This window comes from Phragmites australis, chromosome 3 (genome assembly GCF_958298935.1).
Source record: "Phragmites australis chromosome 3, lpPhrAust1.1, whole genome shotgun sequence".
Lineage (NCBI taxonomy): Eukaryota > Viridiplantae > Streptophyta > Magnoliopsida > Poales > Poaceae > Phragmites > Phragmites australis.
In genome coordinates, this window is record NC_084923.1 from 20,157,936 (window position 1) to 20,229,645 (window position 71,710).

The 71,710-nt window shown below is 47.7% G+C and overlaps 3 protein-coding genes and 2 pseudogenes across 3 annotated transcripts; 4 read left to right on the forward strand and 1 right to left on the reverse strand.

Moving 5' to 3' along the window:
* Positions 1-23,140: 23,140 nt before the first annotated feature.
* LOC133912581 (pyruvate dehydrogenase (acetyl-transferring) kinase, mitochondrial-like) lies at positions 23,141-29,023 on the forward strand. The gene is made up of 6 exons (XM_062355398.1): positions 23,141-23,591; positions 25,267-25,528; positions 26,063-26,243; positions 26,597-26,744; positions 28,001-28,205; positions 28,577-29,023. The coding sequence occupies exons 1-6, from the start codon at positions 23,355-23,357 to the stop codon at positions 28,633-28,635; spliced, it is 1,092 nt and encodes a 363-aa protein (XP_062211382.1). The 5' UTR covers positions 23,141-23,354; the 3' UTR covers positions 28,636-29,023.
* Positions 29,024-30,972: 1,949 nt separating this feature from the next.
* LOC133910571 (uncharacterized) lies at positions 30,973-31,890 on the forward strand. Its single transcript, XM_062352920.1, has one exon. It carries the CDS (start codon positions 30,973-30,975, stop codon positions 31,888-31,890), a length of 918 nt encoding a protein of 305 aa, XP_062208904.1.
* A 9,734-nt stretch (positions 31,891-41,624) lies between these two features.
* On the forward strand, positions 41,625-45,823 carry LOC133910572 (uncharacterized; annotated as a pseudogene).
* On the forward strand, positions 45,165-47,523 carry LOC133910573 (uncharacterized; annotated as a pseudogene).
* Positions 47,524-47,640: 117 nt separating this feature from the next.
* On the reverse strand, positions 47,641-49,158 carry LOC133912582 (probable transcription factor At3g04930). The gene has a single exon (XM_062355399.1). The coding sequence runs from the start codon at positions 48,957-48,959 to the stop codon at positions 47,856-47,858; it is 1,104 nt and encodes a 367-aa protein (XP_062211383.1). The 5' UTR covers positions 48,960-49,158; the 3' UTR covers positions 47,641-47,855.
* Positions 49,159-71,710: the final 22,552 nt, after the last annotated feature.

A 71,710-nucleotide genomic window follows, 5' to 3' on the forward strand; every position in this document is an offset into this window, starting at 1 on the left:
ATTTTTGATCCATCATAGGTGGTCGATACTAGATCTCCGCGTATCCTTTCTTTAATCCAAGATGGTACTTGCATAGCATGCCAAGTCAGCACCACATCATTCTCCTTAGCCTAGTCAGTGAAGTCTAGTCTGTCCTAAACTTCTTGAATCTTGCGCAATGACGTTGTCAAGCCTAGCGCAATGATTGCATAATAAACTCTTTTCCCATAGGAAGATAACTCCAGTAAATTAGTCTTTCTTTTCAGTCTAATCCATCTCTCGAAAGCTGTTCTCTTTTCATCTTAACTCCGATTTAGGCGATTCTTGCACCTAAACATTTCTAAAATCATCCCTATCCAACCATAGTGTTTTTTAAAGTGTTTTGATGATATTTGGTATGTTGTTCTTAGTGTTTGCTTTGTGTTGTTTATCGGTAGTTCTCGCGATTAGTTGATAATGTTCCGGAGCAGTTCGAGGGACTTCAAGACCAAGATTTTGACAACACTGAGCAGCATTGGGAAAAAGGCAAGTGTCCTTGATCATTTTGAACCTATATTTTTAAATGTTTTGTTTTACAAAATTGCATGCAGTGTCAATATGATGGGTAGTCACCTATGTTAGGGTTTTCCCTAGATTTTCCCTTATCATCCCTTGGAATCTAGATAGTTTATGGTTAGGTGTCTTTTATGGGTAGATTGCTTGGCCATGCTTTTAGGATACTGGGAAGTGTCATAATTTTGATTAATGAACATATGCAGTAATGATGGTTAATATGATAATATTTTAGCAACATGGAACCTTAGGTCTTGAGCATAGGGATGTTGGTAATAGTTGTCATGGTTATGACGTTGGTTTAATGTTTGCTCAAGTAACCTAAGTAAGGACCGGTTCGTGGAGCGACAACTCAAGAAGTAATGTACCAACCATGAGACTGATATGGATAAGGTGTGACATACTGATTAGAGTCTGTCCAGTGTGCGTTGGGTCAGCACAAAAGGGGGCTTCTGGGTAGGAGCTTAGCTTGCATAAAGTCTGGCGGTGAAACCTAGTGGGCAGACACATACTAGATTAGTCTCTGGTTAGTGGAAAGTGTCATACAGTAATTCTTGGCAACACACCACTGGCGTGTGTTAAGTGTTTCGCGAACACGGTAACATGGAATTCAGTGACTCGTGGGGAAAGCTGGACAACCTCTGCAGAGTGTAAAACTGTTATAACAGTCGTGCTCACGGATATGAGAGACTTGGATCCTCACATGATTAGTGGGTTATGGTTATGAGTTTGGTTATGGTTATGGTTCTGGTACAGGGAGTACTAGATGATTGTGGTTATGGTTCTGGTACACGGAATACTAGATGGTTGTGGTTTTGTTTATAATACAGGGAGTACTGGACGGTTATGGTGTGCAAGGTGGGGAGCCTTGTATGCTGGATGCTGAACTGTTTGGGTTACATTCACTTAATAATTGCTTAATGCTTTTGAGTCCAAATGTGTTTTTATTAATCGCATTTATGCAAAAATACCATTTGTTAGCCTATTCTTGGTATAAGCCTGCATATCATTACTTTCCTCCCACTTGCTGAGTACTCTATGTTCTCACACTTGCTATTTTCTCTATACCATGCGACATGTATGCTGCTGCTCAGTGAGTGAAGATGTTGAAGATTATCAAGACAAGGTTATGATGTTCTAGGCGCGTGTCTCCCGGTCGGTTGCCTGCGGTGTTGTTGGGCACCAGTGCTTCTGTTTCGCTGCAGATATCTTTGTAGAAGACAATATATGTCAATTGATGTAAGAGTTTAACGTTTATTTAATAAAAGTATTGCTTTTGTTACTTCACCTGTGATGTCCTTATGTGTGTTGAACATCCTGGGCACACATAAGCCGCATCTGGTTTTGGCCATTAAAACCAGGTGTGACAGAGGTTTAACAAGTATGCATTTTAACATGAACTTAAAAAGCATAATATTATAATATCAACATAGTTCATTACATATTTAGTCATTACAACATGGAAATAACAAGTCCGGCAAAACAAATTACGCATAGCAATGTTCAGAACAAATTATTCGGTGCAACATGACCACAACAGGTCACAAAACTCCATAATGTGTAGATGAAGAAGTTGAACGACAAGGTCGAGGACGTCTCCCATCAGAACCCGAGGCAGAAGGACATGCTTCGCCATCGTTGCCACCTCCTTAAACTTGGGTGCACTTCTTGAAAATGTGTCCAGTTCCCTTAAACTTACTGCATCATTTGACACGATGCCTAGTTTCAAATTCGTCCATGTCATTATGAATCCTTGTGATCTTGCAACGTCCCTTATTCTGCTTTATGTTGTCGGGATCCGAGTGAAAGGGATCAGTGACGTCGTAAGAGGGGATGAATTAAGATACTTCAAACTTGTCATCTCCAAAAACTTTACAAGATAAATCTATATAAATCTCTATCTTACAAGGTTCTAGATTTATATAGATCGTTGACTCTACCGCTCAAAAAGGGTTTGCAACCTATAGCTAATACTAGTAAACTACTTTAGAAAGATAAACACGCAAAGGAAACTTGCAAGTATGTTAATGCGAAAACGTAAAGAAGGTGGAGAGAGCAAACTCGGCACAAAGGATTTTTATCCCGTAGTATCGATGGTACAAATGCCACCTCTAGTCCATATTGGAGCAGCCACCTAGGCTATCGCTCCTGGTCGACCACCAGTCATGACCCTTGAGCCATCCAGGCCTCAAGTAGGTTGAGCCACCAAGCCACAAAGGTAAGGATCACCACAAGCCTCTCTTCTGATCACTTACCATCGTCTTCACTTCGGAGCTTGAGCTACTAAGGTAAGGGTCTCCATGTTCCTGTACAAGCTTCTTGTTGTAGCTCCACACAAAGCCAGAGGGTTGACAAGCTTGAGCCACCAAGGCTCACGGTGCCGGCGAGTCACCAAGACTCTAAGACGCCGACATACCTTTTGGTATAATGTAAGATCACTTCTTGATCCCCTCTCTAGGCAACAATACCTAGCAACAACTCTCTCTAGGTCTAATAGAACTAATCACTCCCTAATCTTATACTAATTGTCTTGGATGATCACTTTTAGTACTTTGGTGGCTTGGATGCCTCCTCAAATATATGTGAACTTCTCTTGACTCCAGCACACTCAAATGATCGAGTAGGAGGGGTATAAATAGCCTCAACCTCACGAACTAGCTATTGCTCCAACGGTCACATTTTTTGTGAACGCCAGAAGATCCGGCGTGCATCTGCTCCAAACACCGGACCATCCGGTGTAGATCGTCCATAGAAACTAGCTGTTATAGCAACAATTACTCTGGCGAAGCCTTCTCTATATACGCCAGACTATCTGGCATGTACACAAGGATATTGTCGGTGTATCAGGAATAGGGGGTCCCCGAATCCCGAGGCCGGGCCAGCCATCCGCCACATAGCTCCATCCCGCGGGGTCTCCCCTGCAAGATGAGAAAAGATCAAGTCCCGGGAGAAGGAGCTCGGGGCCACAGTCCGAGGCTCCCAAGTACCCCAGTTCCCCGATGATCCACGAAGCCCAAGTACCATGAAGAAAGTGCTCGGGGAGGTGTGCGATCACCCCCGAGCACCCTAGTCCCCCGACGACCAGGAGAGCTAAGTTCCGGGAGAGAGTACTCGGGGCTGCGCGCGGCGGCCCCTGAGCACTCGGTTCCCCGAGGATCCGTACCAGAGGGCTCGGAAGAGAGTGCTTGGGGAGGTGAACAATACCCCCGAGCACTCGGTTCCCCGAGGACTAGAAGGAGTGCTCAAGAGAGAGTGCTCGGGGAGGTGTACAGTACCCCCCAGCACTCGGTACCCCGACGACCCAAAAAGGCCACCGTGGGGCCCACCACTGAGGTGTCAACTAGTCAAAGGCCCAAGGTCGCATTTAATGAGCGTGCGTGGCCTGTCGCCTCCAACTGCTCCCGCCGCGCTCAGTGTCAGTTCCTGCCATGTTTTGGCAGAGAGGTGTGGGGTTATTAATTGCACGAGTCCCGTCCCGTGCTATCCGGCTCGTCTCGGGATAACGGCGCAAGGACCAAGGCGTTCCGTCTGCCGCGCTGATGTGGCAGGGGAACAAGACAGGGCAGGCACGCCGGGTTGCACTGCGGCTGTCCAGTGGGCCCTCTCCACGACGTCCGTTGCCAGGGCATTTATGGTGACAGGTGACTGGGCGTGCAACGCATTTTCCACCCCTGGTCGCTTCACCCAGAGGAAATGATGACGCCTCTTCCATTTATGGCGTCTCGGAACTCGAGCCCCCTCCTGCCATTCGGGGCATGTCGCGGCCGGGTGTACTTAGAGCAGCCGGCATCACAGGAAGAAAGAGGGAGAAAAGAAAGAGGGAGAAAAGAAAGAAGGAGAAAAAAGAGTAAGGGACAAGGAGAAAACAGAGACCAAGCGAAGAACACAACACGAGAGACATACTGTGAGGGAGGCTGAGCTCAGTTCCAGCCGAGGAACAAGGAGCCCCAAGTTCTTAGATAGATCAATATTCTTGTAACCAGCAACGTGCTTGAGGGACTTCCTCAGGACAGTTATAGCATCCATACAGGAGTAGGGTATTACACCCCCATGCGGCCCGAACCTGTCTAAGTTCCGGTGTATTTACTTCTTCTTGCACTAGGCAACACCTCGACCACCGGCCGTTGCATTCATTCCCATTTATTTCCCCGATGAACTTGTTCAGGATCATCCCCCCGGTCGAATCTCTAAAAAGGGGTCTCTCGGGATCCCTGCAACTGGAGTTAATCCTCCGACAGCTGGCGCGCAAGATAGGGGGGAAGCATCCCTGAATCTGTTTGTTTGTTTTCTTCCACAGAAAAAATGGCCGGTGGTCATCGCCTCCAGCGTTCTGGCACCAGTTCCAGCGGGGAAATGCAGCCCCTCGCACAGGAGGCCCCAGTCGCTGCTGCGTCCCAGCAGCAGCTGCGGTCTACTCGTGCGGCGTTCCCCTCCCAAGAGGACCAGGGCGCTGGGCCCAGCAGGGCTGCCGCCGCCGCCGCAGCACCATCCGACCCCCATTCGGTGGTCGAAACTCCTGCCGCCAGGTCCGCGTCCGGACAGCGCCGGGCGCCTCTCCGGTGTAGGCTCGCCTTCGGCGAGGCTAGCCCAGGGAGTGCGCTGCTTGCGGCACACGCTCTTCTCAGACATCCGCCTGTCCAGTAGACGGCGGAAACCCCTGAGGGCCGCTGGGTTCAAGAGGTTGCCGCCCTGGTCGGCACTGCTCGCTGCCAGGTGCTGGCCGAGACTTCTCGCGCCACAACCTAGCGTGGCGCCGCCAGAACTAGCCCATCATCGGGTAACGTTCGCACTGGCCGAGGGGGCCTCCACGCGGAGCGCTGCCGCCCCCCTGGCCACGTCCGGAACCCAGGACCTCCGCTTACGTCTCAACGAGCGGAGGGGCCTCGAGGATGCGCGTGTCACTCTCGAGCTCGAGCGGGAGACCCGGCAGGAGGCCGAAGCTGAGGACCAGGCTTCCTCTTTGCCGGCCTATGATCGCCAAGGTTCCCCAGCTCGCCAGCGTTCACCGCCCAAGAACGCCACCCACGCAACAGGGTACGGCACCGGCTGCCGCGCCTTCACTGCTGAGCTCCGCCGGGTCAAATGGCCCTCCAAGTTCTGCCCAGAGCTGCTGGAGAAGTACGACGGGTCCATTGACCCCGTTGAGTTCCTCCAAATATACACTACGGCCGTCCAAGCGATCGGGGGCAGCGAGAAGGTGATGGCTAATTATTTTCATGTTGCCTTGAGGGGCTCTGCCCGTTCTTGGCTCATGAAATTACCCCAGGATCTATTATCTCCTGGGATGATCTCTGCCACCGGTTTGTGGCTAATTTTCAGGGTACGTTCACACGCCCCGGCTTGGAGTGTGACCTCCATGCCTCAAGCAGCAGGAGGGGGAGACGCTGCGGTGCTTTATTCAGCGTTTCAGCCAGGTCCGTAACACTATCCCGTGGATAACCCCCCACGCTGTTATTGTTGCTTTCCGGCAGGGTGTCCGCGACAAGCGGATGCTCGAGAAGCTAGGTACGCATGAGATCGAGACCACCGCGGAACTCTTCGCGCTGGCCGACAAGTGCGCCAAGCCGGCGGAGGTGCGGGCTTGGCATGCTCCGCGCCCCGAGCGCCCCGCCGCCGATCAACCAAGTTCTTCCCGCTCCGACAAGTGGGAAAAGAAAAAGAGAAGGAGGCGCGAGGCTGCTCCCGTCGAGCCGGCCCAGGGCCCCGCCCCTAGGCCGGCCCAAGAGCTCAACCGCCGGCAAGAACGCCGGGCGGCCACCGACAGACGGCCTGCGCCCGCGAGGGCCCCGGCTCGGGCCCCTCCTAGGGCCCCGGCTCCCACAAGGGCTCCGGCTCCCGCGAGGGTTCCAGGCCCCACCCGGGCTCCCACTCCAGCAAGGGCCCCGCCTCCTACGGGGCCCGAGCCAGGCAAATGGTGTCCCATCCACCAGACCAGATGGCATGACCTCCCGGAGTGCCGTACGGTCAAGGTCCTCGTCGAGCAGCACCAAAGTGAGCGCGACGAGTCCCGCGGGGGAAGCGACGCTGAGGCCGCCCCCGGCAACACAGAGCTCGGTTTTCAGGAGCCCGAGCATATCGTCGCCTTCATCGATGGAGGCGCCTACACGCCTTCTCGCGGTGCGGCATCAAGACCATGCGGCGCGAGGTGTGCTCGGCAACCCCGAGCGAAGAAGCCACAAGGCCCCTGAGATGGTCGGACGCTCCGATCACGTTCAGTATAGCCGATCACCCTGCCAGTACTACAGGCGTGGGGCGACTACCCTTGGTAGTGTCCCCCACTATCTGCAATGTAAGGGTCGGCAGGGTGCTGATCGACGGGGGCGTAGGCCTCAACCTCCTCTCCAAGGAGGCCTTCGAGAAGCTGCAGGTGCCCTCCAGGTGCCTAAAGCCGTCGCTTTCGTTCTGCGGGGTGACACCCGGGCACTCCCTGCCCCTCGGGCAGGTTGAGCTGCCCGTGACCTTCGGGAGTCGGGATAACTTCCGCACGGAGAACGTCCTCTTCGACATCGTGGAGCTCCCCCTCCCCTACAACGCTATCCTAGGCGTCCGGCGCTTGCTAAGTTCATGATGGCTGCGCACTATGCGTATCTCACGGTCAAGATGTCAGGCCCAGCAGGCCCCATCTCCGTGTCCGCTGACTCCGGTGGTGCCGTCTCCTGCGCCGAGCAGTCATATCTGGCCTTAGTCTCAGCTCAGGCCGAGGTCGAAGGCTGCCCAGGGGGCCCGTGACCCTCTCCATCCAAACCCCGACTCGCTGCCGATGCCTCCATTCCTACGAAGGAGGTCGTGGTGGGCGAAGACACGTCCTAGGTCGTCCGAATCGGCGGTGACCTGGGCGGCAAATAGAAAAGCGCGCTCGTCACCTTCCTCTGGGCTAACGCAGACGTGTTTGCATGGCAGCCGTCCAACATGCCCGAGATCCCTAGGAAGGTGATCGAGCACCACTTGGCTGTGCGTCCGGACGCACGCCCGGTGAAGCAGAAGGTCCGGCGGCAGGCGCCTGAGCGCCAGGAATTCATCCGGGAGCAAGTCAGCAAGCTCCTTGACGCCGGATTTATCTGAGAAGTCCTCCACCCCGAGTGGCTGGCAAATCCAGTTATCGTCCCGAAGGCCAACGGCAAGCTCCGCATGTGTGTGGACTACACCGACCTAAATAAGGCTTGCCCCAAGGATCCTTTTCCCTTGCCCCGTATAGATCAAATTGTAGATGCAACCACGGGGGTGTGATCTTTTATGTTTTTTAGATGCAAACTCTGGTTATCACCAGATTCGCATGGCCGTAGAGGATGAAGAATAAACTGCTTTTACCACCCCGGTGGGGACTTATTGCTATATGTCAATGCCTTTTGGTTTGCGCAACGCTGGGTCCTCTTTCCAGCGCGCTATCCGCATCACGCTTGATTCGCAGGTTGGCCGCAACGTCGAGGCCTACATCGACGATCTCGTGGTCAAGTCCCGAGACCGCGCCACCCTGCTCGAAGACCTTACCGAGACTTTCAACAGTCTCCGCACCACCCGCCTGAAGCTCAACCCCGAGAAGTGTGTCTTCGGGGTGCCGGTGGGTAAGCTCCTCGGTTTCTTGGTCTCCAGCCGAGGAATCGAGGCCAATCCAGAGAAGATCTGGGCCATCGAGTAGATGCGACCCCCAGCTCGACTCAAGGAGGTTCAGCGTCTCGCCGGCTGCATGGCGGCCCTCGGGCGCTTCATCTCCAAGCTCGGGGAGCGGGGGCTCCCCCTCTTCAAACTTCTGAAGAAGACCGGTTGTTTCGACTGGACGCCGGAGGCCGAGCAAGCCTTCCGTGATCTGAAGAAGTATCTCACCTCACCACCCGTGCTGGTGGCCCCGTTCGAAGGCGAGCCACTGCTACTCTACGTATCGGCCACCCCTCAGGTCATAAGCATGGTGCTGGTGGTCAAACGCGACGAGTGCACGGGGTCAGGTGCTGGGACCCAGCTCCCGGCCGCTCCCGGGCATTCCCCCATCCTCGCGGCTCCCCCCGAGCAGGGGGTCGAGCCCGAGCACTCGGCTCCTCCCGAGCAGGGGGTCGAGCCCGAGCTCTTGGCTCTCCGCAACCAGGGAGTAGAGCCCGAGCACCCGGTCGGCCCCGACCACATCGCCGAGCCTGGGGCTGTAGCAGGCCCTCGGGTGAGGCTGAGATCCGGGCCCGCCAGGTGCAGCGACCAGTGTACTTCATTAGTGAAGTCCTCCGGGAGGCCAAGACAAGGTACCCTCAGGCTCAGAAGCTACTCTACGCCGTGCTCATCACTTTCCGGAAGTTGCGCCACTACTTCCAGGTGCACAAGGTCTCGGTGGTTACCACCTACCCACTGGGACCCATCCTCCGGAACCGAGAAGGCACTGGACGTGTAGTCAAGTGGGTGGTGGAGCTCGTGGAGTTCGACCTGCACTTTGTCAGCCGCCAGGCGATCAAAAGCCAGGCGCTCTCTGACTTCGTGGCAGAGTGGACGCCCGTCCCCGAGGCCGTCCCAGAAGAGATCTTTACACATCCCGGGCACGATGCGCCAGGGTACTGGGTCATGCATTTCGATGGTTCCCTCTTGCTAAAAGGCGCGGGGGCCGGAGTGGTTCTCACCTCCCCAACGGGTGAAGAACTCCGGTACGTTGTGCAGCTGCAGTTCCGCGCATCGAACAACATGGCAGAATATGAGGGTCCCATCGCTGGCCTCCGAGCCGCGGTGGGCCTCGGGATTCGTCACCTCCCAGTCAAGGGAGACTCCCAGCTGGTGGTCAACCAGGTATCCAAAGTGTACCAGTGCACGGATCCTCAAATGACGGCGTACGTGGCGGCGGTCAGGAAGCTGGAGAAGCACTTCGACGGCCTAGAGTTGCGATACATCCCGTGCCGCAACAACGCTCTGGTCGACGACCTCTCCCGCCTGGCCTCCTCACGTGCGCGCGTCCCTGCCGGAGTCTTTGAAGAAAGACTCACACGGCCTTCCGTCTTGCCTGTCGAACAGGACAAAGGGGAAACCTCGAACTCAATTCAGGGGACCCCGGCGGCGCCCTCAGTGGGAAGCCCCGTCAGGGTGCCACCGTCAGGCGGGTGCGCTGCGCTTGCTGATTATTCTCAAGATGCCTCGTGGATGGACGACATCTGAGGGTTCTTGAAGGAAAAGTTCCTCCCCGGGGATGAGGCGTCTGCCGAAAGAGTTGCTCGGCAGTCCAAACGATATGCCATAGTAGATGGGGATCTCTACCGGTGTAGCGTAGGAGGCATCCTCCTAAAATGCATCACCCAGGCAGAAGGCGGCGAGCTTCTCGCTGAGATCCACGAGGGCGAGTGCGGTGGCCATGCATCGTTCCGCACGCTGGTCGGGAAGGACTTCCGGCAAGGTTTCTACTGGCCTACAGCTCTCCAGGATGCTTCCGAGTTGGTTCGGCGCTGCAGGGCGTGCCAGTTCCATGCAAAGCAGATTCACCAGCCAGCTCAGGCTCTTCACACCATCCCCCTGTCATGGCCTTTCGTAGTCTGGGGGCTGGATATTATGGGTCCATTCCCCCGAGCAATCGGGGACTATGAGTACCTCTATGTTGCCATCGACAAGTTCACCAAGTGGCCGGAGGCGGTCCCAGTCATCAAGGTGACCAAGAACACGACGCTCCAGTTCATCCGCAGCATCACCAGTCGCTTTGGTGTCCGAAACCGGATCATCACCGACAACGGCACTCAGTTCACAAGTGCCCTGTTCGGGGACTACTGCGAAGACCTCGGCATCAAGCTCTGCTTCACCTCCGTCGCTCATCCTCGGAGCAACGGGTAGGTCGAGCGCGCCAACGCGGAGATACTGAAGGGACTCAAAACCCGGACCTACGACGTGCTCGCAAAGCACGGGAAGGGGTGGGTCGACGAGCTGCCTGCCGTACTATGGGCTAACCGGACCACGCCAAGTCACGCTACCGGGGAGACTCCTTTCTTCCTCGTGTACGGCGCTGAGACGGTCCTCCCCTCCGAGCTCACACTAGGCTCCCCTTGGGTGCACGCCTACTCTGAAGGCGAACAGGAGCAACAGAGGTGCGCCGACGTCGACTATTTGGAAGAGCGCCGACGGCGTGCTACCGTCCGAGCAGCCCGCTACCAGCAAAGCCTGCAATGCTATCATCAGCGCCACGTCCGGGCCCGGTCTTTCGAGGTGGGGGATCTAGTTCTCCGACGCGTCCAGTCGCGCGAAGGAAGGAATAAGCTGTCCCCTATGTGGGAAGGCCCTTTTACTGTGATCAGTGTCCCGGGAGAAGGCTCTTTCCGGTTGGCAACAGAAGACGGGCATCCGCTCCCCAACCCGTGGAACATCGAGCACCTGTGCAAGTTCTTCCCGTAGATGGCCATGCTCGCGGCTCAGGTCAACTAGGCCGGGGGCTTCCCCCTCCGCCCAAGTTGATCGGGGGCTACCACTAGCTGGGTAAGTCACGCAACCTTGTAAAAAGATTGTCAATTCAGTATGTATATCAATGAGCAATCCTCATGTCAAATGTCATTTTCTTTTCTTTGGATTCCATATGTTTAATCTGTCTGGTGAGATGCTCGATTGTGCGAGAAAAGTTCGCTCTCTCTTTTTTCCCGCTGATAAAAGAATCCCGATCGGTATGCGCACGGGCAGTAGCTGCTGGCTTGCATCCGATGTGGTAGGCTATGGCGTTCGGTGTCGTGGCAAGCTCCCGGGCACTACCGAGTCCCTGGGGTTCTCGGGTAAACCTATCGCTCGAGCCGCTCGAGTAGTCCGAAACCTAGGCCCTAGGGGCGGGCTGTCGGTGCTCGGTCTGGTCTGTCATACCTGGGCGCCACCGGACCATAGGACCTCTGGGCTATGCCTCTGCCTGCTTTTGTCCGCCGATCTGGGCATTCGAGAGGTCTCGGGTCGAAAACGAGAGCAGTCTATAATGAGTACCGCACTAACAAAGCACACCAAGCAAAGAATTTCTCTATTTTTTGTCAAGTCACAGATCGACAATCAAAAGCAAAAGCAGCTCGATCGCAAGGGCCTCAGTGCCTAGGTCGCTGCTCGGCCCAAAGGGTCCTCGGGTGGTCCTACCTCTCAGGCTTGAGTGGTCGAGATCACCTGATCCCAGGCTTCGTACGCGCCCCCTGGTGCTCGGGCCCCCCGGCTCCGGGAACCAAGTCCCCCGGGCACCCCGAGCTCGGAGCGCATACCCTTCCTGGATCGGTTGGTGAAAGGCTGACAGCTGTCCGGTGAGTGGTTAAATTCAGACGAATTTATTTCAATAATATTTTGTTCCCGAGTCGTCCTCGGGGGCCCTCGTACTCTAATGTGCTCGGTGAGATGGTCTCCTCGCGCACAAAACCCTACCGCGTGTCCACTTTTTCCTAGAACGACAGAACGGTCCGTAGAAAGGTGTACCGTACGTACGGTGATGTCCGACCAAAGTCTTTCATTGTGGTCGTGGTGTTCGGTCCGCTTTTAGAGCCCCGAGCACTACCGAGTCCCTGGGCGCCCTGGGTAATCCTTTCGCTCGAGCCGCTCGAGTAGTCCGGAGCCTAGGCCTCAGGGACGGGCTGTCGGTGCTCGGTCCGGTCCGTCCTAAGCCCGGGCACCACAGAACCGTGGGGATTCTTGGTCGCATTCCCGCCCGTGCGCGTCTCCAGTCTGCTGTCTAAGTGGTCGCAAGGTGAAAAAGTGTTCATCGGTCATGGCGTGCTCCGTGATGGATTAACCTATCTCCTGAGTAAGGAAGTTCGTGCCTTTGTCTTTTGACTTAGCCGTTGCGGACTCGCGAGGGCTCGGGGGCTGAACGCTCCCAGAAGGACGGTCGGGGTCGGTCCGACTGAGTACTCCTCGGGGTAGGAAAGGTCGGGGTCGGTCCGACTGAGTACTCCTCGGGGCATCAAGTAAAAACATCAGAAACAACATCAAGCACTCAGAAGAATACCGGAGTTTTGACCCCAAAGAAAGGCTTCCATTATATTCACAAAAGAAGGGTAGCTGTTCTGAGGGATCACTCCCATATTTACATCAAGTCAAAAGAAAAGAAGAAGAAAAAACTACTACAAAAGCCTAGTCGGAGTCGGAGTCGGAGCCTTCGTTGCGGCTCCTCGGGACTGGGGGCGGCGGCACCTCCCGCTTGAAACCGGCCGCCACCACGGCGGCGGTGCTCCGAACTGCCTCCCGGGCGGCCTCCTCCTCGGCTTCAACCACCCCTTCCTGAGCCGGCTCTAGCGGGAAGTTCGAGTCTCGGCTCCGGTAGCAAGCCAGGACGTGTTCGGCCATTGCTTGGGCCAAGCCACGCCCCTCCCAGGCGGCGAGTTCCTGGACGGCCCAGGGCAGCCCCTCGAGGCGCTCACAGACCTGCTGGAAGCCTAGGGCGTACCGACCAGGGCCTCCCCCCTTCGTCTCCACGATGAGTTGCCCGAGCCCGACCGCCGCCACGGACCGCTGCATCCGCCAAAGGGTGTCCTCCAGCATCAGCTGCAAGCTGGCTCGTGCAACCGAGGCGGCCTCGAGATCCTCCTTCGCAAGCCGTAGCCGCTCCTCGAGCCCCTGGCCCCCGACCGCGCCAGCAGAGCCGGTGCCGGGTGCGTGGCCCGCGGCCAGCTTCACCTGCCCTGCCAGGACGGACAGGGCCTGCTCGCGAGCGACCAGCTCTGCCTCGGACTTGGCGATCCGCTCCTCCCTAGCAGCAGCGGCCGCCGCCGACTCGGCAGCCTCCGCCTCCCGTCGGGCCAGCAGGTCCTCCCGGGCGCCCAAGTCCGCCGTCGTTATCTCGGCGTCAGTCTCCCGAATCGTGACGTCCTCCTCCCGGCGTTGGAGATCCCCATCGATGTGCCGGAGTTCCTCCGCCCAGTGCTGGAGCTCGGCACGGGTCCGGTCGACTTCGCCTCTTTGGAGAGCGAGGTCGGCCTGGAAGGGCTCTGCTGCCCTCTCGCGATTCATCGCCACCTCTTCCCGCTCATGCGCCTGCCTCTCCCTGGCAAGGGCCTCGGCAGCCTGCTGCTTCGACACTTCGGCCAGGCGGGCGGCGTCTTCCTTCTCCCGTGCGACCTCTGCGCGGGTGTCCTCCAGAGTCTTCTGCTCCCATGCGACCTCCGTGCGGGCCTCATCCAGGGCCTTCCGCCCCTCTTCAATGGCGCGCTGCTCGTCCTCGTTGATGGTGCGCGCCGCGGCAAGGCGGGAGTCAAAAACGCGCCAAGCCGCGGCGAGCTGCGCCCTCTCTGTGGCCAGAGCGGCGCGCTCCGCCTCTCGCTGCGACATCTCCCCCGCGACGGCCGCCTCCAGCTGCCCGATCACCTCCCGGGCGCTCTTAAGCACGACCAGGAGAGGGCCGACGGGTTGGCTGGGCGGCGGCTGGGCGCTGGGTCCCCTGCGAGCCTCCCCTGAGGGGCTCGGGGTCCCCGAAAACTGCCACGCGGTCACCCACCCCGCGCTCGACAAGCTTGGGGCAGGCTCCGTCGACACTGAACGCCCGGGCGGCGGCTGCGTCTCTGTCTCGGCCGCTGCGTCCGTCGGCCCTGACCCCGCTGCCGTGTCCGCCACCGCCGCATCCTCTGGCACCGGCTCCGCAGCCGTGTTTGCCGGCGCCGGCTCCGCTGCCACGTCTGCTGGAACCGGCTCCGCCGCCGCGTCCACTGGCCCCGGCTCTGCCGCCGCGCTGGCCAGCCCTGGCTCCACCGGGGCACTCGGTTCGGGTGCGCTCGGCTCGGACGCACTCGGCTCGGGGGCTGGCGCCGGCCTCGACGCCTCTGGCTGCCCCTGGCTTTCGGTGGCACCCGCGGGCGGCCTGCAGAAGGGGATGGTCAGGACTCAGAACTTAATCCGGGCAAAGCACGCCTAGGAAATAATGGAGGATGAAACTTACGTGGTTGTGGGTCTTCGGTACTGCCACCTTGCTGCCGGGATCCTGAACTCTAGACTCGACGGCGTTCACCCGGAGTCCTCCCTCCTCCTCTTCCGCCAGGGGTTCTGCGGGGCCGCCGCCTGGTCTCCGGGCGCCGGATCGGGCCCAAGCAGACCAAAGTGCGGTTCCAGAACCGCAGATGCCGCCCCCGCTGACGGCCCCGCGCTGGACGCTTGGCTGTCCCGGCTTCCACCCTCGCCTGGCAACGGTGACGGCGGGGACTCCAGCCCAGGAATAAAGAGCCGGGGGTGCTTCCCCCGGTCCTCCGGCGCCGTCGTCGCCCCACTGCCGGCGGTGCCTCCTCCTCCGACGCGGCGGCTGCTGCCCGCAGCTGCCCCGCTGCTGGCCTGCGGCTCGCCGCTCGCGGCGCCCGGGCCACCAGTCCGCGCCGGACCGCTTGCGACCTCCTCGCCGGCCGCCTCATCCAACCCGGGGATCTCCGTGGCCTCGGGACTCCGACGCCGCGGTCGGTCGACCAACCCCTGGGTGTCGAACTCCGGCAGCTTCGCCTGGATCGCCACCCGCTCAGGATTGGCGTAAAGCGCCATTTCTTTCCACGGGAGCTTTGCCCGGCTCATCTCATCCACCCCGATCATCACCCGGAGCATGCCCTTCAACTCCGCCGTGCTCAGTTCCCAGTCCTCGCCGATCTGGGTCCGGGTGATGTCCTCGGGGCCGGTGTAGAGCCAGCAAGGCCGGGCCCGCTCCCGTAGGGGCGCCAGGCGGTGGCGCAGGAAGTCTGCCACCACCATCACTGAGGTGAGCCCGGCGTCGCGCAGGAACCTGATGCGCTCCAAGACCGGCTCCAGCCGCGCGTCCGTCGGCGGTGGCACTTCCCAGGTCGCCTTCTAGGGCTCCGCCGCCACCTCCGGCAGGGTGAGACGGTCGTGGGGGTCGACGTCGATGTAGAACCAATCGCGCCGCCACTCCTCCCACTTGCTCCGCAACACCTGGGGGATGTATCGCTCCCCTAGGCCGTCCCGCAGCCGGAAGCTGCAGCACCCCGCGACGTCCGCGATGGAGAAACCCCTCTTCTTCCCTGCAGATCGCAGCGCGAAGAAATGCCGGAAGAGTGTCACCGGGTATTACGCTTCTGCAAAATTACTTGTAATAGTTAATCCTAACAAACACATGCCATGTCTTGAATGTTATCATCCAGAATACATATCACCCTAGGATTACCTGCCGTTATTTATATTAATGTCAGACGACGCCATGATATCTAGCATGCTTAGGATTGAATACGTCTCCTCAGAGATGTCACTTTTAAAACACCTCTCCTCAGAGACGAGATATACTGTTATTAATGACAACTCATATACCATGAAACCTTGATGGTTGTGAATTCCGTGATGGTTGTGAAATCCTTGATGTCGTGTGGGATATGGATGGTGATATGTAAAAATGGGTGAAAACTGTTTTGGCGCGGGCAGGTAGAGTGGTCCTCTAGGGAAGATGCTCTTGGGGGCTTGAGTTACATGATGGTATTTATTGTTCATGAAGATGCCTAGCCTGACCGCTTAAGGAACGAGTCTTACGCCGCCATGCTTAGCCACCCTCGTGCAACCATGCGTCCTGTATAGGCAGGACTTGACTTTTCTTTCACTGGACTGAGTTGGGCATCATACCAGGAGGCTGAGAGCAACGAGCAGCCAAGGGTCCATCTGTCCCACTGTTTGGAGGTTTCAGGGACTGGCTTAGGCTTAAAAAGGGATGCTAGCCTTCAGAACATGCAGCTCTGGGACTTGGTGTGTCTCGTGGAAAAGCTCGGTAGGAAAGGTGTTTGGAGAGTCTCGGTATGATTCGATCCTCCACTAGCTATGGATGGAGGCTGAGCATATCGCGTGGGTAAAGCTATACAACCTCTGCAGAGTGTAAATCTATTCGAATAGCCATGTCCACGGTCATGGACGTGCGAAGGCACGGTAACGCTTGAATAGACTCCAGGTGCGTGAGTCTTGATAAGTGAGTGTGTGGACTAGATGTCCGTGTGATGAGGTTCCTGGCTCACTCCGCCAGAAGCTGTGTGGTACTAGAGGTACACCAGATGTGATAAAAGGAACTGCAGAGTGAGGTATAGCCCCTCCCAGGACCGAGAAGCCCAAGATATAGCTCGTTGCGGATTTTTGAACTACTTAAAATGTTTTGAAGTCGATCATAGTTGATACAATTGGTTATCTGCATAAACTGCTTTACGCTTAAATCTAAACTATAAAGCTTATCCTTGAATAAACCCTTTGTGCATCTATCAACACCTTGAAGTAGTATAGGGCTTACTGAGTACCTTATGTACTCACTCTTGCTGTCATTCAGATGAAGATCCCAATACCGACTTCGCTGGAGGTGAAGCCGGGGATGAAGAATAGTCTCTGAAGTCGCGTTTGCACCCTCGCTACTTGTGATTTGGGCTTTTGCTTCCGTGGTGTGTTTTGATGGCCGTTATGCCAGGCTTGTAATATTCAGTGTGGTTTGTAAGCCTTTTGTACCCAAAACCTTACTATCTACATACGAAGTTTGACTGTGATACCACAACTGTTATACTGTGCGTATCAGCTACATAATTCAGGGACTGATACAGGAGGCACAGGAGATCCCGGTAACGGGAGTCTTACATATCATGTGAGTTTCATGAATTATAATCCTTGTTTATCTTTTTCAATTGATATCAATGCCTCGTATCCTTACAATTGGTATATCTTTTCAATTGGTATCATTTCATTAGATCATGATTTATGAAACTCTCTCCCATGTGCTCTAACGATTTTCCTCGAGTTCAACATATGTTTATAGTCATTTTTGAGGTTGTTGACAAAGGGGGAGAAGTTTGATGACCAAAGCAAGAAGCAAGATACAAGATGTCTAGGAATATCGAAGTTGATAAAGGGAGAGTAAAATAATATACAAGAAGCAACATGAGCCACCTAGGTTGACAAATGGGGAGAAATTCTTGCATGGATCTATTAAGGGAGATAGTGGCAATGAAGAAAGAAGGAGCCACAACAAAGAGGACTAAATGGTAAGAAACATATATCCAAGCAATGTGGTAAAGTTTTTTGCTCTTTACAATTGGTATCATTTATTATTTTCCATTTTCTTTGGTTGTGTTGTCATCAATCACCAAAAAGAGGGATATTATAGCGAAAATGGTCCTATTAGGCCATGATTGTGATTTTGGTTATTAATGACAATATAGTCATTAGGAATAATATGTTTGTCAATAATATATGTTAGTAGGTCTTATGGATGCAATACATCAAGAAGCTATCATAGCCGGGACAAAATTTGATTGAATTGGAAAAGTTCCAGGAAGATTTGCCTAACCAGAAGGTCCGATGTAGAGAAATTTGTACTCACCGGAGCATTATATCCAGAGGCTGATAGCCTCACCGAATGGTCCGATGTTCAAAGGTTAAACTCACCGGAGTATTATGACAAAGGAGGAGAAGGCTGACGATATCACCGGATAGTCCGATAATCTACATTGGGTAACACCGGAGTATTTCCTGCCGAGAAGACTGTAAGTGCAAAAAACTAAAGATCAACCCATCGGATGGTCCAGTGTTTGGTTTGTGCACACTGGAGTATAGCATCGGAGCATTTCTTACAGAGACAAATGCAAGTGTTGAAGAATAAAGATCAAATCACTAGAGATAGTTGCACCAGAGCATTTTCAGGGAAAAGAAGAAAAGGTTTAACTCACTGGATGGTCCTGTGTCAATGGAATGAACACCATATGAATGCACAGAGAGGCTGCAAAAGGCTTGGTTGGCTCAAGATAACTCACCAGAATGTCTGGTGATTGATTTGAAGACAGACCGGAGTGTCCGATGTTCACAGAGGCAGTGAGTAGAGTTCCAACGGCTAGTTTCTGAAACTGTACTCACTAGATGATCCGGTGTTAGTACTATTATTCTCGTTGGATCATCCGGTGTTAACAGCTTTTCTAGGCCATTGAAAAAACGGTTAGTTGGCAGGTTTGAGGCTATAAATACCCATACACTCAGTGATTTGATGTGTAGCATGCTGTTGGAGTCTAGATGAAGCTCATATACACTTGAGAAGGTATCCAAGACACCAAAGTGCTTAAAGTGATTATGCAAGGCAATTAAACACAAGATTATAGAGCGTTTAGTGCTTATAGGCATAGAGTGAGTTGTAGCTAGGTGTTGCAGCTTGAAGAAGGGATCAAGGAGTGATCCTAACTTGTACCGAGTGGTACGTCAGCGCCTTGGAGTCTTGGTAACTCGCCGGTATCTTGGGCCTTGGTGGCTCACGCTTGTTGATGCTCCGACTTGGTGTGGAGCGACGGCAAGACACGTGTACGGGGACACGGAGACCCTTGCCATGGTGGCTCAAGCTCTGAAGTCATCACGACGATAAGTGACCAAAAGATAGGCTAGTGGTGAGACCTTGCCTTGGTGGCTTAGTGGATCATCATGCTTGAGATCTTGTCTTGGTGACTTGGTAGCTCAAGAGCTATGATCAGAAGAGACGTGCTGACTAGGACCATATCTTTTGTAGAGCTCCAACATGGACTAGGGGTGGCATTCATACCATCGATATCACGGGATAAAAATCCCTCATGCTGAGTTTGGCTCTCTACCGTATTTACGTTTCCGCATTTACATACTTACAATTTATCTTGCTAGAGTAGGTTGTAATCCTCTTGAGTGGTAGAGTAGATACACTAGATAAACCGAGAGCATATTTAGATAGAAATTGAGATAGGTTTATCTTGTGAAGTTTTTGGAGTAAATTTGGTTTAGGTTTCTAAGTGTCCTAATTCACTCCCCCCTCTTAGGATGTCACTGTTCCTCACATACCGTTTGATCGTGTACAATGTATAGTGTAGATCGTCCGATTCTGCCACAACTCATGTATTTTATAGGAGTATAGATATAGATTTTCATCCCATAGCAGAAGATGGCCTAGGTTTATTAGTTTAAGTTTAAAATTCTCTCTCTCTCTCTCTGTCTCTGTCGCTCTCTCTCTCTCTCTCTCTCTCTCTCTCTCTCTTTCTCTCTCCGCCCACCACCGGCCGCCTCCACCTCTGCATGATCCATGGATCTTCTACCGCCTCCACCGCCTTCTCCGAGGATGCCTATCACACCCGTGACCTCGTCCAGGGAGGAGTCCCCGCTGGGTGGGTCGTCGAACTTCTCCCCCTTCGTTAGAAATACTCCTCCTCGAACTCCGGCATTTCGCCGGGATCCCCCTCCTCGGACGACAAGGTGTAGGAACTCTTCATTGATGAGCTGCCGAGGACCAAGAAGGCCTGTACGATCTCGGAGGAGGATGATGATGACGACGATGATGACGAGGTTGAGGACTTCCGTTCATGGGTCAAGTTTCATATCAAACACAAATAGTTAGCTAGCTTATGGTTAGTTGACACGCGCGTTAGGGTTTTCGCGCGATGTCGTCTGCATGACAGCAGCTTTGCTGTAGTTAGTATAAACTCTATTAGTATGACCATTAGTAATGCTAATCTCGTTTAAATTAATGTATGAATGTTTATTTTTTTATTTTTTCCCCTGAATTAAGTATCACTGTCGATTTGTAGCTGGAACCGACAGTGATAAGTATATAAATTGAGCAGAAGAAGATCAAGAATCGGTAATGATAGATTGTATCAGTGTTACAAACCGGCAATGATATGTGCAATCACTACTGGTTCTGGAGTCGACAATAATAATCATGGATAATCACTGTCACTTATTCATTATTGATTAAAAAACTGGCAGTGATGACCTTTCTTGTAGTAGTGTGAGTGAGAAGTGGGGCAAAGTCCATCAGTCTACGCCCCTCCGCTCATGCCAATTACCAAAAGGAGGTGCGTTCCCCATTACGATGATAATGTTGGTGGAGGCGGCGAAGAGTAGTCTATCAGTGTTGTCACACGAAATTTCGGTTGCGACCTAGGGCTTATGTGGGGTCTCTGACTCTTGCCATAGCCAACGTTGTCTTAGAGCTCTTCGATAAGCTTCTAGATGCAGAATACTCAGGCAACCCTTGCTCTTAGGTCTACATACTCTTTGCTAATTGACTTCGCAACTGCCCTAGACAAAGGTTTGCATTTAGACCATAGAAATTGCCTTTTTTTTTAAGAAACGGAGCCTTCATTAGAGGCCTTACAGGGATGTGCAAGACATGATGATTGAACCCCCGTGGGTTCGGCTCCACCCTTAGAGTTTTACCACCGAGCTCCTTGCTTCCTATAAGCTTGCCTTGTCATTTCCTTCAGTGTCCCTACTGGTGTTTTGATTGTCATAAGAAAATAGATTGGTTGTGAAGAGAACACTGATTTGACCAATATCAATCGCCCGCTAAGCAAAATGTTTTTCCCTTCCAAGCAACCATCTTTCCGACTGCCTTGTCAATGAGAGATTGGAGATCTGCTTTCTTTAGTTGAATGACAGAAAGAGATTAACCCAGATAGGTTATTGGGAAGTCCACCGTAGCGGCCGGCAGATCACTCATAATAATATTATCTAAATTGAACCTGGAGCACATAATCTTTGACACTACAGTCTTATTGAAGTTGCATTTGAGTCCTGTTGCATCTCCGAACTCATTCAGGGCCGGAACATCATCCTTTTTTGGTGCAAGGAAAACAACCGCATATTCGGCATACATGGAGAACATTCAACGCGCTCTTGTGCGTCACGCCCCTGTACGCATGCACCTGTGCGTGCGTGCCTGCAACATTAGCCAATCCATCAACCTAATGATGATTAATCAATATCTTGCATTCTGTTTAAAAAAAGACCACTCCATTATTAAGTCTATTGTCTATTATGGACGTTTTTATTGGACAATACTTGGTTAGCTGGGTAATCACATCCACATCCTTAGCCAAAGATTTCAAGGCACACACAAATAGACATCAGATCATCTCTAACTATATTATCTTCAATTCGTTCCCTTTTCGATTATCCTCACTGTTATTATTTTATTTATTTTTTCTCATATCTAATAGCTTCATTTTGAAGAGATTCGTGAAGTGAAAAGAGAGAATCCTGTTCTAAGGTGAATGACTTTGAGAATTCATTCGTGACAAAAACCGTGAAAAAAAACTGTTAGAGCGTTCAAAGAAACGAAAATCCTTTTATAAAAAGACTTTAAACTCAGATAAAAATCGATTGAAGCTAGTCTTAGCAGAAACGTGACGGAGAAGTGACGAGATGCGACAATCGGCAAAGATCGGATGGACGGTTTGCAGCCTCGATCGGCAAAAGATCGCTGCCCTTTATCTGACGCGACGTACGTGCCGTTTTAATACTCCGTATCATGCATTCATGCTAGCACTTGGATTAACCGAAACCAGGCGGCTGCATCCACCGTTTCGGAGCAGTCCTACGTGTCCGCCACACCCGATCGGCGTCACGTCAAGCTACAGAGTGGTGGGTGCCAGCATGGAACCACTAGGTCCAATCCAAGGGCAAGGCCGCTACGGTGTGTGACGCCGTGAGGCGACGTTCGTATCAGATCCAAGTGGACTGGTCCATTTTTTTATTGCCAAAGCTTCAACTGTTCTCAAGTTGAGTCAATATATATATCTTTTTAGTTGAAAGAGTGAGATTTTAAGTTAAAACATGTTCATGGCCCCAGCTTACCTTTCCAGTGCGATAGCTTGCTGCCACAAAATCATCCAGTTTATTAGCCTAAAAGAAAAGAAGAAGCACACCACCAGAGCCAAGTACGGTGTAGTACTAGTACAGTTCGCGAAACAGAGAGAATCCCTGGAAGATTCGGATCATCGTGGCCACCATGGGCCTTCCGCACCCCGACATGTGATTCGCCAAACCGCCTAGCGTCCCACATGCAAGGGACAGAATCTGTTAAACGCAATGGCCCCCCTCGTGTACCCCTCGGTACCTGTTAGGCTCCCAGCGCGTCCTGCGAGGAACCCGTGAAAGGGCCCACCGGTTGCTTTGTCCCCACCTGCCCAATAGAAGAGGAAGGGAACTTCACTTGTGTTAGATTATGAGACGGGTGTTTTTATTTGTTCGGATGTAGAGCATTTGAATGGTTTAAAATTAAGAAATATTTTTTAAAGATTTTGGATGGAATCATTTTAAAACTGATGGAACGTAGCTATTTTATTTCGAACGTGACACTGACAGTAGATCTAAAATATTAAAATAGACTCATTTTATCTCACCTACCAAACAAACACACATATATATATATATATATATATATATATATATATATAAATAGAATCATCTCATCATCAAATATACGAATAAAATTATTTTATCTCATCTTGCTTTCTAATTAAATACTACCTTACATTTTTATATTTTTCGAAAACTTTTTCTGCATAGACCTATTATGAAAAAACAATGTTAACACTAGATTCTTTTTTATAGCGCTATAACTATCAGTACTATTTAATAATAATACTGTATCATGATAATTAGCGTTGTGATAATAGTTACGTATGATTCATAAATTTAACATAGAAGATCATATAAATTCAACTTACAAAATTCATACATAACAGCTATCACAATATTAATTGTTACGATATCGAGCATATTTAGCTATAACATTAAATATCACGGCGCTATGTAAAATGGACCATTTAAAAAAAAATTATTTTCGCAAGAGCACTCGTCGGTGCATCACTCTGCAGGAAACCTTGACAAGCCTAGCCCATAACCTTGACACTGACACGCGGGCCCCGCCACCGCGCGCTCTATTTGTACGCATCCAAATCTCCTCTTCGGCGTTGCCGTCTCCCCACACACACAAGCGAGGAGCCTCCCATTTTAGCTCTCCTCTTCCGTCACACCTCCTCCCTCTCTCCTCCTCTTCCGGTGGCCTCGCCCTCGCGCCGCCGTAGACCACCATTTTCCCACCACCTGGCCTTGGGTGAAAGAGACAGAGGCCGGCTGCTGCTGCTGCGGCGGCGGCGGCGGAGGAAAAGGAGGAGGGGGGTGGGGGAGAAATGGCGTCGGAGCCGGTGGCGCGGGCGGTGGCGGAGGAGGTGGCGCGGTGGGGCGCGATGCGGCAGACGGGGGTCAGCCTGCGGTACATGATGGAGTTCGGGGCGCGCCCCACGGAGCGGACCCTCCTGCTCGCCGCGCAGTTCCTGCACAAGGAGCTCCCCATCCGCATCGCGCGCCGCGAGCTCGACCTCGAGTCGCTCCCCTTCGGACTCTCCAGCAAGCCCGCCATTCTCAAGGTTTGCCTTCTCTTCTTCGTCTCTGGTTCCTTGATGGTGGCCGTCCTGATTTGGGCGGGCCGCGGGCGGTTATGCGTACGTTGTGCCTGGGTCGATTTGTTGTTGCGCGGGGCGGTTTCCTCCTCCTTGTCTCATTTGGTGTGATTCTCGTGGAAAGCTTGGGATTTTCGGCAACGTTTTGCTCTCGGTTTAGCTTGATCTGCACTTTTTTTTTTTTTGCGAATAAGTGGTTGTTTCGTTTCGCGGGTAATGCTCCACTTGTTTATCTCCTAGGATGTTTACCATATTAAAATAGTTCTTTGCGGATTCAGTGCTCTGTTCCTAGATTTTTTTAACGAATTTGCTATTTAGCTGTCGACAGATTCTAGGGGGAGAATCTGTCGAATTTTGAGCCTTTGATCTCGCGTCAGGATTAGTACTTACCGATGGGAGGTCGTCTTCTCCTCTCGTGTCAGGATTAGTACTTACCGATGGGAGGTCGTCTTCTCCGGTGAGGCCATCGGGTTCGGGACTTTTAGGGGAGGGGGGTTTGGTGTCCTCTGGCTGTAGAAAGATGGTCGGGGAGGCCGGTGGCCAGGCGGTGGTGGTGGGCGGCGGGCGGGATGGCGAGGTGGCGCTCCCGGGTTGGCGGCGGGGGCATGGTTCTTTGAAGTGGTTAGTAAGGGAGTAGTCGAGGGCGACGGCTCCGGCAGCGGTGGCGCTGCCGGAGCTGGTTGGGGAGGCGGTGGCGGCGGGGGTGTGCGGAGAGGAGGGGCGCCGGGAAGATAGATCGATGTAGGGAGAGGGGCGGTGGAGGAGGGTGGGGCGGCGGAGGAGCGGCAGAGTGAGGGGCGGCGCAGGTGGAGGGAGGGGTGGTGCAGGTGGGCGGGCCACGCCGGCGCCAAGGACGGCGCCAGCGAGGTGGCGCACAGGGTGGGTGTGGGGTGGCGGCGCACCGGCAGTGGGGGCGGAAGTGAGGGAGGTTAGGGTTAGATTTTTATATGAAGTTGAGGTTGATCTGGGACATACGATGAAGATCTAATGGATGAAAATTTGACAGATTTTACCCCATAAAATCTGTTGATAGATAACTAGACAAACCTTTAAATAGTATAGTATTGTGCTTGTTCCATTTCTGTTTGTGGTCACTTCTAGCTCTCGGAAAGAAGAACAGGAGGGATGGCAACTATTATTGTGGGAGATGGTCCCATGCCCTGGATAACCAATTCTTTATTCTAAATTATTCCTTTCTTGTAACTTTCTTCGAGCCATTAGGTTTTTGTGAATTAAAGTGATTCTATCAGTCCTGTTAACATCTTGTTGTGAACTTGTGATGTCATTTTCGATCTCATCAACTGACTAAAGTGCATCATCAAATCATTTCTTTCTATTCCAACTGGTTTTGTTTGAAAACTGCTGTTTTATATGATCATTTACTTGTCCTTCAGTTCTTGGAGGTGCAGCATAGTTATATCCTAGGATAACGAGGAATTTTGGTACATTCTACCTGCCAACTTGCCTAAAAATTGATTTGGACCTTTTTTCAATCATATCAGATTCTTGAACTTATCAGCTCAAGAAGCACCATAACTATCAAGTTGCAAAATCTTTTCTGAAAGAAATCAAGTTGCAAATATTCTTGCCGATGGAAGTATCCACCACAGGACTAACTTTTGGTCTATTTGCCACTGCAAAGGTGAGGGACTGGTACGTGGACTCATTCCGCGACATCCGGTACTTCCCAGAGGTGAGGAACCAGGATGATGAGCTCGCATTCACCCAGATGATCAAGATGATCAGGGTTCGGCACACCAATGTGGTGCCCACCATTGCGTTGGGTGTGCAGCAGCTGAAGAAGGACTTGGGCGGTTCGAAGGTGTTTCCCCCGGGAATCGCTGAGATCCATCAGTTCCTTGATCGCTTCTACATGTCAAGGATTGGGATCCGCATGCTGATAGGTCAGTGAGCTTAGCACTTGCTCCTCTTGTAGGTCCAGTTCTCTGTACTAGTCAGTCTTGGTAGGTTTAGCTATTAACACTGTTGATAGAAAAGCAATCTGTCTACTGCTCAAATTGCCATCTGATATGAAAGTTCACTGTTTTTCTACTGCTTTCTTCCTTGCCCAAAGAAGAACATCTGAACCTGTCATTCTGTTTGACAGCTTGCTAAAAGTTTTTCAGCCCCTCATTTAATTTGGAAACTATAGTTCGGGTGCAAACAGGGACATCATAATTTTCCTCAGAATGCAGTGTTTAGTAGTTAACAAGAACAAAGTTTCTTAGCTGGATACCAGAGGTAGTTGTTTTGAAGTTATGGGGCATCTTTTCCTCAGAATCTAGTGGTTACCCAATCATCTTACTCCTCCGTGTCAAAGAACAGCAGTTGCTATATGATAACTGTTTATGACGTCAACTCAAAAAGGAAATAAAAGCAACCATGCTGCTGCTTTTGACCTGGTATGGAGTAACCATGTGCCAATTTTCTTGATTCAGGGCAGCATGTCGCTTTGCACGATCCTGATCCAGAGCCTGGTGTGATAGGACTTATAAACACAAAACTGTCCCCCATGATGGTGGCTCGAATTGCTAGTGAAGATGCACGTGCTATTTGCATGCGAGAGTATGGATCAGCTCCTGATGTCGACATATATGGAGATCCGGATTTTACATTTCCGTAAGTCCCTATTCTGAACGCTTGCTAGTTGCTACCTGCATTTACTTTGACTAGATGTCATTACAGTTTAGTTCAGATTTCACGTCTCCTTGTCACATTTCACCTTTTTGTTTCTCATCATTTTCGGTGGATTTTCTTGTTTGACTCGTTTATTTATGAACTATAAATTGCTAATTTTGGTCTTGTCACTGTGTGTGGCATGTTGGGAACTATTCTAGTTCTGCTTTGACCTCTGTAGTAAGTCTCGTAACAAATCTAATTAAATTAGACCAATTGTTCGGTCTATAATAATAGTTGAACTGCGCGGAGTCTCCAAATGATTTTCTGAGCTATACATGAACTCTTGATTGCAGATATGTTACACCACATCTACATCTCATGATGTTTGAATTGGTGAAGAACTCCCTTCGTGCAGTACAGGAACGATATATGAACTCTGATAAGCATGCACCTCCAGTTCGAATCATAGTTGCTGATGGAGCAGAGGACGTAACTATTAAGGTATGACTCTACTAAGATTCCATGTTACCTGTTTTGTTGGGAACTTTGCAGTGTCAAACATGGTGAAGAAATTTTGCAAACTCACAAGCTTAAGTTTCAACTAATTTTTAATGTACGCATTAATTTAACCTTTGTATTACTTGTGGGTTGTGGTACAGGCAAAAGATAAAAGGGTAACTGTAGAGAATTAAACTTGTATGTTATTATTGAATAGGGCGATGACAACCTTTGTGAGACTGATATGCCCCTTTTTTAAGATAATGGAATAACAAGATATCCTGGCCTCTGCCTTCATGGAAGCACATAGCCACATATAAATAGATATTATAGTGGTGAGGGGTAATTCTGCAGCTGACCTTGATCTTGATACTGAATTTTTCTTGTCTTGCCATGCTGTAATGTCAGCCAAGGGAGGAAAGGAGATTTGAGGGTAATTCATTTCATTTATTTCTTGCTGGCTTAAGGATAACCCCATATTATAGCTGGCTTAAGGATAACCCCATATTATAGCCAAAAGCCATGCTAGCTGGTTTTTTATGAACCTAGTCACATGCAACTAGAAGATATGTAAATCAATCATCCTTGATTGAACCTAACAGAGAGCCGAATCAAAATAATTGACCAGAAAACAAGTAGACTACATCAGATAAGCTTTTCATTCGGTGTATCCTTGGTGCTGTGGCTGTTGCAGGATCTGCTGTAGTCGTGACCCAAAATACATACGAAAAGATACACATATGTACCAGTCATGCCGTTCTCTTTACTAGCTCGTGATGACATGCCCAAATCCAATCCGCTGCATAATTTTTCCAAGCAGAAATAAGCTCAGTCTATTTATCTCACTTTCACTAGTGATACTTGCCTGCAATTATAGTGTTGCAGTATTATATTAAGTTCCACTGCACTTTTTGAGAGCGTTCAGTATACTGCGTTGCACTTGCACATGTGCTATCTCATAATTGCTACAGAAATGTTTACGTGATAAAGTCTTCTTTTTTCTTTTTATATCATAATTTTCTTTATGTAATTAGTTTTCTACATTAGTAAACTTTACTGCTATCTCATAATTGTTACAGAAATGTTTGCGTGATAAAGTCTCTTTTTTCCTTTTATATCATAAATTTTCTGTATGTAATTAGTTTTCTTTGTATGATATGCTACAAATGCTTGTTTCTGCAACTAAATTTGTAAAATTTACTAGTTTTAATTCTTCATGATTAGGTATAACTGTTGCAATTATAACCTTGCTTATGCAGATTAGTGATGAAGGTGGTGGAATACCAAGGAGTGGCCTCTCCAGAATTTTTACATATCTCTACAGTACTGCAGAAAACCCTCCTGATCTAGATGGCCATAATGAAGGAGTAACTATGGCTGGATACGGTTATGGGATCCCAATTAGTCGTCTTTATGCTCGATATTTCGGTGGTGACTTGCAGATCATCTCTATGGAAGGATATGGTATGTTCATACTTCAGTTTTTATCTTCATGTAATGAATAATGAGGAATGTGGCAATATTCATCTTGCTCTTTGATTCTCATAAAAATCGCTGTCTCAATGCTGATGACTCCTATGTTTGTAAGAAAAACTGAAGGTTCGATTATAAGCCCTCAAGACCTCCGGAGTTAAGCATATATGCTATTTCTTCGTCAGTCTTTTAGTTTTCCTAATTTGACATATTGAATTTACAACTGTTGAAACGCTTACTGATATGTTGCATTAGTATCAGAACTACTACATTGCTATACGGACTTTGATGTTATGGAAATACAGCATAGCTACACCCTCGTCATTCAGTTGATCATCATTGATTTTTCCCATTTTACATAGGAACTGATGCTTACCTCCACCTTTCACGGCTGGGAGATTCGGAGGAACCCTTGCCTTGACAGATTCGGAAGAAGCCTTTGCCTTGATGAACGTACTGTTCTGGTCATTACTGTAATTAGGATTCTATTGCTTCCGCGATTGCTGTGCTGGTATGCAAATATAGTTATGAAGGCCAGCCCCCTATATATATAGTTTAATTAGTTGTCCGTGTTCTACTTCTAGCTACTATGTGTACGTGTTTATTCCTCATCTTGATGGAATGTGATCATAACTCAGAAGCATCTTGCTTCTGGTTTCTACTATCATTACAATTGTACAACCTCTAAAAATAGTCGTCCTCGAGCGAATGGAAAAGGTTGGTTAATCACCACCTCGTTCGATATGAAATGAGGACTGATGTTATTTCACTGAAATCATATGATGATGTTAAAATGGAATCTGTGTTCAGCGTTGTTCCGATGCGATTTGAGATTGTTCGTTTTCCCCACCGGCAGCTGATTTCATCCACATCTCAGGTAATCTGTATGTCACTATGTCCGCTTCAGAATGGGACATTATTGGAATCCGGTTAACATACCCATGGATTTTTTTTACCTCAAAATTAGGGTACATACCAATGTACATCTATAAGTACACGACATCCTACACATGTATACTTATACACACTCTTAAGGTACATGTTAGACTTACAACTTATGCACACACGTCTACGAAGAGATTCGACTTTGCAAGTAATGGGCTGTCGTGCTCCTATTGTTATTGTAGTTCATAGGCGTTCAAGATTGTTCGAAATAAATTTATTTACAGTTGGCAAGCCCCGGTGAAAAGGCTGGGAATCAAATTTCCAACCGGTCGTTGACCCACCAACGAAATGACCAACAAGCTACGAGCGCGGTTGCCATACCCATGGATTTATGTGTGTGGGGGGCAGGGGCGGGCACACGTGAGATCATGGGTGTACAAATGTACACCCAAATATTTGTCCCATTCTTTTCCGATTCAGGCATTTTATTCAGCTGTTGCAAGATTACTCAAAAATTCATATTTTCAATCTCTTTTCCCTATAAGTTTAGACTTTCTAAAAGGCTCTAAAAAATCTACCAATTTTTGTGTAGGTTGTATAATCTATAAGCAACCCATTTTAACTGGTTGCACTTAAAAAGCTAAAACAGAATTCAAATTAAAATTCATTAAAGTTGATTGTTTTTGCACATTTCATGAATTTTTAGAGCTTTAAAAGAATTCCCAAAAATAAGGAAAAAAATCGCCAATATTCATCTTAATTAATGGGCTAATTTCTAAAATTATCCTCAGAACTAAGTTATATAGTGAAATTTCAAGCTTCTTCATATGATCTCACTTTTCATGAATTTGATCAATTCCAATTAAATGCAAATGCATGCAACAATTGTTCAAAAATGATCAAAGATGATGCTCATGTTGTATATGTATGTCAATTGTTGTTATTGAAAAAAAATATTTTCAGAGAGAATCTAAAACCAAAATATTTCCGAGAGAATTCAAACGCTAGGCGGGGCGCGGTGACGGCATGGGCATGAGCGAGGCGCGGCGCACACGGCTGCGCGCGGGCATGATCACGATGGGTATGTACACCCAAGTTGAAAATGCTAGGCCTGCCACTGGTGGGGGGCATTTGTTTCTGGCTAACGCTGTTGGTGGCATGTTGATCAACTCAGCTATCTTTATACTTCTTTGATGGGTGATGAGTTTAAATCTGGATACCTTCATAATTAATCCTCTAACTTTGTTCTTTGCTAAAATCTAGTGCCGCATTATAGTTGAACTAGGCAACAATTGGTCATTCTTTTTAAAACCTTTTCCATAGCGATGATTAGTGTGGGATACTGTTATTCTTCTTTTGAGAGGTGTGGGATGGGGCTGTTTGGTTGGAAGAAAAACTTCAATTTTTCTTGGGCGAATTTGATCGAGTTTGGCAAGCGTTTGGTTTATACCCACAAAGTATACTTTTTCCAGCTAGGTCCAGCACATAGTAATTACAATGGTTAGCGGTGAGTAGGTACCGCTGCCATTACAAAAATGCTTGAAGCTTGATTGTAATTCTTCTGCTGATAGTAAGCAACAGACATGTTAATGGGCTAAACCCTACCCAACTTAACCCGACAACTTATTTCTACCTGTAGGAACGGATGACTCGTTCTTTACGATTAATCTTTCTGTTAGACTCCCTAGTCGTACGCACACGTTCCGTGGTAGAGCTTGAGTCTAGGAAAGTCTGTTGCTCATACGAGCCTCCCTCTGTACATGTATAAATACCCATGAAGATGCAATACAAACTTAGCTGATTGCCTCAACTCAATCTCTACATGGTATCAGTCTTCTCTCGATCTCCTACTCTTCCGCTGCCTCTCCACCAAATGGCGTCCAGCCCGTCGAACTCCTCGGCGTCCTCCCTCAGCAACCCTTTCGTAGTTCCTGAACCCACGCCACTCGCCGCCGCTGCTGTTCAGCTCGTCAACATCCGTGCCCATGTGCCGGTCATCCTCGAGCACGACGACGCCAACTATAACACCTGGAGCACCTTCTTCGAGATGGCGCTCCGTAAGTTTGGTCTGCTTGACCATGTCGACGGCACCGTCGACGCCCGGCTGCGTCTCCATGACGCCGACTGGACTCAGATCGACTACGCCATCGTCTCCTGGCTATACACGTCAGTGTCAAAGGGGGTGATGGACGCTGTCGTTCATCCTCACCCGACGGCCTTCTCGCTCTGGACGGCCATCCGCGGCCTCTTCCGCGACAACGCCATGCAGCGCGCCGTGTACGCCCTGCAGGAGTTCCACAGCCTTTACCAAGGCGAGATGTCCGTCAACGCCTACTGCACCCGCCTCAAGACTCTCTCCGACACGCTGCACGACGTCGGGCACCCCATCACCGACCAAGCGCTCGTCATCAACGCGCTGCGTGGCCTGAACTCCAAGTTCAGCCATGCCATTGGCGTCCTCACCTCCAAGCTTCCGCCGCCTACCTTCCTGTACACTCGCTCCTATTTGATGCAGGAAGAGACACGGATGGAGCACACAGCCAAGATGGAGGCCACCACTGCGCTGCTGGCTACGGGTTCCTCTTCGGCGACCTCGACCGGCTCCGCCACCAAGCCGCAGTCCCCTGCACCACCGACATTCTCTCTGTCCAAGGCCAACAACAAGAAGAAGCGCAAGCAGTCCTCGACCGGCTCCACCATCAAGTCGACGACGCCTACCCTGGCGCCCGGGGCCGGCGCACATGCGACACCGTGGGGCACTGCCTACAACCCTTGGACGGGCGTCGTCTAGGCCTGGCCGGTGCCCCAGTGGCGCCCGACGGGATCTGGCATCCTCGGTAGTCGCCCTGGCAATTCTGCCCAGCAAGCCATGATGGCGTCGACACCGGCGATCACCTTCCCCAACCCGGCCACCTTCACCAACACGCCGTCGCCCACGGGCGTCCCAGCTGGGCTTCTCTCCGCGTTCCAGCAGATGCCTACACCGAGCGCTGAATGGATCTTCGACACGGGTGCCTCCTCCCACATGGCGTCCAACTTCGGTATCGTGACCACTTCTGGCCCCTCCTCCTCTGGTTCTCATATCATTGTCGGCAATGGTGCCGCTCTTCCTGTTCATCGTACCGGCCGCCACTTCCTTCCTACTTCCTCTGCACCGCTTCTCCTGCATAATATCTTGATCTCTCCCACTTTAGTCAAAAACTTAATCTCTGTTCGCAAGCTCACTAGAGATAATAATGTTTATGTGGAATTTGATCCTTTTGGTTTCTCCATAAAGGACCTGCGCACTCGGACGACACTTCTCCGCTGTGAGAGCTCCGGCGATCTCTACCCGCTGCACACCACCGCCTCTGCTGGTCACCACGCTCTGCTTGCCGGTCTCCCCGCAGAGCTCTGGCATGCGCGCCTTGGTCACCTCGGCGGCGATGCTCTGCGGCGCGTCCTCAATAATGCCGACTTCTCCTTCCTACGGTCGGAGCAGCACTCCTGCCATGCGTGTCGCTTAGGCAAGCACGCACGGCTGCCTTTTTCCGATTCCAATAACGTAGCTCATCTTCCTTTTCATCTTTTGCATTGTGATGTTTGGACATCACCCGTAGTTAGCAACTCAGGATTCAAGTTTTACTTAGTGATCTTGGATGATTTTACTCACTTTATGTGGACTTTTCCTCTACGCCATAAATCTGATGTGCTGCCCACTTTGATTTCTTTTCGTGCGTACGTTGCCACTCAATTCCAAATGCCAATTCTCTGCTTCCAGACTGATAATGGGCGTGAATTTGAAAACTCTGCGTTTCGTACTTTTCTCTCCGCACACGGTGTACTTCTCCGGCTCACCTGCCCGCACACATCTCAACAGAATGGCCGCGCCGAGCGTTCTCTCCGCACGCTAAACAACACCGTCCGCACACTCCTATTCCATGCCGGTCTTCTGGCTAAGTTCTGGCCTGACGCCCTAGCCACAGCCACTTTTCTGATCAACCGGCGACCTTGTCGCTCGAGGACTAGTGCATCACCCTACCAGCTGCTCTTTGGCCGCCAGCCTGACTATACACAGCTACGTGTTTTCGGATGCCTATGCTACCCAAATGTGGCCTCCACCGCTCCACACAAGCTCGCACCCCGCTCTCTAGCATGCGTCTTTCTTGGCTATCCAGCGGACACAAAGGGATTCCGTTGCTATGATCCGACTTCGGGGCGTGTTCTCACCTCTCGTCATGTGTCTTTCGACGAGAAAGTTTTTCCTTACAGGGACCTGACTCGATCATCGGCGGCCCCCGTCCTAGGGGAATCGGCTCTCGTGTGCCAGGACGTGATCCCTGTGCCGGTTACAGCGGCTCCGGCCATGCCACCGCCACCTGCGATGGCGAGCGGTGCTACTTCGTCTACCTTGCCGCCGCCGACGGGTGCCACCGCGCCACAATCGTCGTCGCCCGGGTCATCTTCTTCTCCGGCACCACACACGCCCTCGCCACCGACCGATCCCGCTTCATCACCACCGTCGCCGGTCCGCCACCCGATGATCACTCGGGCTCGTGCGGGCATCCTGAAACCCAATCCTCGCTACACCACCAATGTCGCCGTCGACACCGCCTTGCCAATCGTGCCCACCACGGTTCGCGCCGCGTTACGTGACCCGGCTTGGCGCGCTGCCATGGAAGCTGAATTCTCGGCTCTTCGCGACAACAACACGTGGACGCTCGTACCTCGGCCGCCGGGTGCTCACGTGATCAGCGGGAAGTGGATCTTCCGAAACAAAACCAACCCCGACGGCACGCTGGATCGACGCAAGGCACGGTGGGTCGTGCGCGGATTCACCCAACGGGCTGGGGTCAATTTCGACCAAACCTTCTCGCCCGTGGTTAAGCCCACCTCCATCCGGCTTGTTCTGCACATAGCAGCATGCAGGGCATGGCCTGTGCACCAACTGGACGTCAAAAATGCGTTCTTGAACGGCCGGCTCACGGAGCGTGTCTACTGTCAACAGCCGGCCGGGTTTGTGGATGGCGCTCACCCTGATCGTGTCTGTCTCCTATCCCGGTCGCTCTACGGTCTCAAGCAGGCGCCGCGTGCCTGGCACCAACGCTTCGCCGGTTTCCTCACCTCCATCGGGTTCACGGCGACCGCCTCCGACGCCTCTCTTTTTGTTCTGCGGCGTGGCGCTGAGACGACGTATCTTCTCCTCTACGTCGACGACATCGTGCTGACCGCGTCATCACCGGTGCTGCTTCGCCGTGTCATCGACCATCTGCATCGTGAATTCAGGATGACGGACCTCGGTCCCCTGCGTTTCTTCCTCGGGATTCAAGTCCGGCGCTCAGCCACCGGCTTCTTCCTCAGCCAAGAACAATACGCTGAGGAGCTCCTCGATCGCGCCGGGATGCTCAACTGCAAGCTGGCAGCAACGCCTGTTGACACTAAGCCGAAGGTGTCGGCTCAGGAAGGCTCTCCATCTGGTGACGTCACGTTCTACCGGAGTTTGGTGGGCGCATTGCAGTACCTGACGCTCACGCGACCGGACCTCGCTTATGCAGTTCATTAGGTGTGTCTGCACATGCATTCTCCGACTGACGCACATTGGGCCCTCGTCAAGCGAATACTGCGCTACATCCGCGGCACCATCAACTACGGCATGAACATTCGAGCTTCTTCCTCGACGGAGCTGGTCGCGTATAGCGACGCCGATTGGGCCGGCTACCCCGACACTCGACGATCCACGTCGGGCTACTGCATCTTCTTCGGCAACTCCCTGATATCATGGTCCTCCAAGCGCCAATCGGTGGTTTTGCGTTCTAGCGCGGAAGCGGAGTATTGCGCAGTAGCAAATGCAGCCGCCGAGTGCTGCTGGGTGCAAAACCTGCTGCGTGAACTCTTCCTTGGCGTCGACAAAGCCACGTTAATATACTGTGACAATGTCTCCGCAGTTTATTTGTCCAAGAATCCGGTGCATCATCGACGAACAAAGTATGTGGAAATTGACATACATTTTGTGCGCGAGCAGATACAGCTTGGTCGTCTTCAGGTTCTTCATGTACCTACTCAACACCAATTCGCGGATATCATGACGAAGGGGCTTCCACAGGTCCTCTTCGAGGGTTTTCGTCACAGCTTATCCATCAGCGCAGCCGATGCATCAACTGAGGGGGGGTGTAGGAACGGATGACTCGTTCTTTACGATTAATCTTTCTGTTAGACTCCCTAGTCGTACGCACACGTTCTGTGGTAGAGCTTGAGTCTAGGAAAGTCTGTTGCTCATACGAGCCTCCCTCTGTACATGTATAAATACCCATGAAGATGCAATACAAACTTAGCTGATTGCCTCAACTCAATCTCTACACTACCCAAACCAACCGTCCGATGGATTTAACCCATGAAAAACGAAAATTACATAGGCTACAATAAGGATGCAAATTCTATAGCCTATAAACACGAAAGCCAATTCTATAAGAGCTTACTATAAAAGACAATTAACTAAAATTATAGAATTTGCTTTCCATAAGCGAAAAAAAGACAATGGGCTAAGACTTATCTCACCTGATCTCTTTCTCCCACTTCCTGTCCTTTTCTTCTCCTCCCTCTTCTTTGTTTTCCTCCACCCGAGCGTACGCCGCCGCCGCCGAGAATTGCGCTCGAAATTGCGCCGCCTCCTTGCTCGTTCTCATCCTGGTTGGAAAGAGAGCTGGCCATCGACGCTGCATTGCCGCTCCACGCCGGCGTTGACTAGCGAGCTGGCCACATATCTGGTTGGCCTTCTGCCTCCTCGACCTGACGCCGGCTTCGACAAGCAAGCATGAGGGCGGCGGAGGGCTGTCCGACGAGGTGATGGAGGCCAAGAAGGTCAGGCATCCAAGGTCGTCGCCATCCACGAGGCCAAGCTCCAGATGGAGGTCGAGCGCAAGAACACGCTGCACCTCACTAAGAAGGTCAAGTTCGAGCAGCTCAACAAGTCCACACTGCAACACGACACATAGGTATGGTATAAAAGCATTGCCTGCATAATGTTGCTTCTAATTTTCAATTTTTATTAATACATATATAGATATCATAATCGATCAATTTGTTTCAAGATTCAAACTCCGGACAACTTCAGCAGGCAGAGGGCGGTGGAGGCGCGCAAGGAGCAGGCCGATGAGCGGTTCTTTGAGCATAAGCCGGCCGAGGACGCGAAGCAATAGTCGAAGCGGAAGGATGCTGAGTTCCTGGCCATGGCGGGCACGGAGCAGCTCACCAACCTCGCGGCTATCAACTCCAAGCGCGCAAAAAGGGCCAGCATTGTCGCCTTGTCGGCTCCGTCGCGTGCAGCCTCCACCATCGTTTTGCGTGGGTACGGCGAGCTGGGCTGCGATGCGGATTAAACCCGTTTTGAGTGCTAAAGTCTGACAAATTTTTTTATTTACATATATATTTTTAATATTTGTAAAATTACATTGACGTTTTAACATACGGTAAGAATAGACTATTATCGCTTGTTCATCGGATGAAACTATTGAACCCGTTTTGAGTGCTAAAGTCTGATGGATTTTTTATTTATATTTTTTTTCTAATATTTACAAAATTACATGGCTATTTCAATAAATTGCAAAAATAGCCCATCGTCATCCGTTTATCGGACACCTTATGGGTCCTGTCGCCTAGAAGATTAAAAAAATGCAAAAAATATGATTAGACAACATATCATTTATTTAACAGACGATAATTTTCTTTCGCCCATTGAACAGGTGAGATCTCACTATATAGGTACGTACGTGCTAGTGTATGTGTGTTCATTTTTTTATTTAATTTTCAATTTTATTTAGAAGTACAAGAGCTATCCAAAAATTTTAAATATTTTTATGAGCAAATTAGATCTCACTAGTAACCTATTTTAAGGCTCGATACAAAAAGCCTAAGCCAATATTTATTAAAATTATCCAAAAAACCTACTTTTATAACTTCTAGAAAATTTTAAGGTCTTAAGTAAATTTCTAAAAATAAGAAAAAATCATTAATATTCTTTTTATATGATGTACTAATTTATAAAAATATTTCCAACCCTAGGTTATTTAATGAAAAAGTGAGTTCCTTTGTAACGCTATATTTTTATATATTTTTTATTACTTCATGTAATATTCTTTTTTTAATTTGAACAAATGAAAAATTCTCTAATATTCTTCTCTTTTTAATTCAAACAAAAAATTTATTTGTTTGAATTAAAAAGAGAATATCACATGAAATGATAAAAATACATATAAATTAAGTATTACAAAGGAACTCACTTTTTCAACAAATAAACTAGGGTTAGAAACATTTTTATAAATTAGTATATCATATGAGAAGAATATTAGTGAATTTTTCATGATTTTTTGGAGTTTTTTGAGGCATTAAAAATTGCTAGGAGTTATAAAAGTAGGTTTTTTTTGGGATAATTTTAATTAAATATTGTCTTAGGATTTTTGGATCAAACCAATTAAAATAGATTGCAAGTAAGGTCTAGTTTACTCATAAAAACGTTTGAAATTTTTGAAACACTCTTGTACTCCTAAATAAAATCAAGAGGTAAATAAAAAAAAATGAATACACATACACTAGCACGTATGTACAGAGGACATTAGCTAACCTGTGCAGTGAGATCTAGTCCGTTCAGTGGGTTTCCTAACCATAATTTTTATATTTTTTTAATCTTAGGAGTGATGGGCTCACAAGATGCCGTTCGTTCTTCGGACATGATTTTGATCTCGTTTGATGAATAGGCGACAGTAGCCTATTCTTGCACAATTTATTGAAATAGCCGTGTAATTTTACGAATATTAAAAAAATATAAATAAAAAAACTTCAAGTCTAACCCTAACCCATCCCAACCAAATCCAATATTTCCATCAACCCGCTCCAACCCATCCCAATTTGCAACGTAACTCATTTGAGCCCATCCAAATAGAACCCAAATGAGAACTGAACCCGTTCAACCCAAACAAACCCAACCCATTAAGGTAGTGTTTGTTGATTGTTGAAGTTAAGTGGATTAGGATCATCCTGCAGGGACAGGATGATTCTAGATGAGGTGGTACAAATAGCATGTTTGATTCGATGTATGAAATAGTATATGAGAGTATTTGGTTAGATGTATGTGGTACACATATGAATGTGTTTAGTTGCTAAAAAGATAAACACTATATCTATTTATAACTTATTTTCTTTATAATATGATAATATAATTATAATTATCAACAAATTATTCTAATTAGTCTAATCTTTACTAATTACAATTAATTATAACTTAATATATTATTATTCATCGCTAATTACCCATAATAATACTTAATTATAGCTAATAACATCTAATTGTAACTAATGCATCGCTAATTATTCTTAATTCTCACTAATCATCACTAAGTATATGTAATTACAGGAGCTGATAGAGCCTGTATGAAGACGTTTGACTAATTTTCCTATATAAGATGGTTCAATATCTTGATAGAATATTTCTAGAATCTATATCACCATGTCCTGAACGGGTTAGTAACTAACCATAGATTTAGTGAGAAACACATGCATAAAATATTCTTAAAATCTGTATCACACTGTTTTAAATGAGTTAGTAACTAACCATAGATTAGTTGGTACCTATTCATAGATATTCCTAAGAATATAGGCATGACTACATATACCTCATCATCCTATATGTGCTACAAGAACCAAATATTACTGAAGCTCTTTGATAAAAAAAAATTAAAAAAAATTACATAGGATTGTCGTCAGATTTCTCTATGCAGTACTCTTTTGATTTATCAGAAACTCTCTTATGCATGTTTAGGTTTAAGTCGTGGTGCCGTTTTTCTCCACAACTGGATAAAATAATTTAGCGAAAATTTGTGCTCTTAGGCTAGGAAGCACAAACTACGAAGGACCGGATGTTAAAATTGCGTAGCACAGATGGAGCTTCCGTTACAATGAATGAATGAACGAACTGATCTGATCTGATCCGTTCAATTTAACGAGTCCCCTCGGTCTCCAATTCCTCTTTCCTTAGAGCAACTCCAAAAGCCCATCTCGCTCCCTATCGCTAAATATTAGAAACCGAAGCCAAAAACGGACTTCCAACAGACTCCCTATTTGATTCCTGATTTTTACTGAGTCCCAAAAGAGACCGTCTCGTTCGCTACATTTGGGGAGAGCTCGCAACTCCTAATCGGCTGAATCCGCTTGTCCTGCGCCCACCTGTCCTGCCACATGCGCCCGCCCTCCTGCAGCCTCCTCCGCCTGTGGCCTCACTCTCACGAGCTCACCAGCCCGCTGCCCCGCATGTGCCGCCCTATGAGCACCGGCTCGCACACGCTGGCCCTGCAAGCTAGCCACCGCAACGCATCCGCCCCGACGCCTCCGTGACCCCGCACGCTGGGTCGAGGCCTCCAGGCCGCCGTTGCTGACCTCCGCTCGTCGGCGAGGTACACGCACAGGCTGAGCCACCCTTGCCCCGTGAGGGTCCCGTCTCCGATGGTGGAAATTGAAAGGGGTGGAGTGAGCAACCAGTTTCGGTCATTTGTGGTCGTCCGTACACTTTGATTGCGCTCTTCTGGGAGCTCAGCCGGACGTTCATGGTGCCAAGAGAGAGAAACTGAAGTCGAGAGGAGGAAGAAGATGAACGAGTTATTAAGTACATGGGTCAACCTATAGGTGGGCTATCTTGAGCTGGTTGCAACTCAGATGCAAAGGCAAATGACAGCCCGTTAGAGTATAATGGTCTAGATATAGGTAGCCCATTAGAGTATAGATGAAATTAGAGCTTTTTTATTTTTATATTTTTTTGATTAAAATTTTTAATAAATAGATTATTTGTGAAAAAAATTGTAAAACTAGACGCCTACCACTCTCATGAAACGATTAAATCCTTACCATCCCCTGAGAGGACGGTAAACAGTTCCACAGCTCTTACCACTTTTTATGGGACAGGCAGGACAGCCCTCCGAAGCTGTAAGCCCAGTACATGAACAGTAACAAGTACTCCGAAGTTAAATTTCTCCTCATACCTTCTCTATTCAAAACAGTGATATTCTGTTACTCCAAAAAATTTAAAACTTTCTGTACATATTCTATAATTCATGTGCAATCCATTTGAATTAAATTCATCCAAAAATCTAGTGTAGAATTTAAACTAAAATTCTTCAAAAAAAAAAAGACTACTTTTATAACTTCTAGACATTGTTAGCGCCTCAAATAAATTTCTAAAAATCTAGTAAAATTCACTAATATCCTTCTTATTTGATTTGATTATTTCTAAAATTATTTTCACCCTTATATTATATGGTAAAAAAGTGGATTCCTTTTTAATGCACCATTTATATGTATTTTTATAACTTCATGTGATATTCTTCTTTTAACTTAATTTGAATTCGAACTGAAAATAATTTTATAAATTATCACATAATATAAGAAGAATATTAGTGAATTTTACCAGATTTTTAGAAATTTATTTGAGGCCCTAACAATTGCTAGAAGTTATAAAAGTAGCATTTTTGGAGAATTTTAGTTTAAATTCTACACAGGATTTTTTGGGTGAATTCAATTAAAATGGGTTGCACATAGATTATGTAACACGTATAAAAAGTTTTAGAATTTTTGGAGCAACAAAACATCACTGTTTTGAATAGAGAAGATAGGAGGGAAATTGAACTTGCCTTCCGAGGGCTGTAAGCCTACCTGTCCTATAAAAGTGTGGTAAGAGTCTGTAGGACTGCTTACCGTCCACTCCTGTGTGGTAAGAGTCTGTAGGACTGCTTACCGTCCTCTCAGGAGTGGTAAGGGCCTAACCGTTTTATGAGAGGGCGGTAGGCGTCTAGTTTTGCAATTTTTTTCACGAGAAATCTATTTATTTAAATTTTTAATCGAAAAAAAAAACTCAATAAAATTATTTCTCATCTATACCACTACTTTAGATGCACTTTTTATCTATAGTCTATACCATCAGCTACATTAATGACAAGTGGGATATGATCTTACATGTGAATAACACAATCTGGTGATATAAATAAAAAGTACATATAAAGTGATGGTATATATGAAATTTTTCCTACGGAAGAAAGATGTTGTTTGGTTGGCAAATACAAATGCAAACATTAATGGTATTAGAAGACACTATGAAAGGTAACAATGTAATGGAATACAACCTTTCTTTGGTTCATGTCGGTAATGCAAACATAAATGGCATTCGAGCCCTAAGAACCACTGGAACAACACACACCTCAAGAAGAAGTTGCTCATGGTGGAGGTGGTGAGCTGCTGTCGACACCATTGGCCCTGTGCAAGTCTCTCTTCGTTGACACCGCCAGCTTGCCAGGGAGAACCATGAGCTAGCTGACACACTGACGAGCCCCTCCCCTCTTCGCCCTGTACCGATGAAGCAGTGCCCTAACCCGCGCCGATCCGGATGGCCTCGATGCTGCAAATGACCAGATCCCGTGGTGACAGCTCTGGCCCATCATCCCTGATCGCGAGCAGCTCCGGTGGCAAGCCCTCTTCCCCTTTCTCTCATAGATCCCGACGGTGGCCACTATGCCCTCGTTGATCTACATCGTCGTGCCCTATGCGTGCTCGTTGATCCATGCTATCGTCGCTCCATTAATCCATTCAGCATACGAGCTCCAACGGTGGGATCTCACGAGATCTTCAGTCATCAGCAACGGCGTGGAGACCGGATCTAGAGAATGTCAGGGGGGGTATGAGAGATCAGATCTGGAGGAGGAGGAAAAGAGAAGGTAGTGGCAACTTAAGGGAGAATTGGGCGAGGAGGTGGTGGTGGGGATAGGTGGCCGTCAAGGAGGTAGCGATGGCAATGAGTATTAGTAGAGAAGATTGGTATGGAGGCGATAACGCTCGGGTGGGAACGGTATCAAATTTCTATAGTACGATATCTGATTATAGGGAGTTGATTATTGAGAAATAAGTTAAAATATGTCTTGGTTTACTTGTGATGAGTGATTGACATTGATATTGTTTTGGTTTGATGATCTTTGATTTTGCATGAGTTTTGATGTGATTTGAATGGATTTAGAATTTCATTTGAGCATATTGATTATGGAAAAACTGGAATAGAGTTGGAGATATGTGTTTGTTTATCTCATTGTGTGCAGGTGATGGATGTAACTTGACGGTTGACGATGGGATAATCGAGGCCAAGCAGAGTGCTTGGTGCCGGACAATCAAGAAGACCGGACGAAGTCAAAAGTGATCCTAGTTGAACATGTGAAGGTTAAGCAAAGCATGGAAGACGGATGAAGATGGCATATTAACAAAGTCAAGTGAAGGAGATACCGATGCAAGTGATAAGGTGGCCCGAGGGATCAGAAGTAGGAGAGACTTGCTGACAATCAAGATCATAAAACGGAGTACACACGTCGACATCAGAGCGCTTGCTTAAGGTATAAACAAGTAGGGAGTCACGCTTTGAGAAACGCGTTAGAGTTTTACGGTTTGGTCTTAAAACTGTAGGAGGACTAGAGGAGTACGTGGCAGCGAAGCTTGCATTGAGGCAAAGCTAAGTCGTGAAAGCATCGTGGGTGTCCGATGAATCGAAAAGAAAATAGACTAAAACACCCTTGGTGGTAGGTAGGAGTATATTACAAGATATATGTATTTTGACAAAATGCTAGAAAATTTAGAGGTCAAGTTTACTATGCTTATAAATAGAGGAGTATAGCTATGAGAGGAGATGAATCAGCTATTTTGAGCCTCTTGTGCCATTCATATGATAACCTTATGGTAGGGTTTTAGAGCAGAGAAAGATGGTTGTTTAGTTTATGTATTAGGCGAGAGTTTTGTGAGGATTTTTTTAATTTGGTTAAAATAGGACTGATCTCTGCTGTAATAAAATTTATTTTCTTCATGTTATTATACTCACCTCTTCTAGTTTCTCTCTATTGTTTCCCTTGTATGTTTGCAAGTTTTTGTTTTCCGGATTTGATTTTCGAGCTAAAATTTTAGCACATTGTGAGGTCATTTTTCTTGTTTTCAGAGGCATAAAATTCACATACACACGTTTATATGATGTGATCTTGAATTCACTTACCTTTAGATAATTAATTTGAAAGCTTCGTTGCTTGGTGTTTATTTTTTCTTATTTTTTTGCAAGTTATGATCTTTCAAGTGCTAAGACGAAGACCGGACAAAGACCTATGGTTTATATACCATTTGTGGAATCGTGTTATTTCGATTTTTTTTAAAAACTTATCTCTATTTTTTTCTTTCACTTAAGTTTTCAAATAGGTTAAATAATTTAAATAGTAAAAGACCATCGATTTTATAAAATCCAATCGCCAATCTCATTCTTCCGATTACAAAGAGAGCTGAAACAAACAATAAAAATAGGACATGTTAATCAAATCGTGTTACAGTATCCCCAACAAACACTACCTAAGTTTTAGCGGAGACGGCGCCGGCGTCCCACCGATAAAACGTCCACCCGCCCCGACGGCTCTCCACCGCCGTCGGGCGCCAGCGAAACCCTATACGTGCAGTCCGGGCCTCAGCCCGTCGGACCGCATGCGCCTGCGGCGAAGACGTCGGTGTGGTGGGACATCGACAAATGGTGGGCTGTGCCCCGCGGCCGCTGCGACCCTCACCGCGTCGCCCACAACGTCATCGCCGCGCTCGCCGCGGCGGGCATCGCCGCCTACGGCGACGCCGTCCGTCCTGCAAGCCCTCTCCGCCACCGGCATCTGCCTCACCCACGTCCCCTCTGGTACAGTATCGACCCCCCCCCCCCCCCCTTCTCTCTCTCGCCGCCTGATCAGAGCGCGCTGTTAATCTTATCGAATCTGCGCTACTAATCAAATTCTCTTCCCCCTAACAATCGGTAGGGAGCAAGGACACAAGTGACAAGAGGATGCTCGTCGACATGTTGTACTGGACATTCGACAACCCTCCGCTGGGCAATTACTTGCTCATCTCAGGCGATCGGGACTTCTCTGATCTCCTTAATAGTCTTAGGATGAAGCGCTACGATATCCTACTAATGCGACCTTCGAACGCATCATCCCAAGCACTTGCTGCTGCAGCTAAGAGGGTTTGGCTCTGGGAAAGCCTTGCGGCTGGAGAGGCGCTGCTACCAGAGTCGCCGCGTGCAAGTAGTGTGTTGCGAGCTGAATGTGAATGATAAGGGTGATGGTAATTTAAAGGCAGTTAATAGTGAATATAGACTGAAGCCGCTTCAAAAGTATGTAAATAAGGTAAGTGGTGCATCTAATCCCGCAGGAAATCAAGATCGATTGGAGTCTGTTGGTGGAGTTTCTGGAAGTTCTACAGGAAGCACAGCAAGTGAGCTCGACCAGTCTTCTGTTCCATCATCGTCATCAAGTTTTGATTCACCCGAAAAGGTGGATACCTCAATTCCGCTGGAAACTCCGACTTTGTCCAAGTCATCAGATCAGAAACCTGTGTTGTCTACTCAATTGCAACAAGTGGAAGCAACACAAAAGCCCATCCTTGGTGAGAAGCCTACCACATCAACTGAATGTGTGGCAAGAAATGGGACTCTTGATTTTGGTGGTAGTAAAAGACATTATAAGCAAACATATCAGAAAATAAGATATTCTGAGGCACAAAATGAGCTTCATTCTGAGTTTGGAATAGGTGACAATAATGGAAAGGTAGCCAAGCGACATAGAGTGAAGCCACTTCAGAAGTATGTAAAGAAGACAGACATCACATTTAGTTCTGCAGCAATCAAGTTGATTCAGGTAGAGTTCCTGAATGCCCTATAGGAAGCACTTCAAGTGAGCTAGATAGATCTTCAGTTTCTTCATCATCAAGTTCCGAGACACTGAGACACTGCACGTAGCAAAAGCGGATAACTCGATTCAGCCAGAAACTTCTACTTTGTTTCATTCATCAGCTCGAAAATCTGTAGCATCTGCTCATTTGCATCAAGTGAAAGCACCACATGATTCCATCCTTGGTAAGAAGCCTAGCGTATCAGTCAAGCATCCTTCAATAAGCGGAACTCATGATTCCATCATTACTACCGTCCATTATCATCCAGCATATCAGCAATCCCAATCTTCTGAAGCACAGAACAAGCTTCGGTGTTACTCTAATATGGGTGATAATTGTGGGAAGTTAGGCAATGAACACAACAAGCTCAATCCGTATGAAGTGTATGAAAAAAAGATTGATATTTCATCTGCTTCAGCAAGCAATGAAATAGATCCAGTTAGTGGATTTCTTGATAATCCTAAAGGAAGCATTTTGGGCCATCCAAGTCAATCTATGTCAGCATCGTCAAGCTCTAAACCACTTGAGAGTGCAAAGGTAAATCAGTCAAACCTGCTGAGAAATCCTCCTTTCTCCCTGTCATCAGCTCATAAACCTGTAATGACTGATCATTTGCATCAAGAGGGAGCAGCAGCCATTTTTGGTAAGGAGGCTAGCACATCAGTCCTGTGCAGAGCCAAAAATGGAACTTTTGTTTTTGGTGTTAGTAGTGGCCATTATCATCCAACATATCAGCAAACCTAGTATTCCCTGCTACCAGAACAACATAATTCAGGTATTCCTCATCCTCGTAGCGTATGTGGTCATTCTCAGTCAATAAATTCACAAAGAGGCAGCTCTGCTCCGCCATCAGCAGGACATAATGGTATTTATTCTGCACAAATACAAGAATGGTCCAGTGGCTCAACTTTTCAAGGTTTGGATGTTTGCCGTGTTATCAATAGACTAAAAATTTCTATGTGCTCTTAAGGAACTGGTAAGGCCAAGCCACCTTTCCAAGGTGCAGCTGCTATTGATCACTCTAGTTATCCTCAAAGTGGCCAACTTCTGTCAAGTGATTATACTTGTATAGCTGCGCACCCACGCAACCTATCCAGTGACATGCAAAATCCTGGATACTGTGGAGGAGCCAGGATATCCGCCAAATTCTTCTGAGCCTGAAGGTACTATAGGACATATATTACATTCGTTGGACATACTGAAGGCTGAAAAGATATTCCCTACATAATCGGATATTGCAGATTGTATATGTTGCGGAGAGATGAATTTAACAAGGTTTGATGTTAAAGAAGGCTCTTGAACTTGCCATCCGACATGAAGCTGTCGTTATGAAGAAGTTACTAAACGATATGCCGCTATTTGTTGCAAAAGATGAGAGCCTCTAAAAATGTGTTCATAAGTACTTATCATCCACCGATGGCCATTCAGCAATAAAAAATTCTCACTCAAGGTCAGGCTTTATAACTTCTGGTTTGTGTTAGCCATTTCATCTTTTATTCCCGTACGTGGTTTCATGTCTGCATCTCCTTTGCTGGTAGGTACCAAGCTCCAACAATCTTGAAGAAATCATGCTTACAACACTGTGCCTTTGGCGATGTTCTCCAGGTTTTGCATATTGCAATTGTTACTAAGAAGTGGCTTGTGCCTCATTCTTCAGGGTGGCAGCCACTGTTCTTAAAGGCTTAAACACAATAGTGGTTATTGCAGAAGCTCAGTCTTGATTCTTTCCCTATCCTCATATTGAATGGATATTTGATGCACCGGTTAGTCCACAAAATGTCTTGAAAAGCTACATTCATCTGAAGGTGTTTTTGGATGTCGCTTTATGCTTGCCCGATGTTGTACCGTAAGCAATAAGATGCCACCAAAGTAGTTTAGAGCTGGAGTAATATGTCAATCTCAAGGCAAGTTTTGTATCCCAGACAAGAGGTCTGTGGATATCCTGCTGGTTTTGATTCAAACAGTACGGAGCAACACAGGTCTCTCTCTCTCTCTCTCACACACACACACAAACACACGTCTCCTAGCAACTTTATTTTATCATGTGATCTGCAAGATAAAGGGCTTGTATTTTTCCTCCTAGTCGTGGTGCGGCAATTGCTGCGGTTGAATTTAGAGTTTAAAAGGCCATGCGTCTCTTGGTTGTTTGCAGAGCTCCATGCTTTGTTGATATTCCCTCACCAAGTGGCAATGTTCTGAGGCTCAGCTTGTACAGCATGAGAGGCTGCTACTAGACTAGCTCTTGAATAAGTAGACTAGCTCTTGAATAAGTATTGATACTGTTGCCGTTTCAGATAGTGTCGTCTGAGTTTGTAATACCTCGGTTATGTACGGTGTCCAGTTTCTAGCTAGTGGGGTAGCTCAGTAATAGTTGTTACTATTTGGTTTGAAGCAAGTGTCTGAGACGCAGTCAGAACTCAGGATGATTCTCCTGGTCCTAGATCGATATTCTCAAGAGCTTGTCAGTATCCATAAATGGATCTATGAGTTCTCTCTTTCTTGCCATACTAGAGCTGGTGGATTGTGGGGCTCTACTAGTGGCTCTCATGCCATCACTTAGCTTAGGTGTTGGGTGGTTTCGCATTGTAATGGCTGAAAGTTCTCTGGTACACTTTACTGGTGAAAGATCTCTGATACACTTTCCTCGTGTGTCAGTTTGTCGCTGATGTTCCATGTGCCGAAACAGGATCCACACAGCACTACGAGCACACCAATGTTATCGTGGCAGTTTTTGGCGAGACTGATTAGCAATTTGGATCAGCAGCTTCCAGCTACAAGCAAGGCACCACACCGCTCGACATGACAATCTTTTAAATTATATATATAAATAAGAAAGACGAAGCGGCTAGTCGGACAGAAAATCAGAAGAATTACAGACGAAAACCCTGCTGCTCAAGCCTAAACAAATCTACCGGCAAGTAATCCTTGGAGGGACGGATGGTATCTGCAACAAGACGCAGCGCTGAAGAAGCTCAACCAAGATCACTGACCACATCAATGTTCATCATGTGTTGTTCATGCCCCCTGCCGTGGCTGCGGTGCGGATCTGAGCTCCTCCAGCGCCGCCCTCGCCTGGTCCTGCAGCAGGTCGATCCGCCGAAGGTACACCTCCAGCTCCAGGATCCGCTGCTGCCTCCACTTCTCCCCTTCCATTGGCACTCCCGAGATCGCAGGCGGCGGCTCCAGCCCCGGCAGTGGCGCGGTGCTGCCGCCGATGCTCAGCATCGCGCGGACCATCTCCTTGAACAGCGCCGCCAGGATGGGGTTCTCGGCGGTGCCGGCTGCGGCTGTTGCTGCCGCCGCTGACAGCACGGTCGGCAGCCCAGCAGGGTCCATGCTGAGGCTGCCGTCCATGGCCGTCTGGGGGGATGACGGGAGCGCCTCCTGGGTCATCACGGGCATGGGCGCCGGTGGCAGCGCGACCGCCTCGCCCGCGTCACCGGGGAAGTCGCCCGTGCGCCTGCGGCGGCCGCGGCGCGACCTGGAGGAGGAGGACTTGACCTCCCCGTTGGCGTTGGCGGCTGCTGCTGCTGCTGCGGCGGCGTCGATGGCGAGGGCGTCGTTGCCGTTGCCCTCGTCGTCGGAGTCGCGGCCGTGCTTGTCTGAGGCGGGGCGCCAGATGGTGCGGGCGATCTCGAAGATGGCCTGCTCGTGCGGCGAGCGGAAGGAGAAGCTGGCGCCGGAGACGCGGAGGCGGTCGACGCAGTTGCGATACTTGCGCTTGAGGCGGCGGAGCTTCTCCACGAGCTGGCTCTTGGTGAACCCCATCTGGAGGCGCTGCCGCATGTCCTCGTAGAAGGGGGTCGTGTCGTACTGGTGCGACGCGAACGCGGTGCCGCGCTGCGCCGTGAACTCCGCGAAAGCGCGCAGGATCACGATCTCGTCCTCGTCCGTCCACAGGCGCTGGAACAGCGGGCGCCGCTCCCCGGACCCGGCAGCCGTGGTGGGAGCGGCGGCGGGGGCGGCGGAGGAGAAGGCGGCGTTGGGGTTGGGGTCGACCGGGAAGTCGATGTCGTCGGAGTCGCCGTTACCGTAGGCGTCGGCGTCGGCGTCGGGGAAGGAGGAGGAGACCATGGCGCCGGCGCCGGCGGCGGAGGGGTCGTCTACCGTGGGGAACATTAGATCGGATCGGGGTCGGAGATGGGGACTTGGGCTCGAGTCGGGGTTAGGGTTGGGGGTTTTCCGCTGGATTGGGTTCGACCGCTCGGCTGGTGGGGTTTTCCGCTGGATTGGGTTCGACCGCTCGGGTGGTGGGTTTTTCCGCTGGATTAGGCGGACCGGGGTTAGATCGCCCCGTCGGGTCCGTCCTTCCCGTGGCCGTGAGTGTGCTGCGCCACAACTGAAGGTGGGCCCATTTCGTAGAGCTAGGCATCTGTAACGCGGGTTGAGATCGGGGGACCTCGGTTACACTTTAACCAAAACAGAAAGAGATAAGAAGAACAGTACAGGGAAAAAAAACTAGAAAAACTACTTTCCAACCTGAACTTTGGCCTCGGCCCGATTTTCCGTCTTGATTGCAGCCTTTTGTTAGGATATATAGAGTTTTATAATTGAATGTGCATCCGTTTCGATCTTGAGTTTTTAGTACTATCTATACGAAGCAGAATCTCTTATAAAACTAAACTATGTTAGTTTTATAATTTGTTAAGATTTTATTTTATCTCGGGTTTTTAGTACTATGTATACGGAGCAGAACCTCTTATTATAGAACAGAAATGAAAAAAAGATGAAGATTTTTCTCTATATTGTGTCTCCTTTGTGTAATTGTTTTCTTGAAAGATCTCTGAATTACATCCGGTAGTAGTGGTTCTTTAACATGTTGTCAGCATGAAACTCTCCTGAAGACCAAACTAGCGGAACGAATCTACCTACGATCGATCTGTACTGCATTGATATCGTCGTCAAGCGGGTAGGTCATAACCTAGTATATATGCCCTACGCGACATGAATCTGTTCACAAGAATTGCAAGGTACGATCACATTAGATCAATTTGTATCGCTACTGTTTTTGCATTGCAAACGATATACATGCAGTACTCACAATAAATAGTAGATCTAAATACCGAACAATAGCATCAGATCTAAAGCATCGCAATGAACATGTCGTATTGATCTGGTGGGGCCAGTAGCCACCACTGCATCGCTAGCAAACAGTCGGGCCGCCGCCAGCAAGTGGCTACCATTGCGTCACTGCTGCACGCGCCGTCGCACCCCTGATGCATGCGTTGTCGTGCCCTACTGTCAGCCGAAGACATACCTTGGTCCTTGTGCCCGCCACTCGCCTTCGCACGTCATCACTAGAAGCCTGCCGCACGCAGATGCTTAGCCAGCCGAGCAGCACCCCGCCCGAAGTCGCCTTCATGTAGCCCACCACAACCTGCGCTGTTGCTCACCTCCACTCTGCGTGGCTGCCTTAAGCACCCAAGCCGGCACAGTGCTGCGGTGGCCATCGCACACCCCCTACCGAGGCCATACTAGCAACACGCCGTCGCATTGGCACACTTGATCGCCTCTCGTCATTGCTGTCGGCAAGAAGCCGCTCCCCACTGCGATTCCACTCGGATCCGCTCGCCTCCAATAGCGCACGGTCGAAGCCAGTTGCGTCTCCACCTTTGGCCTTGATTCGGCCTGCATGACAAAGCGTCGCTGCCCTCTGCTTGCAGCCAACCTGTTCTTCGGTGCCGTGCTGCCATTGGCCAGCACGCCCATCGGTTACCTCACACTGCCTGAAGCGACGCCAGCACATCTGTGCCACCCGAAGCGACGCCACCACGTGCCACGCTAGCTGCTTGTAGCACGCCTTCGGACACGTCGTCGTCTACCCGTACGCACCGCCGCCGCCGGTTTGCCTGTATGCGTTGTCTCCGCTCGCAGGTCGGCACTGCCGATCTCCGTCGCCATGCAGGTGGCCAAACCCACTCCATGTGAATTTGGTTGTGGTGGGCTCAGTAGCCGCTGCCGCCACACATGGCCACCCCGGCCAAAACGTCGTCTTGGCCGACGTCGCATCGCACAGTCACTGCGCACCGCCGGCCGCCGCTATGAAGGAACTGGGTGGTGGCTAGTATTTGGAAAACCCTAACCACCCCTTGTATATAAGGCGAGTGGGTCAAATAGGCTAGGTTGGCCCAAGCTAGCAGGACGGCCCAATAGGGATGAAAACCGGCTGAAATAGAAAAGAAAAGAAAGAAGAGGGCATGCGGTTGTATTTTTGCAAATTAAACACTGTAGTTTCTAAATTTGCAAATTCTGGAATTTTGTGTATAAACCCTAGGGCTTTGCAGAAATCCCGAAAGTACTTTTTCTTGTATAAAAGTACCTCTAGAATTTGAATTTTGTATCTGTTTGAGTAATTATGCAGTATTTATTTCTATGTTATTATTACTATTTAAATTGCCTATTATGCGTTTAAATTCAGTAAAATTCATATAATAGCATAGAAAATATCAAAAAATTTGCAGCAATCCTATTTAGCAACACGATGCAACTTTACTAGTAGTAATACTTACGTCATTTGAATACATAAATGGTTGGCATCACGAACAAGGAGTTTGCTGGGCCAAGTGCAGATGGCCATAACTATCTCACTTGAGCGCCGGATGTCCGAGTTGTACTTAGAGCGAAAAGGCTTCGCGTTACCATTGGTATAGGAATAAGTAGTGCAATAGTTCCCACAGAGGGTGAGAATGATCATACACTTCATTTTCTCTGTCACCATCACTCCCCTATTTTGAAGGATGAGTACATGATAATGACCAGCACTAAGGCACTATAGGACGTACTACAGGAGCAATTTGAGTGCCTTAAGTACACCATCAAGCCTCTTGCAGAGCACGAATGAGTCTGACTCCGTTTCCAGGATGTAACACCTGATTTTCAGAATTGACAACATTAATTTTTTTTTAAGATTATTAAATAGTTTCACTAGTAGAATAGGTTTAAAATCTATTTTCTTAATCAATCAATCAATATAGGTTATTATTTTGTGTGCATTGCATGCTGAGTTTTGCTAGGAGCCAGGTAAATGCATTAGAGTTTTTTTTTCTTTTTCTTTCTCTTTAGTTTTTTGAGTGAAAAATATTTTGAAAAGGTTTTTACAAAACTCAGTAGTGAATAAGTTAAGGATCTTAATAGCTGGAATTCAAAATCTTTGAATTCATCATTTATTCAATCCTTGATCATACCTGATCATTCTCCAGCTCAATTCAAATCTTATCCAAATCCTTGTTTAAAGCCAATCTCTTCTCTTTCTCAAATTCTACCCAAATCCAAATTCAAATTCCATATCTACTCCTATTCTTGTTTAACCTCATTTTCTGTTTCTCTTAAGTTCACTCCAAACTCAATTCAAATTCAAACCCTATTCAAATTTCTCTACAAAAGTTTCTTTTCTAAACCCTAGATATACCTAAAGTGTCTTTGAGCTCAAACTTGCTCAAGTCCAAACCCTTAGCCAAGTCTTCTAGATGGCCCAACAAAGGATCCATGAAATCTGTAAATTTTCGCGGAGTCCTGAACAGCTTCATCTTCTCATGACGTTTCGGAGTTCAAAAAGGCCTCAAATGCAAATCTTAACAATACCAAAGTTGTAGGTCTCGTCGAGAGCTTCAATTTGAACCTATGTAAGTCCTCTTTTGGATAATGGAGCTAGGAGTTATGGCCTCCGAAATCAGTGCTGCGCAGATAAGTCCGAGTTCAAACAGTTTATTTTGTGGTGCATTATTGGAAATAAAGATGACGTTTTCAGAAGTTCCAATAACTACCAAAGTTATATATCTTTTCGAGTACTACAATTTAGAATCAATAAACGTCCAATTTGGAGTCCGGACGATGAAAATATTATCCTTGGAATAGAGAGCTGTGAAAAAGGAAATCGTAACCGACTGGAACTCGAATCCTATTCGTGTTCGGTTTGGACTCCACCTCAACTAGCCGCCCCTAGCCCTATATATATGAGTTGGACGCCCTCTCCTACCCCTATTCCATACCACCAAATCCTAGGAGTCGCTGCTGCCCTGTCCGTGCGTCGCCAGAGCGTCGCCGTTCGTCGGAGCCACCGCCGCCGCCGCCCGTGATGCGCTACGTCATCTTCTCCGCGAATCCTTCTTCCTCGACCATCAAAGCAAGGTGAGGACCCCTTATTATCCTCCCTTACTACTGTTTTAGCATCATACTAAGTCTCTAGCCAAGCCATAGCCTCGGCCAAAGCCCGATCTACGCCGCCACGGTCGTCGCCGTCGCGGACAGCCACGGGACAGCCGCGCTGTAGCTGATTGGCATCGACGTTCCCGACCGACCAGAGGTCAAATCACCAAGCCCTTTCACCGGTGCATGTCCCATGATGTTCCCCACTCCCTCACCAACCGGTTTGGCCAGTAGAGCAGCCAAGCTACCGCAATCAAGGTCGACATACCCGCTATCCGGTTTTTGAACGCGTTCTGCGCGCGCACCGGATTTGCATTCACGTTCCCCGTCAGTCCGAAAGCCGTATGGATGCACCAACTACGTCACGGCATGTCCCATAGAGTCCTCTATGTTACCCTAGGAGCTCATCCACGTTTGTGCAGCGACACGACCAGGACACCATTACCAACCACAGCACGTCGCAGCCATCACCCGTCTCATATTCGTTGATCATTCTTTCTCTCAGTGGATGATCTACCCAAAACTATACCGTAGCATTGTGTTCACGAGATATATGAACATTTCTATTCAAACGGTTTCTCAAATTTCATAGCCAATCTCTGGGAATGCTAGCGTCTTTGTTCTTGAATCTGTTCGCGGTCACCACCAAACCTAGCAGCAGTCATTGCTCTTTTGCCACTACCTCGGATTACCCCTTCCAAAACCAACCATACCGCTGAGTTAGTCTTTCCGCATCCTACTCTATGCTTACCTCATTTCACTAAAACACCACTGAAGCCGACATCGATGTTTGTGGCCACGCGCCCGATCGCCATCTCCGACGAAACCCGAACCACCACCGCTGCATAGAGTCACTAGTAATATCATTAACCTAGAAGCGCAACCTTCCGCCTTTTTTGATCCATCATAGGTGATCGATACTAGATCTCAGTGTATCCCTTCTTTAATCCAAGATGTTACTTGCATAGCTTGCCAAGTCCGCGCCACATCATTCTCCTTAGCCTAGTCAGCAAAGTCTAGTCTAGCGCAATGATTGCACAATAAACTCTTTTTCCAAAAGAAGATAGTTCCGGTAAATCATTATTTCTTTTTCAGTCTAATCCATCTCCCGAAAGCTCATTCTCTTTTCATCTTAACTCCGATTTAGACGATTCTTACGTATAAATGTTTTTAAAATCTTACCTATCTAATCATAGTGTTTTTAAAGTGTTTTAATGATGTTTGGTATGTTGTTCTTAGTGTTTTCCTTTGTGCTGTTTGTCGGTAGTTCTCGCGATTAGTCGATAATATTCCGGAGCAGTTCGAGGGACTTTAAGACCAAGATTTCGACAACACTGAGCAGCATTGGGTAAAAGGCAAGTGTCCTTGATCATCTTGAACCTATGTTTTTAAATTTTTTGTTTTACAAAATTGCATGCAGTGTCAATATGATGGGTAGTCACCTATGTTAGGGTTTTCACTAGATTTTTTCTTATCATCCCTTGGAACCTAGATGGTTTATGGTTAGGTGTCTTTTAAGGGTAGATTGCTTAGCCATGCTTTTGGATGTTGAGAAGTGTCATAATCTTGAGTAATGAACATATGCAACAATGATCGTTAATATGTTAATGGTCTAGAAACATGGAATCTTAGATCTTGAGCATAGGGATGTTGGTGATAGTGGTCATGGTTATGATGTTGGTTTAGTGTTTGCTCAAGTAACCTAAGTAAGGACCGGTTCGTGGAGCGACAACCCAAGAAGTAACGTACTAACCACGAAACCTGGTATGTGACAGGCCTAGCCTATTAATCAGTGGATTCCAATTTTTGTGCGTGCCAAAAACCATTTGGTTAGTGGTATGAGATGTGTAGTGGAAGGGAAGAGTGAAAACTTTCCGGAGCTACAAGGCGCAAAAGGGGGCTTTTGGGTGGTGTGAATGCCACTTTGACGGCAGTGAAACCTAGCGGGCATGCACATACTGGATGAAACTTTGTAACGGCTTTGAAGTGACTTTCCGGGCGGCACACCACTGGCGTGTGTTAAGTGTCTAGCTAACACGGCAACATGGAAATCACGACTTGTGGGGAAAGCTGGACAACCTATGCAGAGTGTAAAACTGTTATAACAGCCGTGCTCACGGTTATGAGAGATTTGGATCCTCACATGATTAGTGGGTTGTGATTATGGGTTATGGTTATGGTTTTGGTACAGGGAGTACTAGATGGTTATGGTTATGATTTTGATATAGGAAGTACTAGATGGTTGTGGTTTTGGTTATAGTACATGGAGTACTAGACAGTTATGTTATGCAAGGTGGGGAGCCTTGTATGCTAGGTGTTGCACTGTATGGGTTACATTCACTTAATAATTATTTAATACTTTTTGAGTCCAAATATCTTTTCATTACTCGTATTTACGTAAATATACCATGTGTTAGCCTATTCTTGATATAAGCCTGCATATCATTATCTTTCCCACACTTGCTGAGCGTATTATGTGCTCACACTTGCTATTTTCCCTATGCCATGTGACATGTGTGCTGCTACTCAGTGAGTGAAGATGTTGAGGACTATCAAGACGAGGTTGCCACATTCTAGGCGCATGTCTCCCGGTCGGTTGCCTGCGGTGTTGTTGGGCACCAGTGCTTCTGTTTTGCTGCAGATATCTTCATAGGAGACAATATATGTCAATTGCTATAAGAGTTTAACGTTATTTAATAAAAGTATTGCTTTTGTTACTTCACCTGTGACGTCCTTATGTGTGTTGAACATCCTGGGCACACATAAGTCACATCTGGTTTAGTCCGTTAAAACCGGGTGTGACACATGACTACAAGCACGTCAGAGAGTATAACTCTACACTGCACCACATTTGCACACTCATGTGTCTCTATGGGAAGAGATCACAGAAGAGGAGAAAATTGAGAAGACTCTCTCCACTTTGCATCTGAATACGGTAGAATCTACACGCAATCACCGTCAATCAAAATACAAGAAGTATTTTGAACTGATTGATGTGTTGTAGCTTCATAAACTTCATGACGAAGTCATAAACAAGAACTTCTTATCTCAGCTGCAAGGAAAGAGCAGCAGCCTTGAAATCAATCACAACTTTTTCAAAGCTCACAAGAATCGCAATAAGAAACGGGGGAAGGGAGGAAGGAAAGTGGTGGCAGGCAATGTCAAGCCTAGTGATGATAATGGCAAGATAAAGAAAGAAGTCAAGCCATATGGTGAGTAAAACTAGACATGCTATAAGTGCGGTGTTCGGAGATATTAGTTTTGAATCTGCAAAGCACCAAAGCATGTTGTGAAAGCATACCAGAAGAAGAAGAAGGAGCATCCAAAAGCACACCTCATCATTGCAGTGGGGATGGAAGTGGACAAAGCAATAATAGTTGAAAGGGTAGCATCTCATATGGAAGTTGATGATACTCCCACACTGGCACTAAAATATCCCCCAATAAAGGATGCAGAGGCATCTACTTTGCCCTCTTCCACTGCCATAGAAGATGGCATGAAATATGAAGCAGAAAAGAAAGTCATTGAAGAAGAAGTGGCCAGATATTTTACAGATTTTTTCTAGAATTAGAGTAATAAGCTATTTATTTAGTTGCTGGATTTAGAAGGACCGAATGAATAAATGAAAGCTCTAGAAGAGCAAGCTTAGCTGCAAACAATATTTATTTGGTATTTATAGAATATGTGCGGTGTCTGTATGAAGGAAGTGTGTATTGTGGATAGTGGAACCACAAACACTACCTTAAGAGAAAATATGTATTTTTGATCCATTAGAAATAGCTTTAGAAATGTGATGGCTGTCACTAGTAATGATAATTGCATAGTAGGTTCTGAAAGAGCTATAGTCATACTACCTATGAGAGCTATTTTGCACATTAAAGAAGCAATGTTGTACCCTGAATCTACAAGAAATCTCTTAAGTTTTAAAGATATTCGTGCTAATGGTTTTCATATAGAAACAGGTGAAAAAGATGGTAGGGAGCTCCTACACATCACTAAGTGTGATAATGAAGTAAGAATACTAGTAAAAACTTCCCTCCATGAGTAATGACTTGTAGCACCTGAAGTGTTCATTACCTTGAAGACTGTGTTTTGTAGTGCATAATTATTCTTCCTATGGTATGATAGAGTTGGTTATCCTGCTCTTAGAATGATGAGGAATATAATTACTAACTCACAAGGTCATAGCATAAATGTATAGAATTTCCCAAATCATAAAGATTTAGTATGCCTTGCATGTGCTACTGGGAAATTAATGATAAGACCGTCTACCTTGAAGGTATAAGATGAAATCCCTGCATTCTTGGACTGAATCCATAGGGATATTGTGGTCATATTCAGCCGCTTTCTGGCCCGTTCTGGTACTTTATTGTATTGGTAGACGCATCCTCGAAGTGGTCGCATATATGTCAATTATCTACCCGCAACCACGCATTTGCAAAGTTGATCTCGCAGATCATACGAATCAGGAATATTTTTTCTGACTATCGAGTGAAATCCATTAGAATGGACAACACTAGAGAATTTACTTCTAAAGCGTTCGATGATTATTGCACCGGTATGGGAATTAAAGTTGAATATTCTGTACGGCATGTCCAAACTTGGAATGTACTAGCCGAAGCACTAATAATAAGAATAAAATTCATTTCTAGACATTTGTTGTAGCATTATAATTTGTCTGCTACATATTGGGGAATGCAGTCTTACATGTGGCAGTTCTCAATTATAGACCATACTCCTATAACATCCTCCTAATGCAAGGGGTAATTCTAAAAATTTCTCATTTACGCAAATTTGGATGTATTTTTTATGTGCCAATACCACTGCCATAGCGAACCACCATGGGACCTTGCATACGGCCCGCTTCGCTGACTGCATATTTGATCAAAATAATTTTTCATCATTAGGGGGAGGAAATATACCCTTAGATGAAGAATGTTGAGAAATTATTTGGCAGACGGAAGGAATTGTGGCACATGATCCTTGCACTAGTGAAGCAAATGATGAAGTATAAAAAATTATCGATTTGCAGAAATTAGCAATTGATCTGCCTAATCATTTTTGTGATTTAAAGAGAGTGACTAAGTCATTTGTGCTTGCACGCAATGCACCGGAGAGGGTGGAAGTACGAAAAGAAGGTACCTCTCATCTTGTCCTAGGTTTTTAACGTGGCAATCCGTGTGACCATGTCGCAAGCTATGTAATCTTTCTACCCAATTTTTCCCACTGGGTTTTTGGGGAGTTTTGATGAGATATATACATTTTGCGAGAAGTACCTAAAGGGGAGTGTTAGGAAACCTGGAGTTTTGACTGACTTTGAATTCATGTGTCATGGTCCTCATGGAAAATCATTAGGGCATCTCCAAGATTCCAACTTAGTTATCTATTAGAGGATCTACCTCATCTTCTTGCCTACATAGAGGGGAGGAGAGAGATCTAACGCTTCATCTGGTGATGTTGGGAGCTACTGTTGCCGAACAAAGGGATGGGTCTTTGGAACTTAGAGAGATCCAAAGGCTGCAGGGGAAGGTACACAAAGTGAGAAAGTCTTTGTTGGAATTAATGTCACATGTCCTATCAATTACCGTTACACTCTATTTATAGGCCATAACCAACCGTTCATTGTTACAGTTTATGAGATTACCCCTCCAACTGCGACATTCCCAACATATTCATGGATAATACTATACTATTCTAAGTACATCTAAATAATCTACAATCTTGCCCTTCGTTGTCTTCGGTCGCTAGCAACGATCCTCCCTTCACTTGGATCCCCAAAGGTCTTTGCTCGGTAGCACCTTCGGTTGACTCCCTCGCGATGCTGAGCGAAGTTCGTCGACTGATCTCCGAAGGACTGACGAAGGCTTTGCCCGTCCCAGCTGTTGGAACTGCTTTTGCGACACCGAGTGTCCGAAGGGTACCTTCAGCTTGTCGAAGGGTTCCTGCAATATGATAGATTCATGACAATTGTAAGCTTTGTTAGTTTGCGGTGGCCATAGAGGTCTTCGACTCAAAGTTTGAACGGAGCCTGTGAGACCAGACCTGTCCCCAACAGCAGCCTCCCACGGGCAAGGTTCCTCCTCGTTGGGCTGAACCCGTGAATTAGATTGTACCACCGAATGCCGTCCCCTTTCGACCAGTCGAAGGCCCTTGCACTATATGATTTACCTTCAGTGAATTAGGCCCCCTTTGCTTACGCGAAGATTCTAACCTTTCTAAAAGTGATGGTATCTAGTGAGGTTGTTCAATTTTTGAAATGTCGGTTACTACTCGTTTGTCTTAACTGCCATTCATGCAATGGTCCGATTCCCAATGCACATTTTTTTTACTACTCTCGAGTTGGCGTTCTGAATGCTATGTGTGTGTGTGTGTGTTATACCCTGCAGTTCATTTCTTTTTACGCAGACGAGTTTCTTTCATGCCAATGCAATCTGCCTTTGTCACTTTGCTTGAAGCCACTCTGCAACCTTCGCACTTTTAACCAAAGTTGAGGCATCCTGATCCGATGGCCCCGAAAAGAAAGACCGCGAAGCCAAAGACGTACTGGATTAGGCAGTCAAAGGTTGACAAAGGGGTCCTGTGAGGAAAGAAGGCTTGATAAGAGATATTTCAAAGGTCAGGCTAGCAAAGGACCAGGACATCCCAAGGCCAAAAGACGACGAAACCATTGTCTTTGTAGACTACTTCCGATCTGGACTTCACCTACCCTGCGATGAGATGGTAGCGAAGGTCCTTGAGATGTTCGAGATCTTTCTCCACCAGCTGACGTCGAATGCCATCGTTTGGCTCAGTCTTTTTGCCTAGGCGGCAAGATCAGAAGGAGCAAAGGCCTCAGCTAGAGCCTTCGTCGCTGCTCACCAACTCCACACCAGCTGAAGCTGGTTTTTGTGGACAACATGCAAAGCGAAGCTCACTACGGCTGCATGAACTTTTCTTATCGAGTCGGCTTGGCTACACTTACCGTGGCCTACAAAAACAAATGGCCAAAGGACTGGACACAATGGTGGTTCTACCATAAGGTAGATAAAAGAGAGTACCTTGTGTCTAAATGCCAAGATCACAAAGGTAATCGTGCTCTGTATGTGTCCTGAAGGACACCCAGCAGGTGGCCTTCGAAGCCTTTCCTAGGTGTGCAAAGCACCTAAGCACTTGTGACCTCATCGAAGAGTTCATCACTGTAGGGGTTCGACCACTGAGTGAAATGTGGACAATTCCATCCATTAGGCCGAAGGGGCCAGAGGTGCTTTGCTGCCCCCAATTTGATTTTGATGGAAAACATGGTATGTCTTTTGGTCTCAACTTCCTTTAGTCTTCAATTTTTTATTACTTTATCAAAAAAAATTGAACTTTGGATGCAGTTGTGACAGTCAGCGAGGTTGAAGCTGGAGCTCGGCTCCTCCTTGGAAAGTTCACATTAGCCGAAGGCCAAGCCAGTGTTGAATAGGCCCTTGGCTACCGGCTGAACTGGATCTTTGAGTTACAGGGCCTTGCCTATGAAGATAGGCCAAAGCTGTCTGGGTCTTCATTGGCCTTTGCTGAAGACGGTCGCCCTTCGAACACCAGCACTAGCGAGACCTCTGCTGCCAGAGGCTTGAAGAAGAGAAAAGGTGGAAACTCATTGGCTCAAAGAGCTAAGAAAAAGAAGACCATTGCCTTGAAGAAAAGCTTTGCCAATTAGCCTTTGGTGATTTGGGGGTGATGAGGACCTAGGGAGCCACGAAGTCGTTCAAGCGGTGCCCTTTGATAGGCACCCCCGAAGGTCACATCAGATGTGCCCGTCCCATCGCCAAAATGCGCTATGACTTCTACGCGAATTGACTTTGGCCCCGCTCCTAATAGACACCAATGATGACGACGAGGATCTACTGGAGTCATAACGTATTGCTGAAAGAGTGATGGAGGAGAGGGAGACCACATTTTGGAGCAGAGGGAGGGTCGAAGAGGCAGAAGATGCCGAAGAAACTGGAGGTGAGTCGGACAGCTCACCCCCCTCTAGCTCCTCCAAAAGTCACAGGGCTATGGAGACCGGAGAGGGAGGAAGGGGGACGCTTTTCCACCACTGCGCCATCACGGTGGCAAAGACCTGATGTCAGCGGGCGCCTCATGCAACGCTAGAGTCATTGAGACCAAAGCACTACGACTGACTTCGTTTGAACTGAGTGACGAATAGGTGAAGGATGTGAAGAACATATTCGATAGCTTCACCCTCTCCGAGCTCGAGATACAACTAGCTCATAAACATGCTTCTAATCTTACAAACGTCTTTGATGTCGTGTCAGCAAAGGTACTTTCGATTATTATTATGTTTTCCTTCGCATACTCATTCTTATAATCTTGTTACATGGCATTCTTCTTGTGCGTGCTATGGGCAAACGTGTGGACCAGGAAGATGCCTTCTTGGAAGGGGCAAAGACGATGAGACTCATGCCACTCCAAAGAGCAGAGAAAGCCAAGAGCAAGCTTAGCGAATATCTTCCGCAGATGAAGGTGGCCATACTGAGCGCGTAGGAATTGGAAAAAGATGTAAACACCCTTCACCAATGTGCAAAGGCATTCGAAGCACATGTATCAGAGCTTGATGACCTTTAAAAGGATCACTAAGAACATCGAGCTCTCTATGTGGCCAAAAAAAAATTGAAAAACAATGCCTAAGCGAAGCACTATGTGAGGCAAGGCAACTTTCTTGGGACACTATCCTGAAGCTTGTAGAGGTTCTAGAGCCGAAGATGGTGAAGGCCAGCAAGGCTATTGGCAAAAATCTTCAAGAACCGGATGCTTCGGCCTCAACTCCAACCTTCGACCACGGCGACCTCGACGACCTTCTTGGGTGGATCTAAGGGTGGCAGTGGGCCAGGAAAGGTCAGGGCCCCATGGGTTTTAGACTCGACAGGGGTGGGTTCGGGTTCGGGTTGCATTTTGTACTCACAGGTGTCCCACAGGGCCCGAAATCCCAATGCCTTAGCTTGCTTTTCTCCAATCCTCAACGGGGTGACTGACCAGATCCAAAAGGTTGCACTCACTCACCGGTTCCACCACCTGAGCCTGTGACCTCGCTCACTGATGGAGGAGGCCGCCGCTCAAAGCACCAAGCTCATGCGACGCGGTGCGACAGAGTTGGCCGCTCGCTCACCGGCGAAGGCCCATGTGACATGGAATGGAGGAGGAGGAGTCCTGTGTGACGCAACGAAGGAGGTTGCTTTCTCGCCGGTGGAGGCCTGTGCGACGTGATGTAGAGGAGGCCCATGCGACACGGCAGTGCAGCACAGAAGAGGAGGCTGCTTGCTCTCTAGAAGAGGCTCGTGCTACGCGGCGTGGTGGAGGAGGATGCTCGCTCACAGCGTAGGAGGCTGGGGTCTCTGGTCCCCCATCAGGGGTCAGGTCTTCGCCGGGGTCGGGGGGTACGTTTGCACCTGATATGAATATCAGGGCTGGGTTGAGTTTAGTATTTTGGATTTCATGTCATGTGTGTTCTCACTCAACCCAGCCTCGATCCGAACCATTACCACCCCTAGGTGGATCGTAGAATCTTCTTAAGGCCTTCGACAAGCAACCCACTTGTATGGTGATTTCTGCGCCATGATTTTTGGCCGAAGCCTTATACAATCTTTAGAGATGATAGGCTACGACCACCACAAGGTGCTCTAGAACCCTTCATTGTACTGGCCAACGGACATGTCAACCAAGGCGGGGTTGAAGGCTGCCACCAAAGCTTTCACTAGCAACTACTGGTGCCAATATGAGCACGATCTCGCACATCAAGATGTGGAGAACAACCGCCGAAGGGAAGTACCTTTTATGATGCATTAGCATTGTTTCATTATTCTCAGTTATTTATTTCTAGTTTCTGTTTTAGGCTGTCATGAAGACCAGGGATGCTTCAGCCACTGCAAGAACCTCTACCCACTACTTCGTCACCTGCCCCTTCGCAACAAGCTACCAAAGCATCGAATGCGTCTGAGTGTCTGGAGCAGGTGTGAGTGAGGGGTGACACTGTACCGTCTTTTGTGATCAAAACATTAGATGTTTTTTTAAAACTTTGTAATATTTGTTTGCTTCATTTCTTGTTAAATATTTTGACAATCCTCGCTTTTTGTGCAAGTTCTTCCCTCAGATTCTGCATAGGTAGTCGAAGGTGTTGTCCCTCTAACTATGATTCGGGACAACTTTTACATGTCATGGACTTGCTGGGATTCATTCCATCGCCGCCACCCTGACATAAAATTTGATAAATATTGGCGAGTGAAGGCTAACGTCTATGATGCTAGAAACACTAAGTCAGAAGAATTTTGAGAGTCATTTCGCACTTCAGACTTGGAGATCCGAAGGTCCGAGCTGGAAATCTATAGGATAGAGTGCAAGGATTCTGACCCTCAGTTAGGGCTCCTTGAGACATAGCCTGAGCCGATTGACAAAGAGTATAACCTGACCTCGCTCATTTACTTTTGTTATCGGCGGCAGCCTCAACATTTGCAAGAGCACCATTTGTTGAAGGTCATGGTGCTCCGCCTATGCTTTCGCCTGGTACTTCTTCGGATAGTTATGCCGAGTACCTGCTGGATTTACAGAATGAATTTTCATTATCCTTTGTTGCATTTTTTTTCATTGAGCCATCGGTCCCCAACTTTTTAGCTGTAGGGACCTTCGGCAGAAATCTGCATGAAGCACCGATAAAAAAAAATATAGTCCCCTAACTTTTAAGCCTTAGGGACCTTCCACAGCAATGTGCACTAAGCGTCAATAAGAAAAACACCATCCCCCCACCTTTTAAGCTGTAGGGACCTTTGGCAGCAACGTGCGTGAAGCGTCGATCGATACCTTGCTTAGCGTTCCACTTGTGATCCTGGAGGATTTGGAGAGACAGCGGAAAACCTCCAAGGGGCGATGGCACCTCAGAAAAAGTATAAATATTGAAATGAGATTTTTTCTTTTTACTACAAATTAATAAGCAGTTTTGATGCTACCCCCCAACTTTTAAGTCGTAGGGACCTTCAGTAACAGTGTGCGCAAAGCATTGATCTGAACCCCCCCCCCCCCCCCAACTTTTAAGCCATAAGGACCTTCGGTAGCATCGTGCATGAAGCTTTGATCGAAAAAACATCGTGCCCCCAATTTTAAACCTCAAGGACCTTTCACAGCAGCGTGCACAAAGCGTCAATAAAAAAACACCGTCCCCCCCCCCCCCCCCGCCCCCAACTTTTAAGCCATATGGACCTTCGGCATTAGCTTTCTAGTCGAGCGCTGCTTTGACGGATTCTTAGTGCATTTGCTCATATCTTTTGATTCAAAGACCAATTGTATATTGGCCGAAGGGTGTGTTCATCTTTGTTTTTGCGATCAAAGTTGAATTTTTTTCTTTCGTCATGTGCATTACTCTCATTTCCAATTTGATTAATTCTTTAATTTCATTCATACTGAAGTGTGTAGCCCCCACCTGGGTTTGGCGACACAAGCTATTTCTTCTTCGAAGCCAGAGGTTTCCTGCCTTTGATTCGAGGCTCAGCAACACTTCAACTTTTTTTCTTTTAAATCGAGAGGTGTGGTGCCTTTGTTTTAAGGTCTAGCAACACTTTAGCTTTTTCTTTTTTAAGTCGAGAGGTGCACTGCCTTTGTTTTAAGGTCTAGCAGCACTTCGGCTTTTTCCTTTTTAAGTCGAGAGGTGTGCTGCCTTTGTTTTAATGTCTAGCAACACTTGGCTTTTTCCTGCGGGTGTGTACCCATCTTTAAGTCAAAGGATAAGGTGTCAAACACACTTTGACATTTCTTACCTTGACTTTTTTCTGGCTAGCTTCGATGCGCCTTATTTTGTTGATTGGTGTGCACCCTTCAAGAAAAGGCTTGCATCACTTTGACGATGAATCATGCATGAATTCCATCGAAACACATGTTTTCTTGAGGGTAATTTCATATAATCATTTGGGTTTACAAAGGTGGCTGCCTTGTTAAATACCTCACGCGCCAATGAGGGATTCCCCTGTGAGGAAAAGTGTACAACATATGTACATTGCTTGAACTGAAATGCTAAACTTAAAACTACATAAACGTAAATCTACTACAGGCGCTTCGCCTATTACTACGAAGCCCCCCTTTGATGTCTTCGATTACACATAATACTTGCAAAGGCTGTCCACATTCCAAGTGTGCAAAAGCTCTTCTCCTTCAAGAGTAGCCAAGTGATAAGACCCAGGCCTCTTTGAACTCTTCACCAGAAAAGGTCCATCCCATTTGGCTCGTAGCTTTCCCACAGTTGAAGCATTGGGAAGCCTTCGGAGCACAAGGTCCCCCAGAGTGAACTCCTTCGGAGACACGTTATTGTCCCTCCATCTTTTTGTTTCCTCTTGGTACTTTCCCAAGTTTTCAATGGCATGCACTTTGATTTGTTCCAGTGCATATTTTGTTGCTAGCTCTTCGTTCTTAGTTTTCTCAACGGTGATACGAAATGACCTATTTTTACATTCCTCTAGACTCATAGCCTCTGTGCCGAAGAGTTAGCGAAACGACATGAAACCCGTTGGTCTGGTTGTTTTTGTCCTGAGTGACCACATGTCTTTCAGCAACTCTTGGACCCACTTTCCCTTCGGGAGACCTTGCAGCCACCTTGCCACACCATCCAAGATGTTGCCATTTACCCTCTCCACAGCTCCACTCAACTGAGGATGGTATACCAAAGCGAAACAAATTTTGATTCCCATGTCTTCATAAAATTGCTTGAAGCCTTCGCTTTGAAACCGTGTGCCATTGTCGACTGTTACTTCGCGTGGAACGCCGAAGCGATAGATGATGTTTCTGCCACAAGAAATTTTGAACATTTTTTGATGTGATCTTCACCATTGGAACTGCCTCCACCTATTTCGAGAAGTACTCAACTACCACTACAACATAGCGAATGTTTCCCAGAGTGGCTAACAATTGTCCTATAATGTCAATCCCCCACCGAGTGAAGGGCCAAATCAGTGGGATAAGCTTTATTGCTGACGAAGGCCTGCTAGAGTTCTTGGCCATGTACTGACATTTCATGCAGCTTTGTACTATGGCCTATGCATCGAAAATGGCCTTTGGCCAATAGAATCCTTACATGAATACTTTTCCAACAAGTGCACGAGTGCCAATGTGTGAGCCACACAACCCTTCATGTAGTTCTTTAAGCAAACTTTGCCCTTCTATTTGGGATATGCATTAAAACATCGGTGAACAAACTCTGATCTTGTACAAATCAGCCCCCACAATCTTATAGTTTCTGGCTCATTGCACCATACGTTTTTTCTCTACTTGGTCTTCAGGCTCATGATGGCTCCAAAGGTAGGCCAGTATGGAAGATCGCCAATCTTCTCTCTCAACTACGATGACACAACGGGTCACCTATTGTGGGGTCTTCAACAGCTGATATCTTTAGATTACGTTAAAAAAACATCTAGAGGCATCAGTAGTTGTTGTGCCACAGCTTTTGCGAGGTCATCGGCTTCTGAATTGTCATTTCTTGAGATGATCTTGATAGTTTAACCCTAAAAATGTTTTTCCATGCTTCGCACAGCTGCCATGTATTTAACCAGGTCTGGATCTTTCGTCTGGAATGTTTTGTCTATCTGGCATGTGACTACCTAGGAATCTATCTTGACTAGCACCCTCGAGCATCGAGAGCTCATGCCTTACGAAGGCCGAGGATGGTTGTTTCATATTTTGCAACATTGTTGGTTGACCGAAAATCGAGTTTGGCCATGCATCGCAATTTAACACCTGAAGGAGAAGATATATTCTGCTGCGGCGCCAGCCCCCGAAGCCCCCCAAGCTTTGTCACAATATATGATCCACACTGGGTCTAGTGGTACTTCTTCTTGGCATTTGACATGCAGTGTCCAATCTGCCAAATTTTTTGCCAAGGATTGAATTTTATCACCGTCGACGCAACGAAGGACAACGTAAATGGTGCTATCTCCGTGGTCCATTTTCCAATTCTTCCTGTAGCCTCACTGTTTTACAAAATATCAAGAAGGGGGAAGGAGGTCGGTACCATTATCTTGTGTGATGTGAAATAACGCCGAAGCTTTTGCAAAGCCATCACCACTGCTTATGCCATTTTGTCCATCTCAGATTAGAACCTCTTCATCCTCGCCAATGCCTCCAAAACATAATACACCAGAAACTGTTGCAATTTTTTGTTGGCTTGCATTTCTTGCACAATTATTGTGTTTACTGCCGAAGGGGAAACCGCAATGTATAGTAATAACTCAGCATTCAGATTTAGGCTAGTCAACACTGTGAGCTTCATCAAATACTTTTTCAACTCATCAAAAGCATTCTGCTGCTCTGCACTCCACCTAAATGGTTTGGAGCCTTTGAGAGTTTTGTAGAAGGGCAAGCTCTACTCAGCTGACTTGGCAACGAATCGGCTCAGAGCCACCAATCTTCCAGCCAATCATTGTGCCTCTTTCCTATTTTGCGGAGGCCTCATATCAAGTATTACTTGTATATTTTCTTGATTTACTTCGATGCCCCTTTTTGACACCAAGAATCCTAACAACCTCCCGGAGCACACACTGAATACACACTTTTTTGGATTCAACTTTAAACCCATGCTTTGGAGTTCGCCGAAAGTCTCCCAAAGGTCATTCGAATGATCATCGTCTTTGATGCTCTTAATGACTATGTCATCGACATATGCAAATACGTTCCTTCCCAACTGTGGCTGCAGTATAATCTGGACCAATCTGGTGAAGGTGGCCCCAACATTCGAAAGGTCGAAGGCCATTCTTACAAAACAATATATTCAGAAAGAGGTTATGAACCTTGTTTTCACCTCATCTTCCCTTGACATCAAAACTTGATGGTATCTCGAGTATGTGTCCAGAAAGCTTAACATTTCATAGCCAGTTGTGGAGTCTACAAACTGATCAATGCGTGGCAAAGGGAAGTCATCCTTTAGACATGCTCTATTTAAGTCTATGAAATCAACACATTCTCTATTCTCCACTTGCTATTACTTTTCTTGACTAATATCGGGTTGGCCAGCCATTCGGAGTGTATTGCTTCGCGTATGACCCTAGCTTTGAGGAATTTTTGCAGCTCAGCCTTTGTTGCATCTTCTCTTTCTTTTGATGATTTCTGAAGCCTTTGTTTCTTTGTATTTGCCTTCAGATCAACATTCAAAGTGTGTTCAATGATATCTCTGTTGACCCCTTGCAAATCCTCCAGTGACCATGCAAAGACATATTCATTGTTGCGAAGGAATTCTATCATTCTTTGCTCAGCTTCTTCTATCATTTCAGCTCCTATGACCACATCTCTTTCTGGTCTATCCTGATACAGTAACACTTTCTTGGTTTGGCCTTCGGGTTTAGCCTTTGGCACTTGCTGTGTTTGCTGTACATTTTCGACTTATAAAGGCTTCGACAAAGGTTCTATCACAACAGGAATGTTGTTCAGCTCGGAGTAGTTCCCACTTCAATTATGTGCGCCATTTTCTGATCTCCAAACACCGAGATGATGCCTTCGGGGCTGGGCATTTTCATGCACAAATAATCATGGTGTGGTATCACCCCAAACTTGTTTAGCACCCCTATTCCGAAGATGGCATTATATGGGTAGGGTATATCGACAACATCAAAGAAAATACTTTTTTATCCAAAAGTTTAAACCTTAACCAAAAGAGACCGCTATTTTGACCTTGCCCAAAGCAGTGATTGCTTTGCCATCAAAACCCAGCAACGGAGATCCAGCCTGCTATAAAACACTTTACTGCAAACCCATCCTATCGAAGGCATCAGTAAAGATGATACCTGCCGAACTGCCGCCGTGTATCAGGATCCTGTGGACTTTGTTTCCTGAAATGTTAGCTACAATGACGAAGGCATCTGTATGTGGGTATTCTAGGACCCTCATGTCCTCCTGCGAGAAGGTGATGGGGACATGAGATCACTTCAAATGAATGAAGACATGGCTTATGTCGACATGGTTAACCCTTCGGACATATTCTTTTCGTTGTCTCTTGGACTCAATTTCCTTATTAGAGCCACTAGTAATTGCCAACACCATGTTCAATCCATGTGTTAGTGTGTTTACCGACCTGCTGGTTTCTAGGAGAGCTTCAATTGTAGGCCTTGGTGGAGGGGGTGGAAGCAATTCTTCAACAACCGCTGCTTGGGTATAGGTCTGATCTGTTAAAGCCGAAGGTGCTGGAATATACAGCTGCGTCGAAGCAATTGGACGCCACTGAGAAGCAAATGTGGAAGGGTTTGGCCCGTGAGCTAGCCCTGACCCTATTGAAATTGCCACTCGTTGAAAGGTCTATATGGTGCAGCGTGATGCACCACTCTTGCAGGGTCGAAGGGTTGCTTCCCTAGGCCTTCCTTCATGGCTACAACATGTGTATATTGTACTTGGGTCACGCAGTGCTCATCCTCCTTGGTCACCTCAACCTCCATAGCCTCTATCGCTTCGGCTGCCACAACCTCCACCACCTTGGGCTTTGACGACCTCTTGCCAGACATCCTCAGGCCTGGATTCTATCTGGTTGATTTCTTTCTGCTTTGAAGTATATCCAAATGCATCACTTTTCTATGAATGCTTGTGCCTGTCTTTCGATTGGCCACCATTTCCTTCCTTGCTAGAGGGAGAGGGCTTCGACGCTTTAACATTACCATTTTGCTTTTCCTTCGCTAATGGTTTACTTTGGATCTTGCATACTCCTCCATTTTGTTGAAGAGTTCCTGGACGCTCTCCGACCTCTTGCGTGTTAGCTTTGCTGATGGTCTACTTCAAATCTTACATACTCCTCCATTTTTTTGAAGAGTTCCTAGACAATCTCCAGCCTCTTGCGTGTTAGCTTTGCTGCTAGCAACCCTCCTCTGATGCCCTGGATAGTGGCATCAATGATTGTGTCCTCACTCTCCCTTCGCTTGATAGTGCACATGTACAAAATGATTCATGTAGTCTTTGAGTGGCTCAGTCGGCTGCTGCTTGACTGTGAAGAGGTCACCGGCTGTGACTTTTTCTGCATGATTGCCTTGGAAATTACAGAAAAGAGCATCACACAACTACTCCCAAGCGCCAGAGGTAAGGCTGAGTACCAAGATCCTGCTATTCCTTTTACTGCCAGCACGAAGGCCTCCACCAGTAGATTCGACTACTACCTTGAAGCTCATGACGAACTCCCTTAGAACTGATTCTTCATCAAACATCACCACTCTCGGCATTTTGAAACCCAAAAGCCAAGGCTAGTTCTGCAAGCCAGAGGAGAGCAGGGAGTCTCGATCGCCTGCGCGTGACTTGTGCAGAAGATCTTACACAACCCGTGTTACAAACATTGAGGAACGAGTGATGGTGTATCGTGTCTCATCGCCCTCGCGCTGCAGTATGTTAATTTGGCCTTGCAATTGTCCCAGCGTTCTTCTAGCTTCATCAGCTCATCGACGGTATTCAGCTGCCTTTTGACTCACTGACAACCTCTCTAGCATACACTTCTTTTGTGCTATTTTCCATTCTAGGTCTTCAGCTTCTAGCCATGCAATTCTTTCTACTTAGGTTTCTTCTTCTTCATCATCTTTATAGTCCTCAAGATGATCGAAGTCTTCATGCTCTTTAAAACAAGGGGCCTTTTCCTTTGCTACTGCCGAAGCTTCGAAACGAGCGCGAAGCATGTTTTCTATCCTTCGCATCGAAGCATTTGCATCTTCCTGGTGAGCTAGCTATTCGCAAACTCGACCATCCTCATGGCTCAGCACGGCCACGCCATTTTGTTCTTCTTGGCCCTCTTTGACTAGCTCAGTCGAAGTGGTGATCAGCTCTACCGCGGCCAGAGGGGCAGTTGTGGTTGCATCTCCCAAAAGCTTTGTGTCTGTTGTGTTGCTGATGTATCAATGCCCTTCGGTATATTTTTTGGTGGCATGGCTTTGGAATGTGTCGGTCCCCACAGAGGCACCAACTGTTGGGAACTACTATTGCCCAACAAAGTGATGGACCTTTGGACCTCAGAGAGATCCGAAGGTTACAGGGGAAGATACACAAAGTGAGGAATCCTTTCTCGGAATTATCTCACTTGTCCTTTGATGGAATTAATGTCATTTGTCCTGACACCTTATTTATAGGTTATAACCAATCGTTCACTATTACAATTTATGAGATTACCCCTCTAACTACCACATTCCTGACATATTCACGGGTAATATAGTACTATTCTAAGTATGTCTATATTATTTACAATCTTGCCCTTCATGGTCTTTGGTCACTAGCAACGGTCCTCCCTTCGCTTGGACTCCCGAAGGCCGCCGCGATTCCGAGCGAAGTCCTTCGATTGATCTTCGAAGGCCTAATGAAGGCTTCGCCCATCCCAGCTGTTGGAACCGCCTCTGCGGCCTCGAGTTTCCGAAGGGTACCTTCGGCTTGACAAAAGGTTCTTGCAACACGACAGATCCATAGCAACTATAAGCTTTGTTAGTTTGCGGTGGCCATAGAGATATTCGACTCAAAATCTATAGGGGGCCTGTGAGACTATTCCCCAATAGACGATATACTATAGCACACTCTGATGTCGCATGTCAGGCCACACCAATCTCATTACCTCTACTCTCTCTCTCCATTCCCTTTTCTCTTCCCCCTTTCATCCATCAGCTACAATAGGCAACACCAGTGAGAGTCGGCTTCCATGGCGACACGTGAGAGGGTAGAGAAGAGAGAGTGGCTGCCATCGGCGTAAGGAGCTGGGATCTCACCAAATCTGACCATCGACAATGTGA

Excerpts from the sequence above, each read along its gene's own strand:
- LOC133912581 (XM_062355398.1), top strand. The coding sequence starts at position 23,355 with ATGGCGTCGGAGCCGGTGGCGCGGGCGGTGGCGGAGGAGGTGGCGCGG. Across the intron at positions 26,244-26,596 it reads GATCCGGATTTTACATTTCC|ATATGTTACACCACATCTAC; the intron begins GTAAGTCCCTAT and ends TCTTGATTGCAG. Across the intron at positions 28,206-28,576 it reads CATCTCTATGGAAGGATATG|GAACTGATGCTTACCTCCAC; the intron begins GTATGTTCATAC and ends CATTTTACATAG.
- LOC133910571 (XM_062352920.1), top strand. The coding sequence starts at position 30,973 with ATGGCGTCCAGCCCGTCGAACTCCTCGGCGTCCTCCCTCAGCAACCCT.
- LOC133912582 (XM_062355399.1), bottom strand. The coding sequence starts at position 48,959 with ATGTTCCCCACGGTAGACGACCCCTCCGCCGCCGGCGCCGGCGCCATG.